Below are 54,002 nucleotides of genomic sequence, written 5' to 3' on the forward strand. Positions count from 1 at the left end.
GTTCTTTTAATGTCGTCCCATTAGTTTGTGAGCACTTCCTGTTTCTGGCGTGAAAAGATGCTCACATCGAACCTTTGCTACTCCCAACCAGTAATCGGCTATTACTCCAAGGAGTCCGTTCTTTTTGAAGAGTGTGGCACGAAGGGTACACTAAAGAAAGTAGGATTTGGGTAGTAGGTGTGCTCTTTGCTTCTGGAGTGTCATTGCTTGCAGGCCTCTTCATTGAACAGAGGTGCCTGAAGCGAGGAATTCTTATTTATACTTCCAGTTCCAATTGGAACATCGTAGGGCTCCCATTACATATTTGCAGTCCCCATCTTGCAAGGTAAGAATCCTCTTTCCCGGAAAGCATCGCTGTATTTAGTGCAATATACGCAACAGTGGCGGTATTCGTACCCCAGTAACACTGGCAGGAACAGACTCATTATGAAATCCAGGGCTCCTGGACAGGTGTTTTCCCCCTTGGAAGCACACTGAACTGCTGGTCAAGATGGTGGCGCAGGTATCACATGGCTCGCGGCCTTGCCCAGCCACATCCAAGTGACAACTATAATATGGAAGGACCGTCACTCAGAACTGTCAAAAATCAATTTGACTGGAACTCTGACGCTTCAGAATTCAAGATACCACATCAATTCTGTGTGGCAGGAGGGACAGAGAAACAAAAGGGGCTGGTCCCACCTCCACATGGGATGGATAAAGACTTGGAAGGGGTATCTCAGAAGTCAGGAGTCCAAGCTCCCAGCAGGCGACCCAGGTCAGGGTTCCAGTACCAGGAAGATAACTCTCCGTAACTTTTGGTTGCAAAAACCAGCAGGCATTGATTCAGTGGAAGAAACTTATTGAGTCCCAAGCATTTCACCTTAAAGTACCCAAACTCGGACTTCCTGAAACTCCCTCCTTCTGAGCTCCAGCACCAGGGTAGCAGCTTAAAGGCAAGCGTTGCCTACAGGGAGAAACTGAAGGGTCTGGCTTCAAGGCAAGCAATAGGGGACAACTTTCTCCCAGACAGAAAGGTGGGCAGAGGCCATTGTCTCTTTTTCGGATCCCTCCCCCAGCAGAACAATAGAGGCAACGGACAGGTCTTATACGTGAGACTCCATCAACCTGGCTAACACTGTTTGTCCCACCCTCATATCACTGTGTGTCACCCAACTTGTGGGTCCACGCAAACTGTTAACTGTGAATTTTCCATATGACTGTCTGGTCTTGGCTCCTGCTTCACAACTTCCTAAATCCTATCAAGCAAGCAACATCTGGCGTCAGTAAGCCCCCAGGCCCTGTAACACCTGCTCAGTGGCCCAGGCACGGTACTAACAGCAGTCAGCCTAGATTCACAGGTTGGCTTCTCCTGGCCATCTCCAAGAACAACAAATTAGCAGCAATTTCAGATTGTTTATAGTTTAGAGCAACACAGGTCACACCTGCACCACCCAGGAAACCCCAGAGCCTGTGCACCCAGTGCACAGCTACAGACCATGTTGGAGCACCACCACCCTGCCCCTGCACAGCTGATCCTCCACAGAGTGCAGAGGTTGGTGGTCAGTGGTCGCAACCAGTCCTTGCTGCTGACTGGCCTGGGTAAATCCCTCCCATTGACCTGCCTACAGCAACCAAGGCTCAACTCCAAGAGGAGAGTGTACCCAGCCCACATGAAGGGCGCACCCCAAGTACTCAGCTTGGGTGATAGCCGAGGCTGTGCCACTGGGCCCTACAGGACACCTACTATATTAGGCCATGCTACCAAGACAGGGAGCTACTGAAGCCCTGCCTCATATGGAGAAACACACACAGGGACACAGCCAAAATGAGCAGACAAGGAAACATGGCCCAAGTGAAAAAATGATCAAAACTCCAGAAAAAAAACTAAACAAAATGCAGATAAGCAATCTATCAGATGCAGACTTCAAGACACTGTTTATGAGAATGTTCAAGGAACTTAGTGAGGACCTCAACAGCATAGAAAAGATTCAGTCAGAAATGAAGCATACACTAATTGAAATAAAGAATATCTTACAGGGAAACAAGAGTAGATCGGATAAAACTGAAAATCAAGTCAATGATTTGGAACATAAGTGGGGGGAGAAAACAAACAGATCAGAAGAAGAAATAGAAGAATCCAAAAAATGAGGGTAGTGGAAGCAGCCTCTGGGACAACTTGAAGGGGTCCAACATTTGCATCATAGGGGTGCCAGAAGGAATAGAGAAAGAGCAAGAAATTGGAAATCTCTTTGAGAAAATAATGAAAGAAAACTTCCGAAAAGGAATAGACACACAAGTCTAAAAAGCACTTAGAGTCCCAAATAAGGCTGATGCAAAGAGGCCCACACCAAGACACATCATAATTAAAATACCAAAGGTAAAAGATAAAGAATCTTAAAAGAAGCCGTAGTAAAGCAGTTAGCTACCCACAAGGAGGTCCCATAGGACTGTCAGCTGATTTCTGAAAAGAAACTTTACAGGCTAGAAGGGATTAACAAGAAGTATACAAAGTAATGAGAAGCAGGGACCTCCCACCAAGATTGCTCTACCTGGCAAAGCTATCATTCAGAAATCAAGGGCAGATAAAGAGCTTCCCAGATATAAAAAAACGAAAGGAGTTCATCATGACCAAACCATTATTATATAGAATATTAAAGGGACTTTTTAAAGAAAAAGATCAAAACTGAGCAATAAAATTGCAAAAATGCTTATCTGTCAACAATTGAATCTAAGAAACAAACTAAGCAAACTAAAAGAACAGATACAGAATCAAGGATATGGAGAGTATTTGGATGGCTGCCGGATGAGAGGGGGTATAGGGGAATGGGTGAAAATGCAAAGGGTAGGAGCTCCTTTCTTTCTGCTGTGTAGAATTCCAATGTACTATAGTTTTTTGATCCATTCATTTACTGATGGGCATCTTGGTTGCTTCCAGCATCTAGCTATTGTAAATTGTGCTATGAACATTGGGATGCAGAGGTTCTTTTGGATTGGTGTTTCAGTGTTCTTAGGATAGAGTCCCAGCAGTGGAATTGCTGGGTCAAAAGGCAGATCCGTTTTTAGTTTTCTGAGGAAGTTCCATACTGCTTTCCATAGTGGTTGGACCAGTCTGCAGTCCCACCAACAGTGCACTAGGGACCCCTTTTCTCCACAACCTCTCTAACACTTGTTGTTTGTTGCTTTGTTTATGATGGCCATTCTGAGTGGTGTGAAGTGGTATCTCATCATGGTTTTACTTCGCATCTCTCTGGTAGCTAGCGATGTTGAACATCGTTTCAGGTGTCTTTGGATTTTCTGTATATCCTCCTTGGAGAAGTGTCTGTTCAAGTCCTTTGCCCACTTTTTAATTGGATTCCTTGTCTTTTAGAGTGCAGTCATGTAAGTTCTTTATATATTTTGGAGATTAAACCCTTGTCTGAGATATCATTGGCAAATATGTTTTCCCATACAGTTGGTTCTCTTGTAATTTTGATACTGTTTTCTTTAGCCGTGCAGAAGCTTTTTAGTTTGATGAGGTCCCATTTGTTTATTCCTTCCTTTTTGTCCCTTCCTCTAGGGGACATTTCAGTAAAAATGTTGCTGCGTGAAATATCTGAGATTTTCCTGCCTATGTTCTCTCTAGGACTTTAATGGTGTCATGGTTTATATTTAAATCTCTTATCCAGCTAGAATTTAGTTTTGTGTAAGGTGTAAGTTGGTGCTCGAGTTTCATTGTTTTGCAAGTAGCTGTCCAGGTCTCCCAACAGCATTTGTTGAAGAGGCTATTGATTCTAAATTTTATGTTGCTGTCCCCTTTGCCGAATATTAATTGACCATAGAGACGTGGGTTTATTTCTGGGCTCTCTGTTCTGTTCCATTGGTCCATGTGCCTGTTTTTATGCCAGTACCAGGCTCTTTTGTTTACAGTGGCCTTGCAATATAGTTTAGTACCAGGTATTGTGATCCCTCCTACTTTACTCTTCTTTCTCAAAATTGCAGCAGCATTTGGGGGTTGTTTATGGTTCCACATGAATTTTTGAAGTGCTTGTTCTATGTCTGTGAAATATGCATTGGTACCTTAATAGGTATTGCATTGAATCATTAAATTGCTTTGGGTAGTACGGACATTTTGATGCTGTTAATTCTTCCCATCCATGAACACGGTACATGTTTTCCTTTGTTTGTGTGTTCCTTGCTTTCTTTCCTCAGTGTTGTGTAGTTTTCTAAAAACAGGTCTTTTACCTCTTTGGTTAGGTTTATTCCTAGGTATTTTATTTTTATTTTTGCTATATCCAATGGGATGTTTTTCTTGATTTCTGCTTCTGCTGTTTCATTGTTGGTGTACAAAAATGAGTTTGAGTTCTGGATATTGACTTTGTATCCCACTGTTTTGCCAAATTCATTTATTAGGTCGAGAAGGTTTTTTGGCCAAGCCTATGGGATTTTCTATGTACACTATCATGTCATCTGCAAACAGTGACAGATTTGTTTCCTCCTTTCTGATTTGGATGCCTTTTATTTCTTTTTCTTGTCTGATCCCTGTGGCTAAAACTTCCAGAACTACATTGAATAGAAGTGGTGAGAGTGGACAGCCTTGTCTTGCTCTTGATCTTAGTGGAAAAGATTTTAGTTTTTACCCATTGAGTACGATGTTGGCTGTAGGTCTCTCATATATGGCCTTTATTATGTTGAGGAATGCTCCCTCTATTCCCACTTTGCTGAGTGTTTTTATCATAAATGGGTGCTGTACCTTATCAAATGCTTTTTCTGCATCTATTGCTATAATGTAATTTTGTCTTTGCTTTTGTTTCTGTGATGTCTTACATTTACTGATTTGCAAATATTGCACCATCCTTGCATCCCTGGGATGAATCCCACTTGGTCAGGGTTTATGATCATTTGAATGTATTGTTGGATACCGTTTGCCAATATTTTGTTGAGGATTTTAGTGTCTATGTTCATCAGCGATATGGGCCTGAAGTTTTCTTTCTTTGTTGTGTCTTTATCTGGTTTTGGGATTAGGATGATGCTGGCCTCATACAAAGAGTTTGGGAGTCTTCCATCTTTTTGGATGTTTTGGAATAGTCTGTGCAGGATAGGGGTTAGCTCTTCCTTAAATGCTTTGTAGAATTCTCCTGTAAAACCACCTGGTCCAGGGCTTTTGTGTGTCACGGTATTTTTGATGACTGCTTCAATTTCATTTGCTGTTATTGATCTGTTCAGCCTTTCTGCTGCTTCTTCATTGAGTTTTGGAAGATTATATTTTTCTAGAAACTTGTCCATTTCACCTGCCCTTCGAATTTGTTGGCATACAGTTCTTCGTAGTAACTTCTTACAATCCTTTGTATTTCTGTGGTATCCGTTGTAATCTCTCCTCTTTCATTTCTGATTGTGTTTCTTTGGGTCTTCTGTCTTTTTTTCTTTAGGAGTCTGCTTACAGGCTTGTCGATTTTGTTTATCTTTTCAAAGAACCAGCTCCCGGATTCACTGATCCTTAGAATTGTGCTTTTAGTCTCTATGTCATTTAATTCTGCTCTGACCTTGGTTATTTCCTTCCTTCTACTTGCTCTGGGCTGTCTTTGTTGTTGTTCCTCGAGTTCTTGTAGACATAGGGTTAGGCTATTTGTTTGAAATGGTTCTATCTTTTTTAGGTATGCCTGTGTTGCTATGAACTTCCCTCTCAGAACTGCCTTGCCTGTGTCCTATGAGTTTTGGGTTGTTGTGAGTTCATTTTCATTTGTTTCCAGAAACTTTTTGATTTCTTCCCTAATTTCATTCTTGACCCATTCATTGTTTAATAGCATGCTATTCAACCTCCATGATTTTGAGTACTTTGGTTTTTTTTTTCCTTGGGGTTGTTTTCCAGTTTCAGTCCCCCATGATCTGAGAACATGCTTGGTATGATTTCCATTTTCTTGAATTTGTTGAGGCTTCTTTTGTGTCCTATCATGTGGTCAATCTTTGAAAATGTTCCATGTGCATTTGAAAAGAATGTGTATTTAGCTTCTTTGGGGTGAAGGGCTCTCTATATATCAGTTAAGTCCATTTCATCTAGGGCACTGTTCAGTGCCACAATATTTTGTTGATATTTTGTTTGGAAGATCTGTCCATTTTTGACAATGGGATATTAAAATCGCCTGCTATAATTGTGTTGCTGTCAATGTCTTTCCTGAAATCCTCTAAGATTTTCTTTATGTATTTGGGTGCTCCTATGTTGGGTGCATATATATTTACAATGTTTATGTCTTCCTGGTGGACTCTCCCCTCGAGTATTATGAAGTGACCTTCTGGGTCTCTGTTTATGGATGGCCCTTGTTTTGAAGTCTGTTTTATCTGATATGAGTATTGCTACCCTGGCTTTTTTTTTTCCCTTCTGTTTGCTTGGAAAATTTGTTTCCAACCCTTTACTTTCAGTTTGTGTAGATCTTTTGTCCTGCGTTGGATATCTTGTGGGCAGCATATGTGTGCGTCATGCTTTCTTACCCATTCAGCTGTTCTATGTCTTTTGATTGGAACATTTAATCCATTTACATTTAAGGTTATTATTGAGAGGTACTTATTCATTGCTATTTTCATACCTGTGTTCCTCTCTCTCTCTTTTCCTTCCTTTCTTTAAAGCAGGCCCTTTAGCATCTCTTGAAGAGCAGGTTTGGTGGAGGTGTATTCTTTTTGTCTGGGAAGATCCTTATTTGGCCTTCTACCTTGATTGAAAGCCTTGCTGGGTAAAGTAGCCTTGGTTGCAGGCCTTTGGTTCTCATTACTTGGAATATTTGTTGCCATTCTCTTCTAGTTTGGAGTGTTTCCATTGAGAAGTCAGCTGTTAGCCTTATTGGGGCTCCCTTATATGTTACTTCCTCTTTCTCCCTTGCTGCCTTTAAGATTCTCTCTTTGTCTTGAATTTTGCCATTTTAATTGTGATGTGTCTTGATGTGGGCCTCTTTGGGTTCCTCTTGATTGGGACTCTCTGTGTTTCCTGGATTTGTGTGACTTTTTCTCTCATCAAATTAGGGAAGTTTTCCATCATTACTTTTTCACGTAGGTGTTCTATCCCTTGCTCTTCTTCTCCTTCTGGTATCCTTATTATATGGATAGTATTACATCTTATATTGTCTTGCATTTCTCTTAATCCCTCTTCATTCTTTCTGAACCTCTTTTCCTTTCTTGCTCTTTCTGGATGTTTTGTTCTACTTTGTTCTCCAGCTCACTGATCCAATCTTCTGCTTCATTGATCCTGCTTTTGATTCTTTCTATTGCGTTCTTCATTTCCTCTTGGCCCTTGTTGATAGTTTCTATTTCCTTTTTCCTGTTGATATAGTTTGCAGTGAGTTCATTGTCCTTTCCCCGTTGTTTCTGATAATTCACTGTGAGCTCATTGAGCTTCCTGATAACCATTGCTTTGAACTCAGTATCTGATAGTTGAGTTGCCTCTATTTCATTTAGCATTCTTTCTGAGGCTTCCTCATTTTCCTTCATTTAGGGATTGTTTCTTTATCTTCCCATTGTTTGTGAGCCTTTTTTTGTTAGCTTCAGCTTCTTAAATTGATCCGTTCTGGCTACCTGGGTTTATGGTGTGAATTTCTCTGGTAGAATATCTGTGAGATTCAGTGGTGCAGTCTCCTTCGGGTATCCTGGTGTTCACGGATTCCACCTACTCTTTTCCGTGATCAGTTGGAAGGGTAAGGCAAATTGGTTTAAGACAGCAAGAAAGTATTCTATGATATTTACAATAGCAGCTGGTAGAGGAGAGATAGGTGATCCTTTTGCTGTGTATGGTGTTAACCGTGATATTCCACCCAACTAGCCACTTTGTAGAAAGTATGGAAAGAAGATAAGGCTGTTGTAGGGGAGGGAAGGATTGTGAGTTGGATCTAGAAAGCAGTGAGGTTTTGGGAGGTCAGATTCTGAGGTAAGGTGAGAGTGAAGGATAATAAATAGGCATAGTGTTTGAGAGAATAGAGTTAACTAACACTACAGTAATAGATTTCAGGAAACCATGAAATGGGCTAAGATCTGGAAGGGGTGTTGTGTAGTATTTACACTTGTATGGAATATCTATTATTTACAGTAATATCAGAGCAACAATCATATGAGAGAATCTATGAGACCTAGATAACAAGAATAGGGAGTATAGGACCTTGAGTAATGTGCTAATGGAACACAAATGAAGTGAAGGACAGTAAATTAGCAATACACTATGAATGAGATAACGGGAAACCTGTCAAATGATATGATATAACCAGTCAAGCAAAGAAGACTATACAGAAAGAAGAGGAATGCACAAACACTATTAAAATAAAAGATATAAGAATAATGAAAAATAGTACTAGAATTATGCAATAACTTGCAGGTTCTCTGTAATAGCAAAGTGAAATTTATCTCACTGTCTCAACTGTTGGGATGCCCCCTCTTGGGTTCAACTCTAGTCTTTTCACAGTTCCAGGTACTTTTGTCTCACTTGTGGGTATTTAAAACGAAAAAGGAAAAAATGCAGAAGAAGAAAGGAAGAAAAGATAACATTGCAAACAAAGGAGGAAGGGATAAATCTAGGAAGAAGGAAAGAGAACAAAAGGGATGGCAAATCTCAAAACCCCTCAAACTCATGGAGATTAAATAGCATGCTACTAAACAATAGTATAGGGGCTATGTGTGTCCTGTGGGGCTGGGAGTCAGGGAATGGTCCTCACGAACAGAAATGGTGGGAGTTGAGCTCAGTGGACCCTCAAGCTGCCTGTCTCAGGGCAGAGGTAGAATTGGGTAAAAGTGTGGGGCTCAGCAGGAGGAGGAGAAACTAATTCAAAGGAGCTATTTCCTGTGTGGGTATTTTGGCCCAAGAGATTAACTGTAGGTATTTGGGGACAGATTCGTAAAAGAAAATGAGGTATTCAATTAACTTCTTGGGTCTCACTCTCCCAGGACAGAGTGTGGGGGGATGGCCAGCCCAAGTGGGAGGCTGTAGAGTGGGTGATAAGAGAAACTTCCCCTTACTCTTCTTTCTTGAGAGGATACAGGTGAGGTTGTAGGCAGCCTGGGATGACAGAAAGCAGATGTTGTCCACAGGGTCCTGGCAGCACAGGGCCAGCAGCTTTACCCACTGCTCCAGCTGGGTGATCTCCATCTGCATCTAGGGAAAGAAGCTGGAGGTTACCAAGCCATTCCCTTGGGCTGAGTTCTCGCAGGAAAAAAACTGGGAGAAGGGAATGCATGTGTCAGAGTCATGGAAGGTGAGAGACTAGGTGAGGTCAGTGGAAATGGGATTAGACAGGTAAATTCTGTCCTTAAAAGACATAAGGGACCATAGTTTTGGAATGACCTTACTCTGTCTCCCTTCTTTGCCTCTTGGCAGCCCACTCACCTGTCAAGCCTCACTCAAATGCCTCTTCCTCTATGAAACTTTCCCTACGGCCATCACTTGTAATGTTGGTTTTGATGTTTCATTCCCACATTTGGTTTACACATTCATTATCACCTTCTGTTTAAATTCATGCTTCGTGTGCCTCTCCCCACAGTGGACAGTAAGATCCATACAGTCAGGGAACTGTCTCGGTCATCTGTGCGTTTGCTACAGCACCTGGCACAGTGTCGGGCACAAGGTGAGTGCTTAGTGACTGCTCGTTCAGATGAATAGTACCAAAATGAAACAAGTGGAATGAAATAAAATTGGTGGATGGAGAAAAAGACCAAGCAGAAGACATCAGCAGGGACGAAGGAGACAACAAATGGGATGCACAAGACAAAACACAATGGGGTCAGGGCAAAGGAGGATGAGCACGAGTGACTGAGGCTCAGTAATGCACATGATGCAGTTCTGGATAAACGCAGGAATAAGGGCAACCAGACTGGGTATGCGGCCCAGGCTCCAGGGCAGCCTCCCCCTCACCTTGAAGTTCTTCATCGTTGCAGCAAATCCAAGAACATGGGCAGCACACTGCATGGCCCGTTCCCGCTCACTGTCTTTCTGGGAATTAAGCCATGGATCCAAAAGCTGGAGGGAGAAGAGGATAAAAGGAGAGGCCCATTCAGCTGCATCCCAGAGGACAAGAAGGGCACTCTTGAACTGGGCTTCAGCAAAGTATCAGGGTAAGACTTCTGACAACAGGGCCTCTTCTGCCAAGAAGACGGTTATGTGGGTCTGGCACCAGAGGCCTTCATTTCCCAGCACCCTCATCTAGGTGCTAGAAGTCTCCTCAATTCCTCTCCCTTCCTTTAGGTTAAAGCAGTGGCTCTCAAAATATACCCATTCTGTTCACTTTAGTGGGTCCATATACCCTGGTGTTCCCCTACCCACCTCTTCCCACTTTTCAGTAGAGGAGAAGTAGGTAATAACAAAGAAGAATCACTATACTCATGGATTCCAGGGCAATGTGTGTAGAAGTCTGCTTGAGAAATATAATGATAAGCAATTTCACTGGACATGCAATGCATAAATGCCTCACCTTTAGTCAATTATGGGCCCAAAATATCACTGACCCAAACACGCAGTGCTGTTCAATTTATAATCATTGATCTAACATGATGCATCTAAACAGACAACAATTAACAATTGAAAAAGAAGAAGAAAAGCAGCAGGTAAAAATTCACAACCAACTGAAGAGAACACTGAGGCTGCACTGACCAGAAAAAAACACTTCCTGAAGAGATGAGGAATTTCAGTGGGAATTTCAGAAATCTCCCTTGCAGCGGACTATGATGAAAACCCCAGCATTGAAACTGTGTTCTGTAAATACCATTTGTCACAGAGAGGAATCAGAGCTCCTTGGAGGAATAGTGATTCCAGGGCTGAGATAGGAAGGATACACGATACTACACTGGAGAGCAAGGAAGCTATTGAAGGCTAATGGAGCTATGTTCAAGGGATTCAGGAGCCAAATCAAAGTCACTGAAGGTAGGCCAATGTAGACATCAATAGAAAAAGAGTTGTACTTGATTAAAACCCATGAAACTTTAAAAAATTCATTATAAATTCAAATGTTACTAGGAGACTTCCTCCCACATGGAGGCATAGGAGGATACACTTTGCCTGCTTACACAACCAAAAGCAGAACAACAAGAAATTTCAAAACAAAAATGAACCAGAATTGCCAGAAAATAGAACTGTATGGCAGTCCGACAACCAAGGAGTTAAAAAAGAAACATTCATTCAAATGGGTAGGAGGGGCAGAGATGGACAGCTGGGGCAGGGAGGACTCCTGGTAAGGCAGCAGCTGGTGGACCTGGTGGTCCCACATTAGTGTGAGGATAATCCAGGAGGAACAACTGGGGAGTGAGACAGACCACACAAACCAGGGATACAGCATGGGGAATAAAGCCTCAAAATCTCTGGCTGTGAAAACTTCCAGGGATTGCAGTGGCAGAAGAAACTGCCAGACTCACAGGAGAGTTTGTTGGAGAGACCCACAGGGTCCTAGAATGTACATAGCCCACCCACCCACCTGGAAAGTAGTACCAGAGGAGCCCAATTTGCTTGTGGGTAGTGGGGAACATGACTGAAGGCTGACTGAGAGCCCAGAAAGTGACATTGTTTCCTCTCAGACCCCTCCCCCACATACAGCACCACATTGCAGGGACATGGGTTGCCCTGCACTGGCAATACCTAAGGCTCTGCCCCCTTACAACATATCAGGTGCACCAAGACAAAGAAATATGGCCCAAATGCAAGAACAGATCAAAATTCCACAAAAAAAGAGCTAAGTGATGAGGAGATAGACAACCTACCTGGTACAAAGTTCAAAGCATTGCTAATCAGGATGCTCACAGAACTGATTGAGTTCAGTCACAAAATGAAGGAAGAAAGGAAGGCTACCCAAAGTGAAATTAAACAGAACATATAGGGAATCAACGGTGACGAGTAGGAAACTGGGGCTCACATCAACAATTTGGAACAAAGAGAAGAAATAAACATCCATCTAGAACAGAATGAAGAATCAAGAATTCAAAACAAACAAACAAAAAAAGATGAGAGGCTGAGGAACATCTGGGGCAACTTTAAGCTCTCTAACGTGTGAGTCATAGGGGTGTCAGAAGGAGAAGACGAAGAAGAAGAAATTGAGAGTTTATTTGAACAAATAATGAGGGAATACCTCCCCGATCTGGAAAAAAATATAGACTTCCAGAAAGTCCAGGAAGCTCAGAGAGTCCCAAAGAAATTACACCCAAGGAGGAACACACTAAGGCACATCATAATTGCATTACCCAAGATTAAAGACTGGGAAAGAATCTTAAAAGGAGTAAGAGTAAAGGAGACAGTTACCTACAAAGCAGTGCCCTTAGGACTATCAGCTGATTTCTCAAAAGAAACCTTATAGTCAAGAAGGGGCTGGAAAGAAGTATGTGAAGTCATGAAAAGCAAGGACCTACATCCAAGATGACGATCCAGCAAAGCTCTCATTTAGAATGAAAGGGCAGATAAAGTGCTTTCTGGATAAGGTCAAATTAAAGGAGTTCCTCATCACCAAGCCCGTATTATACGGAATGATAAAGGGACTTATGTAAGAAATAGATAAAAATCTAGAACAGTGAAATGACAACAAACTCACAACTATCCACCACTGAACTTACAAAACAAAAATAAAAACTAAGCAAACGCCTAGAACAGGAACAGAACCAGGGAAATGGAAATCACATGGAGGGTTTTCAGTGGAGAAAGGGAGGGGAAGAATGGGGGGAGAAGTACAGGGATGAAGAAGCATAATTGGTAGGCATAAAATAGATGGGGAGAGGTAAAGAATAATATAAGAAACAGAGAAGCCAAAGGACTTCTATGTACAACCCTTGGACATGAACTAGGGGGGTGGAATGCTGGAGGCAGGATGGTGCAGGGTGACGTGGGGATAAAGGGGAGAACAAAATTGGGACTACTGTAATAGCATAATCAATAAAGTATACTTAGAAATAAAAATTAAATGAAGTAAAAATTGATACTAGAACAATAACTGTCCCTTGTTGCTTTTGGAGAATACTGGGAAATAATTCATTACTGTGAAAACTGATAAAGAAAAAGGATGCAGTATTTATCTTGCCTTTTCTTTTTTTCTTTTTTTAATGTATTTTATTGATTATGTTATTACAGTTGTCCCATTTCCCCCCTTCTCTCCTCTCCACCCTGTACCCCCTCTCCCACCCATGTTCCCCCCCTTTAGTTCATGTCCATGTGTCATACTTATGAGTTCTTTAGCTTCTACATTTCCCATACTATTCTTGCCCTCCCCCTATCTACTTTCAACCTACATTCTGTGCTACTTATTCTCCATACCTTTTCCCCCTCTCTCCTCCTCCCACTCCCCTGCTGCTAACCCTCCATGTGCCCTCCATTTCTGTGGTTCTGTTCCTGTTCTAGTTGTTTACTTAGTTTCTTTTGGTTTTGCTTTAGGTGTGGTTGTTCATAATTGTGAGTTTGCTGTCCTTTTACTATACATGTCTTTTCTTTATCTTCTTTTCTTAAATAAGTCCCTTTAGCATTTCATAAAATAAGGGCTTGGTGATGATGAACTCCTTTAACTTGACCTTATCTGAAAAGCACTTTATCTTCCCTTCCATTCTAAGTGAGAGCTTTGCTGGATAGAGTAATCTGGGATGTAGGTCCTTGTCTTTCATGACTTGGAATATTTCTTTCCAGCCCCTTCTTGCCCGTAAGGTCTCTTTGGAGAAATCAGCTGACAGTCTGATGGGAACTCCTTTGTAGGCTCCTGTTCCCTTATCTCTTGCTGCTTCTAGGATTCTCTCCTTCATTTTTACCTTGGCTAATGTAATTATGATGTGCCTTGGTGTGTTTCTTCTTGGGTCCAACTTCTTTGGGGCTCTCTGAGCTTCTTGGATTTCTTGGAAGACTGTTCCCTTAGACAGACTGGGGAAGTTCTCCTTTATTATTTGTTCAAATACGTGCTCAATCTGTTGCTTTTCTCCTTCCCATTCTGGTACCCCTATAATTCGGATGTTGGAACGTTTAAAGGTGTCCTGGATGCTCTTAAGCTTTTCCTCGATTTTTTGAATTCTTATTTCATCATGCTTTCCTGCTTGGTTGATTCTATCTTCCTTCTGGTCCACTGTATTGTTTTGAGACTCAGATTCCTTCCTTTCACTATTGGCTCTCCTCCGAGTATCTTCCTGCATCTCTTTTATGGTAACCTGCATCCTTTCATGTAAATTGCACCCAAAATCACTCAATTCCGTGAGCTTTCTGATCAGCAGTGTTTTGAACTGTGCATGTGATAGACTGGCTATTTCTTGGTCGCTCAAAAGGATGAGTCCTGGGGGACTGATCTGTTCTGTTGGAAACATGTCTTATGTCTTTCCCTGTCTCTCCTCCTTTATTTTTCCCCCCGGTCTGGTCGCTGTTGTTATGGTGGGGGGCGGAGCCTTAGGTGTTCATTGGGGCTGGGCACTCCGGTGGCTAGATTGTGACATTATGTGTGGGGGTGGGGGCGGGTGCGAGAGCGGGAGGGAACAATGGCGGTAGTTCTGTTCTCCTGGGCTCAGACCCTTCCTTGGGATCCTGGGCCCCGAGCTCTGCCCTGGTCCACAATCGCTGCCCCACTGGGTACGCCAGTCGCAGCTTGCGTACTCAGGGATCACCACTGCGTCCTTGCGCCCCGGATTGCTGTAGCACCGATTTTGCGCCAAATTTTCCCCGACCTCCATGCACTGCCGACCTGTGTCAGCCCCACGCCCACCCGGCTCATCGTCTCCTACCAGCCTGGATGTACGGCTCCACTTCAACTTCTTGGCTGTCCAACTTCCATTCAGATAAATCCTCTGTCAGTTCTGAGTGATATTCTGTCTGCAAATCATTGTTGTTCTAATCTTGGTTGTGGGAGGAGGCACGGTGTGTCCACCTATTCCTCCATCTTGCCGGAAGTCCACTTATCTTGCCTTTTCAATATGAGCTGCACCTCAATGGCAACAAATAGTCTTTAGAGGTAACTTCTTTTTAGAGAAGAGTTCCAGCAAATATGAATAAAGAATGCTGGAATCACAATGTCATGGTTTTGCAAAAAGAAACAGAAGTACATTTATTCCATAGGATACTATGTAGCAGTAAGAAGGAATGATCCAGTGCTGCGTGTAACAACATAGATGAAGCTCAAAGATATATCACTGAAGTGAAGTAATACAGGCACACAGAAAAACACATACTCTATGATGACATTTATATGACGTTTCCGGAACAAGCCAAACTAATCTATGGTGATACCAGCCAGAAGAGCGGTCATTGGCAGGGGTTATTCACTGGGAGTGGGCATGTGGGGAACCTTTTGGGTACTGGAAATATTCTATATGCTGATCTGACTTGTATTTTACACAGATGTGTACATAAGTAAAAATGTATCTAAGTACATTTATGATCTATACAGTTTAATGTAGCAAGTGAAATTTTAGTAATAAGTTCTTTTTAAATAGTATCACCATTTTTTTATTGTATTTTTCCATTACCACTTAGTCCCCTCACACCATCCTCCCTGCTCCCCGCTATCACCACACTGTTGCCCGTGTCCATGAGTCCTTTCTCCTTCTTGCTTAACCACTCTGACCCTCCCCTTACTTAGCTATCATGCTGCCCTGTTATCTATGAGTCTGTTGCTATTTTGCTTGTTAGTTCAGTTTGTTCGTTAGTTTCCACATATGCGAGAAATCACATGGTATTTGTCTTTCTCTGACTGGCTTATTTCACTTAGCATAATGTTCTCCAGACCCATCCTTACTGTCACAAATGGCAAAATTTTCTTCTTTATTACAGCTGAGTAGTATTCCATTGTGTGAATGTCCCATGGTTGTTTTATCTCCTTGGCTAGTGATGAATGCTTGGGGTGCTTCCATATCTTGGTGATTGTAAATAAAACTGAGGTGAACATAGGGGTGCTTACATTCTATTGAATTCGTGTTTTGGGTTCCTTTGGATATATTCCCAGAGGTGGGGTCACTGGGTCAAACAGCAGATCCAGTTTTAATTTTCTGAGGTATCTCCATACTGCTTTCCACAGTGGCTGCACCAGTCTGCATTCCCACAAAGAGTGCAAAAGGGTTCCCCTTTCTCCACATCTTCACCAGCACTTGTTTGTTGATTGATCGATGATGGCCACTCTGACAGGTGGGAGATGATATCTCATTGTGGTTTTACTTTGCATTGCTCCAATGATTTGTGACCCTGAGCATCTTTTCATGTGTCTATTGGCCATCTGTATGTCCTCTTTGGAGAAGCATCTGTTCAGGTGCTTAGCCTATTTGGTAATTGGCTTGTTTGCATTTTTTGGTGTTGAGTATTGTAAGTTCTTTATAAATTTTGGATATTAACTCTTCATCAGATGTATTGGCAAAATGTTCTCCCTTTCTGTGGGTTGTGTTTTACTGTTGTTGATGTTTTCCCAAGAAAATTTTACCCTTTGAGACCCTTTTACCCTTTGTCTCAAAGGTGGGTAGATGGACCTGGAGAACATTGTGCTAAGTAAAATAAGATAAGAGAGAAAGACAAATGCCATATGATTTCACTCTTAGGTGGAATCTAATGAACGAGCTGAACTAACAAGCAAAATGGAGACAGACTCATAGATGGAGAGCAGGATGACAGCAAAGGTGGGGAGGTGAGGGGGTGAAGGGGTTGAGCAAAAAGGAAAAAGGACTCGTGGACAACCGTGTGGTGATTGCTGGGGGCAGGTGGTATAAGGGGGGTAAATGGTAATGGGAAAAATACAACAGAAATCAATCAATAAACCGGACCACGGGGACCTGTGGGACAGTCCCAAAATGTCCAACATTTATGTCATTGGCACCCCAGGGGGAAACCAGAAAGTGCAATACTGAACAAATTTGAATAGGTGATGGTTGAAATTTTCCAGCATTGGCTAAAAGACGTAACTTCAGAGATTCAAGAAGCTTCGTGCATTCCAACCAGTTATGTCTCAAGAAATCCGCATGCAGACACATCATACTGAAATTTCTGAAAACTGAAAACAGAGAACCCACATCTTGAAAGAAACCAAAAGGAATGAAGTGTTACCTATAGGAAAAAAAGGATTTGAACAGATGTGTATTTCTTATCAGAAAGAAAGAAGTGGAAGGATATTTTTAAAATACCAAAATTCAAATGACCCTGGATTTGTGTCCTGAGAGGGAAAAAGGCCTTCAGAAATTATGGTGAGATAAAGGCACTCTCAGGTGAAGGAAAATGAAGAGAATTCCTGGACAACAAATTTGCTCTCAAAAAATCAAAGGGAAGAAAAATGATAACAAAAGTAAAGTTGGAACATAAGGATTGAATACAAATGGTAAGACTTTTTTTTTTAATTATCAACCCAGGACATGCTCATTGATTTTTGAGACAGAAAGGAAAGGGGGAGAGAGGCAGAGCAACATCAGTCAATTGCCTTTCCTATGCACCCCAGACCAGAGATCTCTGGTTCACACCCTGACCAGGGCCCGGTCCCCTACCTAGGCAGGTGCCCTGACCAGAATCAAACCCACAACCTTTCAGTTTACAGAATGATGCTCCAACCACGTGAGCCACACTGGCCAGGGCAACGGACTATTCTTCTGATGAGATCTGAAAGACATGTTGGATGGCTACATGGCTACTATTGGATGGCTACTATTTCAAACCAAATAGAAAATTGTCTCATGGGGTTTTTAATGAAAGTAAACATAATGTGAAGACAGCTAGAACACAAAGAGGGTGTAGAAAAAAGAAGTCTGTGTGATGATAAAGTGTCTACCTTCCACCTAGAGTGGTAAAATATTGATTCTAAGTATAATGGGTTGTGAACAGTATGTCTATTGTAGTCCCTAAAGCTACTGCTATAAAACATATGCAAAGAGATATTGTCAAACCACAATACATAAGCTAAAACATAATATTAAAATGTGGAAATCAACCAGAGGAGATAAAAAAGGAGGAAACCGAGACACAGAAATGAGAGGGAGCAAGCAGTACACACATCAGAAAGTGGTAAACCTTTATTACTTTATTATATCAGTAATTTCATTAAATGTCAATGACCTAATGAAAATATGTCATGAAAGAGGCTCCCCATGACCACACAGCAAACCGCGGAGCCAGAATCTGGAACTGCAGCGTGTGGAAGTCAAGAGCCCCTGCTTTCAACTTTAACTGCTATGAAGCAGCAGCAGAAGGGCGCTGAGAGAGGAGGTGGTCACGGCGATGGCTGATGGGGAAGAAGGAAGGAGGAGGTTTTCTTCTCTGAAGGCAAGACCTACATTATTTGGATCCCAGCCCTTCTTAACCTTTCCCTAAGAGCTCTGCACCCCACCTTCATCAGCAGTTCTCCTTCTTAGTTTGTCCCTAGACTGTTCTCCTCATCTGCTTCCAACTGTACTGAGTTGGTAGTGTACCCCCAAATTTATGTCCACCCAGCACCTCAGAATGTGACCTTGTCTGGAAATAGGGTCTTTGTAGGTGATTCAAGTTAAGGTGAGTTCCTACTGGGTTCAGGTGGGTCCTAACACAATGCTGTCCTTTTTAAGAAGAGAAAACATACACGCACACACACATGCACACACACACACACACACACACACACACACATGCAGAGGGGAGAATGCCCTGTGGAAATGAATGGAGACAGATTGCAATGCTATGTGTCCAGACCAAGAGATGCCCCACAGGTTGCTAGGAATCACTGGAGGCTAGGAGAGACACCTGGAACAGGCTCTCCTTCAGAGCCTCCAGTAGGAACCAACCCTGCCGACACCTTGATTTTGGACTTCCATCCTTCATGACTGTGACAGCATGTTGTGTGGAGCCCCTCAATTGTGGAGCTTCATTACGGCAGCCCTAGGAAACTAGTATGTCGACTTCCAGGGGCTTCTTCCCACTGACCTCCAAGCAGTCCTCGATCCGTGTGGGCATCTCAGTGATGACTGTCTCTTTGAGTCTCTGGAGGGATCCCATGGTCACATTAAACAGATCCTGAGGGAAATAAAGGGACTCAAACAAATGCCAAGCTCTCAGGCCCAGCCCTCCTTCCAGACACCCTGCTCAGAATTCTGGCTGTCCAGGAAGCCTTTGTTGAGAAAGCCTGCTCCAAAATTGCCCCCTACACTCCAAGCGCTACTCACCCACCACTCACTTCAATAGATTCCCCTGTTGTGTGCACCAGAGCACAGATGTCTGCCTGTTGGGCAGTTTGTCTTGGTGGACTGGGAGATCCCTGACAACATAGCTACTACCCCTGGCTGCTCCATCCCCACTCCCCACCTGAGTTCATCTGGGACTCTGCTCCCAGGGTGGGCAGCTTCAGTAAGAGGCCCTGACTCACAGGTGGCTGGTTCCAGGGGGAAGAGGACCGACCTGGCAGTTGGCTGCTGGTAACTGATTCACAAAAGCTAAGAGAGTGGATTTCTCCCTCTCACCCTTTAGTGAACTGAGTGGCCTTGCCCAAAACCTTATAAAGAAAGTAGGTAAGTTGCCAAGGAGTACTTCTAATGGTAGGCCTGCTGGGAGAACTGAAGCAATATTTCTGATAGATCCAGACCACTAAAACTGAAAAGCAGGGGGAAATAGTAAGAAAGGCAGCTTTCCCTGCAATAAAGGACTGAAAAAAAAAAACCCACCTCAGGGTAGAGCTGTTCTTACCGGGCACTGGGAATTCCGAGTCTGCCCCCCCCCACACACATACACACAGGGAAATCCTGTCAAAATACCCTCCTCACCCTGTCCAGATTTACACTGAGGAGAGCCCCATGGGGACACAACCAGAGGAATCTTCCCATCTCAGCCCTTTCTGTATGTACCAGTCCTTCCTTCATAACATAAATAAATATGAAGTAAAAAGGAAGGACCACCAGATATCAGATGAAAAGAAGGCCCAAGGTGAACAGACCAAGTGATCTTGAAGAAAATCAAGCAAATTCAGTTGCTACCTACCAGCAATTGCATCTAAAGAAGAAACTAAGCAAAGAAGTAGCCCAGAGGCACAATCGTAGATACAGAGACTGTTTTGATGGTTGTGGGATGGGTTAGGGGTGTGGGGGAATGGGAGAAGAGGTGAGGGTATTAAGAAGTACAAATAGGTCATTACAGAATAGCCAAAGGGATGCAAAGTACAGTAAAGGGAATGGAGTAGCCAAAGAACTTATGCACATGACCGATGGACGTGAACAATGCCTGAGGGAGTGGGTGGTGCCAGGTGGAGGGGGCAAGGGGTAAAATCAGGGTAAGTATAATAGCACAATCAATAAAACAAAATTAAAAAAATAGAAAACTAAAGCCAAAGAGACAAACATCAGAGTAACTTACCACGTTGGCCCGGGCCTCCTCTGGACTGGATGCATCCTTTTGCAACACGTCTGCAGGCGGCAGGCAGAACACACTCCTGAAGCACAATCGGAGCAGCTCTGTTCCTTGTTCCACCTCTAAGAGGGGCCCCAGCATCCTAGGAAACAGGGAGGAGAAGTGTAACTAGACCATGGTGGTTGGTAATAACTGCTGAGGAAGGTAAAGAAGGGGACAGTAGAGACAGAAGGGTAGGTGGGAGCAAGGAAGAGGGAGATACCAGAAGAAAGACTAATAAGAGGAAAAGGAGGAAACTAGGAAAAGGTGAAAGGAGCCAAGAAGGTGGAAAGAAGGGAACTAAGGGGAAGAGGTGAGGCATGACTCTCACTGGAAAGGGTACTGCTAATTAGGGAGGATATATTGCTCTTCGGTTCCCCAGAGGTTTTCAGAGAATGGGCCTCAGTGATGGAGATGGAGGTGCCTAGTTGGGGCAGCCCTGAAAGCAAAGGGAAGCCTGGGAAGGAGTGACAGCAAGTCCTGTCTCCAGGTTGTCTCTGCCAGGTGCTCTGAAAATCTCATCCAAAAAATCCTGACAAAAAAAAGGGGCAGACATTGTCCAGTCAATTGCTACTACTACCTTATGCTAGAGGCAGAGGCAGAAAATAAGTGGTGGGGGTCGACTAGGTAAGGAAGAGCTGTAATAGAACCAGGGCAGAGAAGACAGAGTGGATGGCATGTCATTACCTGAAGTCAGCGATGATGTTCCTTGCCTTCTGTCTCATGGGGCTGGAGATGGAGTCCAATGGCTCCTCGCTGATCAGCTCCTGTCTCACACACACGCACACACACACACACACACACACACACACACGAGGGTGGCAAACATGTTTTTCCCATCTGCCTCTGTGTCCCCCTGCTCTAGGCTGTGTCCATCAGAAGATGGGATCTAGAATTTCTAGGAACCTCCAAAGACTCTGAGGACAGCGCGCCTCTCTGACTTCTAGCCTCACCTTCCCCCAGCCTAGGAGTGCTACCAGTGATTCCCACGAGACCTGTCATCCCTCCTCTCTGCTTTCCCACCTCCATCCTCCTCAGAGGTACTTACCACCATTAGGTTTATTACTGACAGTTTCTGGGGGAAACTGAATCCACAGGCCAAGTGCTGCTGGCTGCTCAGGATGTTTGTCAGGATATTCAGGGCGTCCAGGTAATCCTGCTGCAGGTTCTTGTCCTGAATGAACCAGGAAGCTCATAGACCTCCAAGGTGAGCATGACCCTGGGACCAGAGCACACTACCTACAGCAAGTCTGGGGGATGAGGAGCTAAGCCTTCTGTAGCCTTCCTCAGACTGAAACTCTGGGTCTCCCCTGTGAGGGGAGCCTGGGACATCCCTATGGAAGATGGGGCCAGCCTGCTCACCAACGCCCTTCCTGAGTCCCCCTCGTAGATCTCCTAAATTTGGATAGATTTATGTTCCTTGTCTCTCAAATAGTGTCTTCCCCATGGATAAGTTCTTCCTAAATATGTGTAGCTGGGAATGGAAAGGGCTTCATCTCCATCCCTGGGGATCCAAGCTGCGGACAAACAGCAAAGGCAGGAGAATAGTATGAGGCTCCTTCACCTTCCCTAAACCCTTCCTCCTAGGACTATCAGGGGATTTAAGCTTTATTCGTCCCTTCATCAGGGAAGGCAGTTCAGAGCCCAAAGGCAGGTTACTTAGCTTGCCACCGTGGAAGGAGACACTTTTTAACAGACTCAAAATTCCTGTGGTCCCTGCTTGGCCAGTTAGAGTCTCCAGTGGCATTAAGTGAAAGGATAGAAATACAGGAGAAGTAACTGCACTAGTCCCCCACACCCTGACTGCCATTCAAGGCCAGGCGTTTTTCTGAAAGGGCAGGCGAAAAGATGGCAGAGAAGGGACGCTGGAGAAGCAGAGTGAACAGGAAGTACCTTCTCCACAATGCAGTTGTGGTAGTGTTGCAGGACCAAGGCCAGGATGCCATCTAAATGTGTGAAGATGGCTCCCTTGTGCTCTACAATTATTTTGCCATCTAAATGTGTGAAGATGGCTCCCTTGTGCTCTACAATTATTTTTCCGTAAGTTAAACAGATGGTACTACATACCATCACCCATTTCCTTCGCTGATGTTCCTGTAGGGGAAAGGGGAAAACTTGGCTCCTTCTTACCTAACCCACATTGCCTGACGGGGAAACAAGTTCAGAAGGAAAAGGTGGCTCAGAGGTTGTGGGAGGGAAGATGGGTTGATGGAATGGTGAGCAGTTGGGGGAAGAGGGCATGCAGCTGCTGATAACTGTTGCTGGAAAGAACAACTCACAGGCTGTAGAGATGGCAGAGCACGACCCTTTATTACGCACACGGGCTCAGAGGAGACAATGGGACTCCAAGTTCTGAGCCCCGAACTCTGACCTTCCAGAGTTTAAATAGTCCGGGGCTTCCTGCCTACGTGCTAAGCAAGGTTACAGAAGCCCAAATGTGGAAGTTAGATGTAGTTACGTTATTTGGCTAAAACAAAGAACAAAGCACGGGCTCAACACGGAAGCACAGGAGCTCAACATGGCAGTTGCCCATCACATTCCCCCGTTTGATGCTAAACAGCACTGGTGTCTGTTGTAGCATCAATATCACAGTCGGCATGTCCGCCCGCTGTCTGAGTCGGCTGTCATCTCCGGTAATGGTGTCTCTGGAGGGAAAGGATCTTGGCGGTAGCTCTTCGGGTTACTGTGGCTTCTTTGTGTTGCACTACCGGGCGCAGCAAGCAGGTTCCTAGAGTCAATGGGGGAAAAGGGATGAGGAGGGGGTCTAAGATAGGGGCTAACATAGAGAATAGAGCTGATTGCCACCAGGAGTGTCCTTCAGCGGTGGAGCTGACGCTCCCCAATCTCCGGCGAACGTCTTTCAGCTTACTGATGTTTTCTTCTACTGTTCCACTTTCATTAACATAGTAGCAGCATGCTTCCTGGAGGAAAAGGCAGGTTCCCCCCTTTTCCTCGGTGAGTAGGTCTAAGTTCTGTTGGGCTACGCGAGCTAGGCAAGTTATTTGTCTCTGCAGCGAGGCCATGCATAGCGCAGAGGCGTCCATGGCCTGGTTTAACTCTTCCCGGAGCTCCTGGGTGGATTGGAGGCTGACTGCCAGTCCTGTACTCCCCAGTCCTGTCCCGATGACTGGAGTGGCGAAGTAGCTTAGCCCGACCAACGAGGGGAGGAAAACTGCTCGCTTACAGCTTATGATATTCTCGAGCCAGTAGGGTACTTAACTCACCCAGCCGGTATAAGACGAGTTGGGGAGCTAGGGCCACGGGATAGCAAGGGGTTAGGATGCTTTGGTTTACCGACAGGTAGAGAGTCCCATTACACCAAAAGAAAGTTCCCGGTAGATAGGCGATAGATCCGCAGGAGGGCAGCGTCTGATTGCAGGAACTGGGTGGTCCGCAGCACTCTGGCGCTCCGGCAGATGGGTCCTGAAATAAGGGAATACCTTGGAGAGAAAAGGGTGTTGGGGTCTGGGTTTGGGAAACAGCAAAGGATTGTCGGAGTGGAACCGCAGTCAGTGGTGGCCTGCTAAGATATGCACATAAGAAACAGTTATTGTAATTGCCTGGGCTGGTTAGATTAAGGAGCTGTGCTCCTTGCTGTATTAGTTTTATCCAGGAGAAAAGCCCTACTGGCTCTTGACTATCTAATTTCTGAGACAGAGTCTTTTCCTGTTCTTCTCTGACTGAATGGATACGGTAGATCGTATTTAGGCTGAGGTTCTGCGTTTCTTGGGCCTTGTATATGAATATGTCTCCGACTGGCCCTGAATGCCACATATTAACGTAGATTCTCCCTCGGACTCCAGTTTCCCAGTCTTCGCTGTCTGGGTCTAGTATGGGAATTTTTAGCTCTTTGCCCATTTCAGTGGAATGATGGCGGCAGTACCCGTAAGGGCATCCACCATAAACTTCAGGTTTCCAGTCGCACCCTTCGTAGAAAGAATAAAGGCGCTGGTCTCTGGTCAAGCACACCGCAGGACCCACCGTTCGCTCCCACCCTACGAGGCTTTTAAGGCTGGAGGTGGGGATGGTGAGGGTCAGTTGACCTTTACATCTGGCTTTGTGACAGGTCACGATGCCTACAGTGTGTGTTATTATATTATTGTTTTTAGCATATGTCTCTCTGGCATAAAACTTCCATACATAAGGCTGCTCTAGGGCTGCCCCCGTGGTGACCCATAGGCACAGTAGTATTCATTTCATGATGTTATTCCGCGACCTTCCAAGTGTCCTGGGCTCCCAAGGCCTTTGGCCGGCGCTGCAGTTTTAAGGCAGGAACTTGCTGCTCGGTAATTTCTTCTTCTGGTCCCTCTGGCTCAGTGGCTGCTTTCACCCGAGAGTGGTGGATCCACAGTGCGATACCTGCAACTTTTAGGGCAGTGAGGGTGGTTAAAAGTACCAAGTGGGGGCCCGTCCACACAGGCTGGAGGGGCTCTTTTTTCCAGTCCTTTACCCATACATATTGCCCTGGACGGTGTGGGTGCGCTGACCCCCCCACCCCAGGGTTTAGGTTCGAACCCTAATTGGGCTTCTCGTATCTGATCTAATACCTTCCCCACCTGCTCTAGGTATCTTCTTTGCCCTGTCTCTCCTTTTATTGGCAAATCGGTGGGTCCAGTTATTCTCACTATTGGGGTAGGCCTTCCATACACTAATTCATAGGGGGCATACCCTGCCTGATTTGGGGTATTCCTTATCCGAAGCAAGGCTGTTGGCAACAAGTCTGTCCAGGGTAATCCGGTTTCCTGGCAGAGTTTTCCCAGGGTTTCTTTCAGTGTTCTATTCATTCTTTCTACTTTCCCTGAGCTTTCGGGCCGGTACGCAGTATGCAACTTCCACTTTATATTCAATAGTCTTGCTAAGTCCTGCACCACCTGGGAAACGAAAGCTGGTCCGTGGTTGCTCCCGAGGCTCAGGGGTAGCCCGTGTCGGGAATTATTTCCCTTAGTAGAACTTGGGCTACTTACCGGGCCTTTTCAGTCCTAGTCCTAGTGGGGAAGGCCTGGACCCAACCTGAGAAGGTGCATACGAGGATGAGCAGGTACTTATATCCCCGGCTTGGTTTGACCTCAGTGAAATCTACCCACAGGTCTTCCAAAGGTTGGGTCCCTCGGTGCTGTATTCCTGGAGGGACTCGATTATTTCCTGCTGCGTTGTTCTTGGCGCAAGTTACACATCTGGCTGAAATGCTGGCACATAGTGTGGCGAGGTTGGGTATGTAGAGGTACCTTCGGAGCAGGTTTTCTAGGGCTGTTTTTCCTAGATGGGTCAGGGTGTGGCAATTCTGAACCACCTGTGCCACCTGGCCCCGGGGCACGTAAACTCGCCTGTCAGGGAGCCTCCACAGGCCCTCTGGTGTTCTGGATGCTTGAGCCCGCCTAGCCCATTCTTCTTCGGCTGGTTGATAGTCTTGGGTGCTCAAAGGGGAGCTGATCAATGGGCTCACTGTGGCCTTTGGATAGTCCTGTTTCTTAGCGGCAGCTTTTGCAGCTTGATCCTCGAGTCGGTTTCCTATGGCCTCCTCTGCGTTGCCCTTAGTGTGTCCCTGGCAGTGCATTATTGCTACCTGAGCTGGGCTCCATACAGCCTCTAGGAGTCGGAGGATTTCAGTTTTGTTCTTTATTTCTTTTCCTTCGGCAATCAGTAGTCCTCTTTCTCTATATATGGCCCCATGTACATGGAGGGTGGCAAAGGCATACTTGAAGTCAGAGTATATGTTGACCCTTTTTCCCTTGCTTAGTTCCAGGGCTCGAATAAGGGCATAAAGTTCTGCCCTTTGGGCTGACCACCCGGAGGGCAGGGGCTCTGCTTCGAGAACCTGGCCTTTTGTAGTTGCAGCGTATCCGGCAGTCCGCTCCCCCTTCTCAGGTATGGTACTGCTCCCGTCGGTGTACAGGTTTAGGTCCGCCCGGGCCAATGGCTGGTCTTTCAAGTCTGGCCGGCTGGCATACACCTGATCAGTGGCCTCCTCACAGTTGTGGTCGCGTTCCCCAGCCTCTGCAGGTAGGAGGGTGGCGGGATTGATCTTTCGCACCGTCTTCAGATGTACTCGAGGGTTTTCCTGCAGCACCCCTTGGTACTGGGTAAGCCGCAGGTTGGACAGCCACCGATGTCCCTGCCCTTGGAGGAGGCTGTGCACAGCGTGTGGCATGTATGAGCTAATTTCCTGCCCTAAGGTAAGCTTGTCAGCTTCTTGGAAGAGGGAGACAGTGGCCGCTATGGCCCGCAAGCAGGGAAGCCATCCGGCTGCTACGTTGTCCAGTTGCTTGGAGCGGTAAGCTACCGGGCGTTGCCACGGTCCAACTTCTTGAGTCAGGACTCCCAAGGCTACTTTCCCCTTTTCATGGACATAGAGGGAGAATGGCTTATCGGGGTTGGGTAAGCCGAGGGCCGGGGTGCTGACCAGAAGCTCCTTTAGCTTCCCAAAAGTGCTCTGTTGCTCTGTTCCCCAATTAAATGGAGCACTCTCTGCCCCTTTGAGGGCTTGATATAGAGGTTTTGCTATCCCCGCGTACCCTGGGATCCATATTCGGCAAAGCCCAGCTGCCCCCAGAAATTCCCGGAGCTGTCTTCTAGTTGTTGGGCTGGATTGCCGATTGATCACAGCCCTCCTTTCGCTTCCTAATGCCCTGTGCCCCTGGCTTATTTGGAAACCCAGGTGCCAGACTTCCTGTTGGCAGATCTGGGCCTTCCTTTTGGACACTCGGTAGCCTTTGGATGCCAGCGGCCGGAGCAGGGCCCGCGTCCCTTCCCGGCACTCGTAATTGCCTGGCACTGCCAACAGCAAATCCTCCACATACTGGAGTAAAACAAGGTCGGGGTGCTGCTCTGAGAATGGTTTCAGGTCCCGAGCCAATGCTTCACTGAATATAGTGGGGAAGTTCTTGAACCCCTGAGGCAGCTGGGTCCAGGTTAGTTGGGTCTTGGTGCCAGTATGGGGGTTTTCCCATTCAAATGCAAATATTGGCTGGCTTACAGGGGCCAGAGGTATACAAAAGAAGGCGTCCTTTAAGTCCACACAGGTGAAATGCGAGGCAGTCGGGGGCAGTTGGCTTTATAGCGTGTATGGGTCAGGCACCGTAGGGTGTAGAGTCAGGGCGACCTCATTGACAGCCCTGAGATCTTGTACCAGGCGATACCCAGACCCGTCTGGCTTCTTCACAGGGAGGAGCGGCGTGTTCCAATGCGACTGGCAGGGAACCAGTACTCCTTCAGACAGGTACTTGTCTATTACCCCTGATATGCCTAGTCGGGCCTCTTTGGATATGTGGTATTGCCTGAGGCAGCGGGGCTGTGTCCCTGGTTTCAGGTCTATGATCACCGGGGTTCGACCGGTAGCAAGTCCTGGCGAGTTTCCCTCTGCCCATACATCAGGAAATTCTCCTATGAGGGGGTCTTGGCTGCCTACGCCTCCCTCTTCTTCATGGATCCGGTATTCTTCCTCCCAGGGTATGACGAGGGCCACTAAACTCGAGCTTCCTAATTCGAGTGTGGCTTGTCCAGTGGGGTGAAAGGCTACCCGGGCCGAAAGCTTACTCAACAAGTCTCTGCCTAGGAAGGGCACAGGGCATTCGGGTAGGCAGAGGAATTCATGGCGGACCTGGTGCCCTCCCAGCTCGATTGTCCGGGCCTGGCAAAACTTCTTTGGCTCACTGGGCTGCCCTGTGGCTCCCACGATGGAAACTTCTCGGCCTGATGGCAGGGCCACAGGGGTGGTGACTACCAAATGCTCAGCTCTGGTGTCTATCGTAAAAGTCAGTGGGTGGTCCCCAACTCTGGCTCGGACCATGGGCTCGTGGGGGCCGAGTTTCATTGAGCCCGGTCCTGCTCATTCAGTATCCGAACCCGCCAAACTGAGGATCCCAGGTGCCGGAGGGAACGTCAGTTCTTCCTTTCGCTTTCGGTTCGGGCAGTCTCATTTCTGGCGGCCTCTCTTTTTACAATAGGCACACTGGTCTTTGTCTACTTTAAGATGGCCTTTCTGCCCTTTTCTTCTGTGGACTCTTTGCTGGGGCCACCAGGGTGGCTGCTAATAGCGCTGCCTTCTTTTTCTGCTTTTCTAAGGCTGCTGTCTCAGCCGCCTCCTCCCTGTTGTTGTAGACTTTATTTGCCACTTCTACTAACTGGCTGATGTTCATGCCGGCAAAACCCTCCAATTTCTGCAGCTTTTTTCGGATATCGGGCGCCGACTGAGTCACGAATGCCGTATTAACCATCCACTGGCTATCCGGACTCTCAGGATCAAAAGGGGTATATATTCTGTATGTTTCAGTTAGTCGCTCTAGGAAGTCCCCTGGGCACTCGTCTGCCCGTTGCATTATACTGGAGACCTTTGCCATGTTGGTGGGCTTCCTAGCCCCGGCCCTGACCCCTTGCAGGATGGCCTCCCGATATCGGTCAAGAGCTGCTCTCCCCTGCTCTGTATTGTGGTCCCAGTCCGGCCGAGCTTCTGGGGCTGCCGCTCGGGATCAAGGGTGCCTGCCGGGGCATGAGTTTCGAGGTACGGATGGGCCTCTTGCATGATCTTGCGCCTCTCCTCTGTGTTAAATAGCGTTAACAGGAGCTGGCGACAATCACACCAGGTGGTCCGGTGGGTCTGCATTATGGATTCCACTAAATCAATTAATGCCTGTGGCTTTTCCGAATATGATGGCGTGTGGTGTTTCCAGTTAAGGAGATCAGTGGTGGTGAATGGCTGGCAATAGAAAACTACAGGTCACGGCCTGAGCGTCCCATCGCCCGTGGCCTGCAGGGGCCCTTGAGCCTCTCTCAGGGGCACCTGGAGGGCCTGATGATGCCTTAATCGGGTCACAACTGGCGACGGCGCAGTTTCCAGGAGACCCCGTGTGTCCTCCTCTGGTGGGGGCGAGACTGAATAGGAGGGGTGTCTGGCCCTGGCGGTGTGGTGGGGAGTGCCCCATACGGTGGCGGGGAAATGGGTTGGTCATCCTCAGCGTGCCCCTGGTGGATTGGATGCTTTAGGCCTCTAGCCACCAGAATCTGAGTTTGGGGTCTATCCGGCCGCCCACAGCATGACCTGGACTTCTTCTTCTGCCCTGAGGTGCCTAGATGCTTCGGGGCTACTCTAGCATACTGCTGGAGCCACCTTGGCATGTCTTGGGCTAATTCCTGCCATCTATCTATATAGACGTATTGGTCCGGGCGCCCTGGGTTCCCGGTGACTATCAGGTAAACTGCTCTAATTATGCTTAGATTCAGGGTGCCCTCAGGGGGCCAGCCTACCCCGAAGGTGGGCCATTCTAAAGTACAGAAAGTCTCCAGCTGGCCCGGGTTCATCGAGGGGTCTTGTCCTCAGAACCGGTCAAAATTCTGGAGCATACAGTCTAGGACGGTTGACGGTCCGCCCCCCATGTCTCCCTCCCTTAGGACGCAGACAAACAAAGAAAAAGGGGATCTTTTTCACGCCCGCCTGGCCTGTCCTCTCGCGAGGGACTTAGGTCGGTCTTAGCTAGAGGCTGCCCGTGTAGTCGTTCGGGTTATCTTCCCAGCCATTATGCCATATGACCGACCCAGGAACCACAGGTGAAGGCCCAATCAGACTCCGTAAGCCTAATTCGGCTCGTGGAGTCACAGACACATTCACACTCACACTCTCAGTCACGCAGAGTTTATAACTTTTCCTCCCCCGAGCTGGAGCCCGGTGGTCTGAGCCCTATCTTAACGTGGCCCAGACTCCTGAATTTCTGGTTGAGAGGTGATCAGCCTCTCCGTGGTCTCGGGTCTGGTCCCCGGGGCACTTACCGATCTGGCACCTCCAACAGTTCGTGGTCCATCTCTCCCCTTCCGCCCGGGCCTTAGAGCAGACGGGTACTTGGCATGAGAGCCTCCACCCCAGGAAGCCCGAAACAACCGGGGCACGTGCTCCTTCCCCTGCGACAGGGCTCCCCTGCCGAGCCCCCGGTCTTCTCCACTGGAGGCAAAATGCCTGCTTGGTGTGAGTCGTTTCCCGGTCAGGGAACCAAAATGTTGAGGGAAAGAATAACTCACAGGCGGTAGAGATGAAGGAGCATGACCCTTTATTACGCACGCGGGCTCAGAGGAGGCAATGGGACTCCAAATTCTGAGCCCCGAACTCTGACCTTCCAGGGTTTAAATAGCCCCGAGCTTCCTGCGGACGTGGCGAAGCAAGGTTACAGAAGCCCAAATGCGGAAGTTACATCTAGTTACCTTATTTGGCTAAAAGAAAGAACAAAGCACAGGGGCTCAACACGGCAGTTGTCCGTCACACTACCAGGGCCTAAAGTGTGGCAGGAGGGAGCAAGAGAAAGGGAGGGGTAGGAGAATCTCTCCCACATTTGGTCAGAGGGAAAGAGAAGCCCATATAGGTGCATCACAAAGCTCGAGAAATGGGAGGCTGGGGTGATGGGGATGCCTTGGAGGGCTCTGTGTGGGAGGTGGGCAGAGCCCTCTGGGAATGGTATCACCTTCATGAGTTTCAGGGTGGGCGATGAGTCCTTGTCAGTGAGGACAGTACTTATAGTCTCACTTCTTCCAGGACTATCTTCAGATGTTTCATGGACACAACACTGAGCGCCACAGCAATGCCCTGTAATGGGGAGAGCCTCACACGCATGCCACAGCTCAGGGTGAACCAAGCACCTGCTATGCTCCCCAGAAGCGGGATTTAGAGAGAGTCTGGGAAAGAAAAGGAGGGAAAAGAAATGGAAGGGAAATTTGTTTCCCCAGACTTGCACTGTTTAAAACTCCAGATGGAGAACAAAATATCTTTGCAAGAACTAATTCAAGAAGATAATGAATAAAAAGAAATTAAAGTCACAGGTTTAAAAATAATCTCGGTATTATCAAATTCAATATTGCACAATTGAGGATATTTTTATATGTACTAGGAATTCAGAGAACGTTTGTTCTGATAGGGCAACAGGGGGAAGAGCAAATCTCAGGCACCTTATTGACAGGATTGGGTAGCTAATCAGAGAGGAGATGGACGAGAGGGAAGACACAGACAATGCCCATATTTCTGGTTTAGGAGAACAGAAGACAGCAGTAACTCTGACCAAAACAGGCAGGTGAAATGGGGAGCCTGTCTATTTGGACAGAGAGGAAGGAGTGAGTCCCTGGATGTGTTGTATGGGAAGTGTGGTACCACAACCAGGTGGAAATGTTTTCCGTGCCAGTGGATCTGAAAGTTGGAGTACAAGTGGATCTGGGCATCAACAACTAGAGAGAGCCAAAAGCACTAGGGCTTGGGGACTCTCTGGTTCCTGCCAGGAGAAGACTTTAACTCAAATCCCTCTGTCACATAACAGGACCCTTTGACTACAGGGTCAGCCAAGCTTCTCCCGAGAGCTTATTCAATGAGGATGCCTGGGCACAGAGGCCAGAGAAATGGTCAACACAGACATGCAGGTGCCAGCTGTTTGCCAACTGGTTCATTCATCCTGGAAGGGCCACCATTAAGTCTCAGCAGCAGGAAAAGGCAGAGTGGAGGACCTCGAGACACTGACAGGCTCCAGGACACAGATCCTCAAGACGGGGTGAGGTTTTAGCAGGACTTGTAGACTCTCACTCCAAGTAGATGAAGGGAAATCTTTACCTGGTTAGAAAGGAGGGACTAGTGGAGTATCAAAAGGGGGTTCTCTGCATAGGCCACACATAGCAACAGCGATCCTGAGATAGATGAACAAAGTTGGAGGAATCATGCTACCTAATGTTGAACCATAGTATAAGGCCATAATAATCAAAACAGCATGGTACTGGCATAAAAACAGACACATAGATCAATGGAACAGAATACAAAGCCCAGAAATAAACCCACACTTTAGAGTCAATTAATATTCAACAGAGGAACTGAGCACATACAATGAGCTAAAGATAGTTCATTTAATCATGGTGTTGGGACAACTGGACAGATATGTGCATAAAGATGAAACTAGACTAGCTTCTTACACCACACACAAGAATAAATTCAAAATGGATTAAAGACTTAAACATTAGAGACCAACCCATAAAAACCCTAGAAGATAACATAGTCAGCAAAATCTCAGACATAGCTCATAGCAGTATTTTATCAGATATATCTCCCGTGGCAATAGAAACAAAAGAAAAAAAATAAACAAATGGGAGTATATCAAACTAAAAATTTTCTGCACACCAAAGGAAAACATCAACAAAATAAAGAGAAAGCCCACAGGACAGGAGAACATATTTGCCAATATATCTGATAAGAGGCTAATATCCAATTTATGAAGAACTTATGAAACTCAACACCAAAAATACCTACAACACAGTTGAAAAATGGGCTAAGGACCTGAATAGAGCCTTCTTCGAAGAAGACCTACAGATGGCCAGTACACAGATGAAAAGATGCTCGAGTTCACTAGTCATCAGAGAAACGCAAGATAAAATCACAATGAGATATCATCTCACACCTGTCAAAATGGCCATCATCAATACATCAACAAACAACAAGTGCTGGTGAGGATGGGGAGAAAGGGGAACCCCTTTGCACTCTGTGGGAATACAGACTGGAGCAGCCACTGTGGAAAGCAGTATGTAGATACCTCAGAAAATTAAAAATGGATCTGCATTTTGACCCAGTCATCCCACTTCTGGGAATATATCTGAAGGAATCCAAAACACTAATTCAATAGAACATAAGCACCCCTATGTTCACTGCAGCATTATTGACAGTCACCAAGATAGAGAAGCAGCCACAGTGTCCATTCATAGATGAGTGAGAAAAACAACGATGGGACATTTACACAATGGAATACTACTCAGCTTTAAAACAGAAAATGTCTCCCTTTGCAACACAGTATGGATGGATCTCAAGAACATTATGCTAAGTGAAATAAGCCGGAGTAAGACAAATACCAAGTGATTTCACACATATGTGGAATCTAAAGAACAAACTGAAATAACAGGCAACATAGAGACAGATTCGTACATAGAGAGCAGGCTGACAGCTATGGGGGTTGTTGGGAACCGCCCTGCCTGGTACCAGAAGCTGTAACCCCCGCCGAGGCTAAGGCTGAGGGAATGACCTTGGACCGTAAACGAGCAAGGAGACAAAAGCTTATATCCCGGGCAGGGGCACTGCTTCTGCTCCTTTTACTTCACCCTGCCTGGCCCGCAATGCTTGGTCGGTTAGCCAATGACGGGTAAGATTCCCCAAGGGGGGAACGACCTAAGACAGGCACGATCACGTGGGAGGCCCCCAAGGAAGGGCTTTGGGGGCTACAGCAAAAGGGGGTGATGGACCCTCGCCCCTCGGCTTTCACATAGCCTGAGTCCTCATTGTCTGTGGGAAAATCTCCTAATCTCTTGGCTGCCTTACTTCCCTTGTTCCACCTAAGCCTGAAACAGTGACAGAGTGGTGCAGCCCTGTGCTGGAAAGGGCGAGTTCCCTGGGTGATCAGGCCTAAGAAAGAATATGTAAAATCCTGTGAAACCTGCTTTGTTTAGAATGCTCTCGATTGGATGATAAGGGTCCAAAGAAGAAGTAAGTTTGTTCCTTAAAGTTGTTTTTTTTTTTTTTTTTTTTACAGCTCTTTAGCTATCTGACCCTGGCTCAATATAGGCCCTCAGAGTTCCTTGTCATTTGATCCTTACTTCCCGGCAATGAGTAATGAGCTTTACCTGAATTCCTGGGTAAACAAACCCAATACAAGCCATTGAGGACAAGGCTCTTGGCCCTTCTCCTCTGAGAGATCGGCCACCTTTCCTCCCCAAGCTCATGTCTTGTTAGAGTTATTCTCATCCGTGGCAGATGGGGGGGGTGCCCTGCGGGCAGAGCCCACCCACATCTGGCACTCGTACAGGGACCTGAGGATTCTGGACCTGCTTTGTCTACAGGGTACGAGCCATCGTCACAGACGGCACACCTAAGAGGATGGAAATGAGGGCTTTCATCCCCCCAGAGACAGGGGCAACTCTTGTTAAGGCCCCCAGGTGTGTTACAGATAAGAGGAAAGGTTACTGTTGTGCCGCCCCTCGTGTCGTTTTCTGCTCATTTCTTTCCCCTGCACCCTCTCCCACGAAAGGAGTCTTGCTTTCTCTCTCCCAAGCATTTGCTGCACTTTGCGGGCACGGGTCGAGCAGTTAAGAGCCACAAGGGCGCTTGCCGCCAGAAGTCTCCCGTGAGGGGTATAAGTTGGGACATGGGCCGGGTCAGAACACTAGGTTTCCCACCAACTGCAAGAAAAAGCCCACACAACGAGAGGCACACTGTAAAAGCATTCACAGTCCCATCCCCTGCAACATGATCCCCACCTAGGATTTAGGCTTGGGGAGGAGAAAGCAAAGACTTTTCCTTTTATCAGCTTTTGTAGTGAGGTATTTATGAGCGGTTCAGGTTCTTGCTGAGCCCGGAAAAAAAGAGGCACTTCCTCCCTCCGGCTCTAGATCTCAGGCATCCCTACGTGAGTGGGGGCCTCTCGGAGGTGTCTGGGGTCTAATCCCCAAGACGTGTTGGGGCCTCATAGGGAATTCCGTCTCCTGTAATTTAACTTTTGGCTCATTCGGGGAAGCGCAATTTAAGGGTCGGTCACCCAGCGCTCCGAGCCCTCCCAGCTCGCTGGTCTACATGACTGGGAAGAGAAACCGAGACCCATCAGTAGGGTTAGGGTACCCGAAATATCCAGTACCCCTCTCCCTGACTATCTTCCACCAACAGCACATTTTTGACCCACTGCACTCTCCTCACTAGCAAGAAACAGGAACTGAGGGTGCAGGTGGAGTGAAAGTGAAACTGAAACTGGTTTTGTAATCGCTGCTCTTGCGGCAGTAGGAATTTCAGAAAAGGCTCGTTTATTTGTTAAGGAATTTTTTAAGGGGTTCTAGAAATACTCAACCATAGGCAACGAGCTCTCTAAAGAACAAGATCAATGTTTTAAACTAATTCAGCTTTTGAAGGCTGTTAAATGTCTCCCTGACAAGGGATCTTTAGATTTGGAAATATGGGAAAAAGCAGAACAGAGAGGTCCTCATAGTCAGGAAAGCTTAGACAAAAAGAGAAGGGGCCTATGGGATGGTGGCGGCGGAGACTCTAGACGCCTGCCGGACCCTTCCTGTGGGTTGCCCCAGCTGCAGTGAGCATCACGGCTGCACCTGGCGAGCCCAGCTGGGGCACCGGTGTCCGGTGTGCCTATGTTGGCAGCACAGTGGGGCCTGGTCTTTCTGCCAAGGACCGGCAGCAGCAGAAGGCAGAGTCAGTCCTCCTCACCTTCCGTCCTCCCTGTGCAAATGGGAGCAACCGTTCTGCGCACCCAGTGCCCAGTGCGGTCCTGACCCGCCTGACCCTCTAGACCCGCCCCCAGGGCATGGTTCCACATGGAGCCTTGCCTTGGCCAGCGCCTGGCAGCAGACTTAGAACTGGCGCAGACAGCATGTCACAGAGGGAAGTTCCAGCCAGGTCATCTCTGAGGTAAGGGACAGCAGCCCCCCTGATTTGGGAGGCTGCCACCATGCTTACTTTGAAGAAAGGGATTTTCATTTTGTTTGCATTTCTATACCTAAGATAGGGGGCATTTCTCAGCCCCACAAAAGTGTGTGGACTCTTAAATGTTTTGGTCCAAGTGGGCAAGTTGGACAAATTCAGCCTTACCTCCTTCCCGCCCCACTTGGTATCTGGGGCCGGGACCTTCTCAGTCAGTGAGGAGTACAAATCACCCTGCCGCCTTTTCCTTAGCGGCCACTGTCCAGATCCGGACTTTATTCCCCTAGACCCTTAAGTGACCAGTCTAGACAGGAATTAGATTTAGTTAACCAATACCTTTCTTCCAGGCAGCAGCTCACGATTACCATCTATATTACTGTGCTATGTCAGCTTATTATCAAAGGCCATGATAGAGTATTCAGCTTTTTTGGCCATGACCTAGCTGTTATACATGCTCCACTCACCCAAGTGCATCTACAACAACTTTATAGTCAATCTTTAGAATTTCAGTGTGCAGTTGCTGATTTTGTAGGAGATCTTAATACTCATCTGCCTTCTGATAAACTTCTCCCAAACCTCCCCACTCTTAATATCAATATGGGGGAAAAATTCAGCGCCACTCCTATTCCTAAATCTAGAACCATCTTTACTGACGGTTCAGGAAAAACAGGGAAAGCCTCTATCACCTGGAAAGAAGGGAATGAGTGGAAACAGTTTCTTTCTGGAGGGCACTCTTCGACCCAATGGGCGGAAATTTCAGGGGCTATTCTTGCCCTCCAACATTGGCCCAAAGAGCCTCTTAATTTAGTTTGTGACTCTGGTTATACTGTATATACACTCCTTCATATAGATCAGGCTCTATTGAAAGAGTCCATTGAGCTTCAGTTACTAAGTCTATTGTTAACCCTGCAAAGTCTTTTAGATAAGAGGAAGCACCCTTTATTCACTACCCATATCCAATCTCATTCGGGCTTACCCGGACCAATGGCAGAAGGTAAATCTCGGGCTGATGCTCTTGTCAGCCTAGCAGATGCTTTTCAATCTGCAGTAATGTCTCATCAATTTTTTCACCAAAATAGTCAGGCCTTACGTCAAGAATTTAATATTCCACGGGCCCAAGCATAACAAATTATTAGAGAATGTCCAGATTGTCAAGCGCTTTCAAAAGCACCCCCTACTCTTGGGATTAACCCCAGAGGGTTGCAACCTCGAATGATTTGGCAGACAGATGTTACTCATTACCCCCCTTCTGGAAGATTAAAATATTTGTATACATCGGTAGACACCTACTCAGGTGTTCTACATGTCCCCCCCCCCCTTTTATGGGGAGGCGGCGAAGAATATTAGAGCTCATTGGCTTGAGGCCTTTGGCCACTTAGGCCATCCACAAAAAATAAAGACTGATAACGGACCAGGACAAATTGCACAAACCACTCAGACTTTCTTAAAAGAATGGGAAATTCGACATAAAACAGGTATCCCCTATAACTCTATGGGCCAAGCAATTGTTCAAAGAGCTCACCAGACCTTTAAAACATTGTTAAACAAACAAAAAAGGGGAGCCAAGAAACATCCCCCAGCAATTTAACCATGCTAGCAATATATATGTAAAATATTTTGAATTGTGCTAATAATTGAAAGTCACCCATAGACAAATACCTTGTGTAAAACAGGGCTGCAGGCCCACACCCTTTGGTCTCATACAAAGACCCATTAGGGGAAGGAAGATAGGAAGGCCCAGTTGAACTATTAACTTGGGGAAGAGGGTATGCTTGTATTTACTCTCCAGAAGGACCTTTGGAGCTGCCGGAGAAGAGGGTGAAGCCAGATCACAGAAAGGGCTTCCCTGGCCGCAACCCACCTTTGCTCCATTGGACTCCCTCAATACAGACTTCTCTAAGTGTGTGTTACTCCTTTAAAGTGGTATTCCAGTCAACATTCCTGGGCAGATATTTGTCATCGCCTGCAGGGTGCATTTTCTACCGATCTCAAAGGAAAAATTGACCAGCTCCAGCTTGAGTTGCACCAGCAGCTCAGTGACATCAAACGCCTAACTGAACAAAAGGTGTTCCAGACTCTCAACAGTAATCTACAATGCATGAACCCTAAAAACTGGTTTGATGGACTGAATTTACAAGTTTGGGTTATGGTAGCCCTTTGGGTGCATCCTTGTTTTAATCCTTATTTGAACTTTGTGATGTGTATGGGAATTGTTTTCTTGTGATCGCATTCGAAAACAGCAAATAGTAGGTTTCACAGGCCTAACAACTACAACTGATTTTAAAAACAAAAAAGGGGGAGATGTTGGGAACCGCCCTGCCTGGTACCAGAAGCTGTAACCCCCGCCGAGGCTAAGGCTGAGGGAATGACCTTGGACCGTAAGCCAGCAAGGAGACAAAAGCTTATCTCCCCGGCAGGGGCACCGTTTCTGCTCCTTTTACTTCACCCTGCCTGGCCCGCAATGCTTGGTCGGTTAGCCAATGACGGGTAAGATTCCCCAAGGGGGGAACGACCTAAGACAGGCACGATCACATGGGAGGCCCCCAAGGAAGGGCTTTGGGGGCTACAGCAAAAGGGGGTGATGGACCCTCGCCCCTCGGCTTTCACATAGCCTGAGTCCTCATTGTCTGTGGGAAAATCTCCTAATCTCTTGGCTGCCTTACTTCCCTTGCTCCACCTAAGCCTGAAACAGTGACAGAGAGTGGTGCAGCCCTGTGCTGGAAAGGGCGAGTTCCCTGGGTGATCAGGCCTAAGAAAGAATATGTAAAATCCTGTGAAACCTGCTTTGTTTAGAATGCTCTCGATTGGATGATAAGGGTCCAAAGAAGAAGTAAGTTTGTTCCTTAAAGTTTCTTTTTGTTTGTTTGTTTGTTTTTTTTTACAGCTCTTTAGCTATCTGACCCTAGCTCAAAGTAAGCCCTCAGAGTTCCTTGTCATTTGATCCTTACTTCCCGGCAATGAGTAATGAGCTTTACCTGAATTCCTGTGTAAACAAACCCAATAAAAGCCATTGAGGACAAGGCTCTTGGCCCTTCTCCTCTGAGAGATCGGCCACCTTTCCTCCCCAAGCAAATCATGTCTTGTTAGACTTATTCTCATCTGTGGCAGGTGGGGGGAAGGGTTCGGGGGTGGGCTCTACAGGTGGAACCCCCCTACAGGGGGTGTGGTTAGGAGGTAGAGGGATTGAACAGAAGGAAAAAAGGACTCAAGGACATGGACAACAGTGTGATGACTGTGGAGGTGGTGGTTAAGGAGACTAAATGGTAATGAAATAAATACAATAAAAATAAATTAATTAAAAAAAAAGGGTGTTCTGTCCCTCTTCCTACATCCCCCTTAGCCATGGTTTCCACTCATCCTGGTCATCATCATCATTATCATCATCCTAACTGACATCAGAATATTAGTGTTTAGTTTGCACCAGCCTTATACTGTCATTTCATGGATCCCCACACTAATGCTTTTAGGGACACCGTTTTGCAGAGGGAGAAAGCATGTTTCCCAAATCTAGACACCCAGCCCAGATCAGAGTTCCAAATCTACATGACTGGTGGACGTCTCCACCTGGCACTCCCGATCCCTGCTGGTCAAAAACTGAATGCATCGTCTTCGTCCCCCTTTTGTCCTGGGTTCCTGGTCTCAGTGAAGGATACTCTTCTTCTTTTCCCACCGAGATGCCAGAAACCCAGGGACCATCCTAGATGTCCTCTCCCTCTTGTCTTTCTCTTCTGTGTTCAGCTTGTCCCCAGGTACTAGCAGAGTTCACTTTCACTTCCTTGTCAAAGAACTCTGCATTCCAGTCCCGCTAGACCTCTGACTGTTCTCTAGATGGGCCCCCAAAAGCTCCTGACCCAGAGTCTTGACTCACACTGTTATGTCAAGTGGGAATGACTGCCTCCCTCCTTCTTTGAAACTGGCCTCAACCAGCCCAAGTCCCAGGCAGCCCACATGGCCAGTATGCCTCAGCAACAGTCCACGTCACGTAGCCTTTAGTAGGCCATTCCGTGTAGTTAGCTATCTCCTTCCTGTACGTGTCATCTCCCCATTGATAGTGCTTGCACCTTGGGCTTGGAGAGTCACTGCTGCTGCCCAGGATGGTGATGGGTGCTCTGAGGATCTGGCAAGGGAAAGGCCACAGAAAGGGGAGGCCTCAGAGCGTGGACACCAATGCACAACTCATGAACACGTGGAGAGTGCTTGGGTGCCAGGCGTTCTTCCCAGTGCTTTTACATTTTACCCGCAAAACCATCCTATAACACACGTCATTTCATGCATCCATCACTTCTGTGGGATTCCACCAAAAATGCACAATCTGAATCTGATCATGAGGAAATATGAAACAAACCAAAACCTAGGCACATTCTGCAAAATTAATGGTCTGTACACTTTCAAAATGTCAAGATCATGGCCGTGACTGGTGTGGCTCCATGGGTTGGCTCTGTCCCACAAAGCGAAATGTCCCAGGCTCGATGCCAGTCAGGGCACAAGCCTGGGTTGTGAGTTCGGACCCCAGTCGGGACTTATGCAAGAGGCAACCAGTCAATGTTTTTCCCACCTGTCGATGTTCCTTTCCTTCTCTTTCTACCTCCCTTCCCCTCTTTCTCCCTGAAAATAAAGAAATGAAATCTTTAAAATGTCAAGGTCATGAAAAATAAAGATGAGGAACTTGTTCCAGATTAAAGAACAATAAAGGAAATGACAACTGAATGCAGTGTTTGATTCTGAATTAGACTCTGGGCCACAGAAAAGAATGTTTTTCTTTTGCTCTGAAACACATTGTTGGGACAATTGATGATTTTCAAATTGGATCTATAAACAAGATAATAGTGCTGTAGCAACAATAATTTCCTGATTTTGGTTACTGTACTGGGCTTATGTAAGAGAATATCCTTATTTTTAGGTAATGGACACCAAGGTAGTTAGGGGTAAATGAGCATCATGACTGCAGCATCATTTCAGGTTCAGAAGATGCAATAACAACTTAAAAATAAATTAATGACATAATTTATCTGGGAGAAGACAAAGCAAACATGGAAAAACATTAAGATTTTGCAGAGAGAATTTGTTGGGAGAAGAATAAACAGGAGTTCTTTGGCTTTTGTTTTTGCAACTTTTCTTTAAGCATAAAATGATTTCAAAATTAAAACAAAACTTTTTAGGAAATATCCTATAAGTCCCATAGCCCCATCTTATAGAGGAGGAAACTGAGGTGCAGGGAGAAGTTGCTCAAGGGCACACAGCTAATAGGTGACAGGGCTGGGATTCCAACCCAGGTGGTCTGGCTTGCCAGGTTCCAGCCTCTAGCCACCTTGCCAGCCTGCCTCTCAAACTGAAAATGCTCCCCCTCTGCCAGTGCACTCTGCCTCACCTCCCTGTCCTGCAGCTCCTCATGGGAAGTGTGGAGCAGGGCAGACAGCAACATCTTGATCGCTTCCTCATCCACTGAGGTCCGCAGGGAGAAGCCAAAGAATTTATACAGGAAAGCCTAGGAAAGGTAGGGGACAGGGCCATGCCTAGCTTGGGATAAGGTTAAGGCAGGTATTTCTAACACTAGCCACCACCTTCACCCACAGCCCCATCCTCCCCCCGGCCCTCTTGGCCTCTGAGGCATCTGGATAAGGCAGCAATCCCACGGAGCAGGGGTGAAAGGGAAAAGAAAGCTGCATTCCTAATTTCTCAGCATCTTAGGGATCACCCTTCACAAACCTTCCCTCCTGCACATGCTTCCCATTTCCACCCAAGAAATAAAAGACAGTTCCTTAAATTTGCATAAGTTTAAAATCAAAATTGCATAATTGGAAAGGTACTCATAGGTAGTCCTTCTCTCTCCCTCCTCTGAATTTCAGTGGCCTTTGACCTTGCTTACTGCACCTTGCCCAGCCAACCTTGTAATGCCAGTCACTGTGGACTCACCCACTCCCTACCTCAGGGTCTCTGCACTTCTTATCTCTCCGTCTAGAACTTTCTTCCCTGAGCTCTTCCAAATGTCTCATCCCATCTGTCAGATCTCACCTCAGTGAGCCTTCCCTGACCTCCAGCTCGCCACGTCTCAGGTGAGAACCAAGCTCAGGAGCAGTGTCTATCCGGTTCATTGCTCTGCCCCAGTGCTAACAGTGCCAGACGCAGCAGGCAAACAGGACCTACAGCTGTGCAGTGAGTATCTTAATGCACTCCCAAACAGCCCCTCTATGGGCATCTTTCCCCCTCTGGTGGATGTATGTGGTGTGTCCTTCAGACCTTAGAGTTCCTTCCCTTCAACCCGCTGCAGGCACCTTTGTGAACAGCTACAACCTGCAGCCTTCAGGGAGAGACCTGCCCTAAGGAGAGGGGGATGGGAGGGGGGACTGCCTTGCCATGGGGGCCTGGGAGCTACATTGCTTCATTGCTTGCTACATTGTTCTGTCTCCTGTCCCTGCCCTGACCAACCAACCTTGGATACCTGGAGCCAGTGACAGGGTAAAGGGGGGCCTGGCTACAAAAGCCCCCTGTCTTGTCTCCAGGCAGGAGACACTCTGCAGGGCAGTGTCCAGCCAGGGCTCCCAGGGCATCAGGCCACAGCCTTGCTTAGTCTCTCCTCCCCCTCTACTTCCACGCTAAACCACTTGATAAGAATCCTCACCTGACCTGAGGCACCTACTTCTCCGTGTAGCTGGCAAATGACCACACATCTTCCCAGACTTACTCCTCTGCAGGAGTAAGGAGGACTCACCTTCCTAGCTTGCCTAGGAAGGCAGCTCCCCCGGATGCCAAACTTTCAGGGCTAAAATCGCAACCTTCCTGAGGAAACCTGCACAGTGGACTGCTCTGAGAAAGCATCTCTGTCCAGCCCCTGCAGGCCTCCTCTGTGCTCCCAAGCACACAGTGCATTTTCCCACCCTGACACAACACTTAGAATGTCTGCCCATTTCCTTGTCCATTCACTCAAGCAGACAGTGGTTTCCTGAAGGCAGGCAGAGTCTCCTCTTTTATATATGAAGACCCTGAGCCCAGTCCACTGTCTGTGCTGTCACAGGTATTTAGTACACGTGTTAAAACTTCACAAGATCAGAATTCCTGCTTGGTTCATTTTGTATCCCTACCAACCACGAAGATGTGCATACACTAGATACTTCATAAATATTTGTTTGGTGTTTTTCTTGAGTTATCAAAGTAAACTTTAACTTAGACATTTGCACATCCAAATCACATTGACAACAGGGGACTCCACAGTCTTTACCCCCCGGTTAAATTACTTCACATGTCCCAGTGTAAACTGAACAGGGGCTTGAAGGGTTGAAAACCACTGAATATCTTTTTTTTTATTCTTGTTCATTCTATTACAGTTGTCCCAATTGTTCCCCCTTTGCCCCCACTCCCACAGTCAGTCCCCACACCATTGTCCATGTCCATGGGTCACTCATACTTGTGCTTTGACCAGTCCCTTCCCTTTCTTTCCACCATTCCCCTCCTTTCCCCTCCACCCACCCCTCAGCTACTGTCATGGAAACATAAATATGTGTTAATACTTAGAAAGCAAATAGTCTCAGAAATAAAGCCTCTTTCCTGGACCCCACCCCCTGCCGCCCCTCGCCCCCCAGAGCCCAGAAAAGTGTTGCTCGATGATGGAAAAACAAGGATCGAAATCGAGAGATCGGGATTCAGGTGCCAGTATTACCAACAATTTGCTCAACACTCAAACTGTTTCTTGGACTGTGTTTCTTCATCTGCAACGTAGGGGTGACGATGGCTACCAGGTTGTTAGGCTTTTGAGTTAATAAAGCAGCTTCACAGCTTCCCTTGTTCAATCCTCATTCAATCTCCTGTGATGCAGAAGCTACTTTTGCTGCTTCCCAAGTGAGGCCACTGAAACCTCACGCATGCTAACCCAGGAGCACACGGAAAAGCCAGAGCAGGACCCCAGGCCTTCGCCACCACAGACCTTGTGCTCTGTGAGCAAGGGAGCCTCTACTTCTTCCTCAGCTCTGTATCCCCAACACAAAGCACAGTCCCTGGTCTATGCTGTGCCCTCGACTATTACTTGGATTAACTTGAATCAATATGACTCCAAAATCAATAATCTTTCCACTGCATTCAAGTACCAGCTCTGTTCTGTTATAGAAAACTGGGGGGTGCAATGAAGACAGCAGAGGGCTAAGCTCTTGATAAAGCCTCAGACACTAAGCAAATGTAGGGCACTTTGATGTTTCTGAAGTGCCAGTGGGACCGCCAGCTCCTGGTCCTCTCCACCCCTCAACTCCCAGGATGCAGGAACACCTGATTGCTCTTCCCCCACAGCCTGTACTGCACACATGTACCACCCCCTGTGTGACCACCAGACTCCTCCACCCACAGCCTCCACCCCAACCTCCTCCCTCGCAACCACCACACACCCAGACACACCTTGTCGTCCCTGTCTCCATCATCGCTGAAGGAAGTTATCATCTTCAACACGACTCTGACCAGCTGCTGCAGCCAGTTGTCATCATCAATGGCCACTAAAGACTGACTTAAAAACTGAGGAAGAGGAAGGGACAAGGACCACAAATGACAGTGGCAGGGCTTCTCTGCCCCACAGAAGCGAGGTCAAGAAGAAGCAAGAGACAGGGGTCATGGTCTCTACATGTAGAAAAGGAAGCAGGGGTCATGTACATGTACATGGCCTGTACGTGTGGGGTGAACTACATGGTGGGGCCCGTCAGGACTGGAGAATGATAACACGTGACAATGATGGTAACGCCAGTTACGTGTGTGAGGCCTTTTGCAATTTACAAGGCCCGTGCCGATGTCACCCTGTTTAATTCTGGAGGACGAGAGGAACTTGCATTTTACAGAAGAAGATCCTGAGGCATGCAAAGGCTACGTAACTGGCCCACAGACACACAGCTAGGGCCCTTTCCCTTACTCCCCTGATATAGGTAGGGCCTTGAGGGTGTGGAAGGTGAATCAAGGCTTAGGACAGAGTCAGAGACTGAGTCAGGGGCCAGGAGGCAAAAGACCACAGAAAGCTTTCCTGAGCCTCCATCACTAGGGGGCCTGAGGCTCTCCTCCCTCAGGATCCTGAAGAGGGCAAGGGAGGCAAGCGTGGAGGAAGGTAGCTCTGAGGGACGGCTTACCTGGAACAGCCTGTCCTCCCATTCCTTCTGACTCAGGTCCTCCTCAGAGTCGTCTAACAAAGGAAAGAGCATGGGACATCCCCACCCCCCAACAGTAAGGCCCCAGCCAGGGGGAAAAACACTTAAAGACCATGCAGCACTGAGCCTACAGGATAACTGCTCTCCCCCTTCACAGGGCTCCCAAACATGAGTGACTTTCCAAAGGTCAGACACAGCTGGCCAGTGTCAGAGCAAGGAAACAAAACTGGCCTGTGCATTTCCAAAACCCACACTCTTCCTTCATCCTCTGCCCATAAGAAGGGGCAGGAGTCATTCTGGGAACTCTGGAGCCACAGAACTCTGGACTGCGTATCTGCTCAATGCCAAGTACCACCCAAATAAGCAGAGCCATTCCACAGCATCTCAGAGGGACAGAGAGGCTGGTCCCAGTGTCCCTCACCCCAAGGAAGGTCCATCCTGCACCTTGAGACTCCACCTCTTCTGGAGTCTGCCCAATGTCCCAGCTGCTGTCCTTCCTGCTCCTCAGCAACCCCTTACCTTCCAGGATCTTCAACATCTTCGGGATGGCCTGGTTCCACAGCTGGCCCACATTGGAGTGGATAACGGGGTGCAGGGCGTGAAGTAGCCTTAGAGAACTTGCACCCAGCTCCTTTACCCTGTCAGGATCCTGGGAAAACAACTGAGAAGCAAGAAAAGCAAGCAGGAGAAAGAATTGAAGGGAAGCGAAGGAAGCAGATTAGGACAAACCAACAGAATGGTAGAGCTGAAGCTTTCTTTTCCACCTGTTAAACCTTACATCCTCCAAGATGATTTTGAAACATCACCTCTTCTGTGATGCCATCCTGACTTCTGGACCCCATGTCAGCTCATTGTCCTTTGAAGATCTCATTGCACCCTGTGTATTCATCTATTAGTTCATTGATGACACTGGATTATAGATGGTTATTCCCACCCAGGCTTGTCTTCCCACTAAGACTGTACAGCTCAAGAGTAGGGCTACCTTTATCACTCCAAGTGTTCAAAATGTCTAGCACGTAATGTCTGGGAAAATAGAGAAACTCAAAAAAGAGATCCAGAAAGGCACATGGACTTGTCCAAGGTCACCAGACCATAGCTCACAGCAAGGTCACATAAGAGACAGCCTGGGCCTTTCTCATCCCCTACTCCTTCCCCACCTCCAGACCCCACCACTATGCTCCCAGGTCGCTCCTCCAAGGACATTGGCCCCATTGATCTATTTAGTCCACGTCCAGCATAATGCCTGAAATAGAGCAGTACTCAACTCTTTGTGGAATGATTATATAGACGGATGAATGGATGGGTGGATGGATGGGTAGATGGGAGAATGGATGGATGGAGATGTATTATTCATCCTGGCGTCACTTACCACAAGTCGAGTGAGGAGTCTCTGTGGTAAGATGACCTTGGCGGCTAAGTTAAAGGGAGGATAAAAGAAGAGAACAGAGTCAGTGCTCTCTCTAGGATGCCCAGCCTCCAGACTCCACTGGCAGGTCCCCATCAGTACTTCAGAGGAGGAGGAGGAACAAAGTGGACAGGGAACCTCAGTGTCAATGCCATGGGGGCTCGTGACATTTTGACTCAGCCTAAAAACAAAGCATTACTTTTTGGCCTATGAGATCCATACAAAACATACACACACCAAGTAACGTGCTGATCAGACACCTGAACTCCACCCCTGATTCCCTGTAGGATTAGAGGTCAGGGATGGGGTGAGCCCAGAATGTGGCTCAGACTTGGGGCAAAGGAACAACTAAGGGTCAGGAATGTCTGCCTATTCATTACTTTGTGATTAACAATACTCACACATCTCAACTCCAGTGTTTTAAAATGAGAAAAAAAGGCAAGAAGGAACTGTGCCTTCTAGAAGTGTGCCCTTTCATCCATAGGGTCAAATGGCCCTAAGTTGTTGACTTAACTCTTTGCCTTACTCGTCCCATCATGGCCCAGGCTAGTGACCTGCAGCCTCCCCTGCAAATCTGGACCCTCTCCCCTGCACCCACCACTCCTGCGGTGTGTCTGCCAGCCTCCCACCCCAGCACTCCATGCTCACAACAGCCTGAGTTTCCACAGCGAGCACCTGTCCCCAAGGGGCCCTGCTCTTGGACTTACGCATGAGGTCAAAGTCGCTAAGCTTGGGATCCTCACCCTGGGAGAAGACCTTCAGAGCCTTTTCCGTGGCTGCCTTATTCAGGGGCACAATGGCTGAGATGTAGCTGGGGCAACATGCCAAAGTGATCAGTTTGGGCAAGGTTACCTGTCAGGAGATGTGGCAAGAAATGTCAATGCCAAGTCTCAAATCAATCCCAGTTCTAAATTCTCCGACCCCATGACCTTGTCTTCTCTTCCTGGAGGGGCATTTGAGCCTGTGTACACAGCCCCCTAACCCATTCACATTCATTTTCTCTCCCTCTCTCCTCTCTCCATCGCCTTCCATGTCTGCCTCCCTCCCTCTCTCCCTCCTTCCTTCCCTCTCCATATTGCTAAAAATAGAGCCAAAGCATGGATTAAAATTACACTATGCAGGACTTGATTAGATAGATGGGGGCTTCTTGAAAGGCCCCCATCTATCTAATCCATACATTTGGAATACATGACTTGTAATCAGCTTCATTGGGCAACCTTCCAGAGACAGAAATGTGCTGAAGATCAAGAGGCAAATCTTACTGGGAGGGAGAGTCAATCTGATGTTCTCTTCTTCCCACAGCCCTTTACTCAGCTCTGAAGCAAATCAGCTCACATGAGCCTCCAGGGATCCCTACACGTTGCTAATTACAGGCAGGGAATATAATCACCCCCTCTTTTACAAAAGAAGGCACTGGAGCTAAGACAACAAAATACTCAAGATTTTACAGCTGGAAACTGGCTGAGCAGGACTGAAGCTCAGGCTTCCAGATCCACCACCCAGTGGCCCTCTTTTGTTCTTTTGTTGCACTGATTAGCTCTCAGAGGAGCCCAGGCACTTGAGTGGAACCAAACTGAGGTGGAGAGGGTGGAAGAGACAGCACAGGGGATTAGAGGTGGGTGGGGGTGATGTAGATTGTGGTCTGAGGGCCAGGATAGTGATCTGGGAGCCAGGGAAGGAGACAAAGGAGAGGTCGGTTTGATCCTAGATATTTGTACTTGTTCAAGAATTCTTGAAGAGATGATTCGAATGTCCTCTTCATTCTGGAATAAGAAAAGGAAGGATTTAAATCTGAAGCTAATGCTAGCTAAGTCTCTGGGTTCAAGGCTTCTCCTGGCTCACTGCTCAGGGTTTTAGAGGCAAAAGGCCCTTCCCACATGCTAGGCTACCCTCTTCTTGCCTTTATGCTTCCAACCTTGCCTTTCACTTCACCCCGCCTCCCGCCCCCGAGACCTGCCCCCATCCTTGGTCCCCTGTCTGCCCAGCCCCTGCTCACTGTGGGGTCAGGCTCGCTGAGCCGGGCAACGTAGCAGATGGTGGAGTTTCCCTCTGGCTGGGAGAGGTAGTCATGCTGGCTCAGCACCTCGATGAATTCTAAGAGAACCTTTGGCACCTGTGGGGTTACAAACCATTACCAGACAAGACAGGAAGGCATGTCAGTGACTGCCAGTAAGACCCTTCATGTTCCAGGTGAGGACACAGAGAGCACAGAGAAGCAAAGCAGGTGAGGGGCTCAGATCTTCTGACTCCAAGCCCAGTGCGACTCTTCAGTGGGCTCTGGGTGATGACAGACCACCAGCCACTGAGCCTGACCACTTCTGTACTTTGCCCTGAAGTTCTAAATCACGTCCTGCCACCTTCCTGGCAAACTCTAAGCACTTAGCTTGCCCACACCTTATTTCCCCAGAGGGATATGAAAATTAGCAGGAATGTTGGGTAGCGGGAGAATCCAAGTGCAGGAAAGGTCCCATGTTCTGGCCGTCCTAGGAAAAGCTAGGGATCGATCCCACAAGTCCAGAGGGCCAGGCCTCAGGATTTCAGGATCTCCACTAAACTCCTGAGGAGTTAGATTTTTACTTTAGGAATGATGCCATTGTTGTCCATTTGGCGCCTAACGCACTGCTCCCCTGTTCCCCTGTCCTGTGTGATCCTGAGCTGGAAGCGGTCTCTGCTGTCTCCAACCCTGCCTGCAGAGCATGTTAAGCTATGGTCTCTCATAGGGGACTGAATCACTGAGCTGGAAGATAAGATAGCAGAAAACACACAATCACAACGGCAAAGAGAAAACAGAATCCACTAAAAAATGAAGATACTTTAAGGGGACTCTGGGACAACCTCAAACATACAAATATTCACATCCTGGGGTGCTGGAAGGAGAAAAGAGCACAAGAGGTTGAAAGCCTCTTTGAAAAATTAATACTGGAAAATGTCCCTAAACTGGTGAAGAAAATAGACATACAAGTCCAGGAAGCACAGAGTCTCCAACAAAATGAACCCAAAGAGGCCCACACTAAGACATACCATAATTAAAAAGCCAAAGGCTAAAGGCAAAGACAGAATTCTAGGAGCAGTAAGATAAAAGCAATTCCTTACCTACAAGGGAGCACCCATGAGACACTCAGCTCATTTCTTAACAGAAATGTTGCAGGCCAGAAGTGATTAGCAAGAAATAGTCAAAGTGATGAAAAGTAAGTACCTACGACCGAGATTGCTCTACCCAGCAAAGCTATCATTTGGAATCAGAGGACAGATAAAGAGCTTCACAGACAAGAAAGAGCTAAAGGAGTTCATCACTGTCAAACCAGTATTGCAAGAAATGCTTCCCGGACTGGCATTGGCTCAGTGGTTGGAGTGTCTTCCTGTAAACTGAAAAGTCGCTGGTTCATTTCCAGTTAGGGCACCGGGCTAGGTTGTGGGTTTGGTCCCCAGTCAAGGCGTGTATGAGAGACAACTGATTGATGTTTCTTCATTGATGTTTTTCTCCCTCTCTTGCTCCCTCCTTTCCCTTCTCTAAAATCAAGAAGCATGTCCTCTGGAGGGATTAAAAAAAATGACAAAGGGGTTTTCTCTAAGAAGAAGAGGAAGAAAAGAAGATGTAAAATATGAATAATAATAACTTCAGGTCCAGACTGAGGCACAGATAAACATGGGTTGCCTCCTGTCACAACCACATCCAACTTCCAACTAAAATATGGAAGTAGCATTGTTCAGAACCATCAGAAATAAAGTTGAATGGAAGTCTGACAACTACAGAATTAAAGGACCCACATCTATCCAGACTGGTAGTAGGGGCACAGACATGGAAGGGTGTTGGGGACTGCCCTGCCTGGTCTCAGGGAGCTGTAACCCCCCATGACTTAGGCTGAGTGAGAGACCTCCAGACCAGGAGCCACTAAGGAGATAAAACTTATTTCCCTGGCATGAACGTTGCCTGTTCTGTGCGTGACCTCCTAAGCTTGATCAGTTAGCCAATGATGGGTAAGATTTCCCAGGAAGGGAATCGCCTAAGACAGGCATGATCACAAGGAGGCCTCTGGGAGGAGACTCGGAACTGTGAAAATGAAGGGCGATGGACATCAACCCCTGCCCTCTTGGCTTTGTCAAAGCCCGAGTCCTTGTTCTTAGAAGTGAGAAATCCAAGTCTCCTGGCTGCCTTTTCTCCTCTGTTGGCTCAGGCCTGCGGAAATAGCAGGGGTGGTGCAGCCCAGACCAGAAATGGCGGACCCCCGGGGTTATCAGGTCTGGGACATAGAATATGCAAGACCCTGCGAGATCTGTTTGCTGGAGGATGTTATTAAATTAGAATATGAAGGCACAGACAGGAAACCAAAACTAGCAAACCTTTAAGCCATATGTTAAAACTCCAAGCTCTGCCCAGAATCACAGCGGGAGTTCTGTCTGCACCTTTGTAAGTCACCTAGTTCTTTTGATCTTTTCTGCCAGACTGTGAATCCACAAACTCACTCTGTATTCTCAATGAAAATCTGCTTGGGAATGGAGACGGGGCGCTCTCCACTAGAGAGAGTGGCCGTTCCTTCCCCATTTCCCCACCGGACCTGGTTGTCTCTGTGTATGTTTTTCTCGTGTTTCGATGAGCATCAGCAGCAGAGATGGATACTGCTGGCCGGCACCAGGGTACCCCTTAAAAGGCACTAGAGGCATACCGGGAGGAATCGTTGTGTCTGGCATTAAGGCAGGACCTAGAAGTGAGCTTTCTCCCAGACAGAAGAGCAGACAGAGGACATTCTCCCCTTTCTGGCCCTCACCAGACAGAGCCGCAGAGCCCCCAGCTGGGTGCCAGAGCTGAAGACTTGCCTGGAAGATCCCCTGAGACTGTCCCACACAACTTACAGGCTCACCCAAACTGTTAACCATGATGTTTCCATATGAATGGCTGGTCTGGACTCATGCTTCACAACTTCCTAAATCCTATCAAACAAGCAACATCTGGCTTCAGTAAGCCCCCAACCCCTGTACTTCTCGCTTAGTGGCCCCAGGCTCGCTACTGGCAGCAGCCAGCGTAGATTCACAGCTTGGCTTTGCCTGGGCATCTCCAAGAGCAGCACAAGTAGCAGCCATTTCAGAATGCTTTGTAGCTCAGGCAGGGTGGCTCCGGGCAGAACACAGTGTGGGCTTAGCTTGGACTACATCACCCAGGAGACCACAGAGCCTGTGAACACAGTGAACAGTTATAGATCATGTCAGCGCACCCTCGTCATGCCCCTGCACAGCTCATCCTCCACAGACGGCAGAGGTTTGTGGTCAGTGGTCTCAACCAGTCCTTGCTGCTGACTGGCCTAGGTAAATCACTCCCATTGACCTACCAACAGCAGTCAGGCTCAACTAGAAGAGGAGGGTACACTCAGCCCACATGAAGGGTGTAGGTGATGTACTCAGCTTGGATGATAGGGGAGGCTGGGCCACTGGGCCATTGGACCCTATAGGATACCTACTATATTAGGCCACACTACCAAGGCAGGGCATCATGGCAGCTCTTCCTAATACATAGGAACAAACACAGGGAGGCTGCCAAAATGAGCAGACCAAGAAACATGGCCCAAATGATAGGACAGATCAAACTCCAGAGAAAGAACTAAACAAAATGCAGCTAAGCAATCTATCAGATGTAGAGTTTAAAATGCTGATTAAAAGGATGCTCAGGAAAGTTAGCAAGGGCCTCAACAACATAAAAAATGATCCCATCAGAAACGAAGGATACATTCATTGAAATAAAGTACAATTTACAGGGAAATAACAGTAGTGCATGAAGCCTAGAATCAAGTCACTGATTTGGAACACAAGGTACCAAAAACAATCAGAACATCAAGAAGAAAAGAAAACCCTAAAACACAAGAATAGCATAAAAGCCTTTGGGACAACTTGAAGAGGTCTGACATTTGTATCATAGGGGTGCCAGAAGGAGAAGAGAAAGGGTAAGAAATTAGAAACCTCTTTGAAAAACAACGGAAGAAAACTTCCCTAAATTAATCAAGGAAATAGACATGTAAGTCCAGGAAGCACCGAGAATCCCAAACAAGATGGATACAAAGAGGCCCACTCCAAGACACATCATAATTAAAACGCCAAAGTTTAAAGATAAAGAGAGAATCTTAAAAGCAGCAGAGAAAAGCAGTTAGTTACCTACAGGGGGGTTCCCATAAGACTGTCAGCTGATTACTCATAAGAAACTTTGCAGGCTAGAATGGATTGGCAAGAAATATTCAAAGACATGAAAAGCAAAGACCTACAACCAAGATTGCTCTACCCAGAAAAACTATCATTTAGAATTGAAGGGCAGATATACAGCTTCCCAGACAAGAAAATCTAAAAAGATTTAATCACCACCAACATGTTACTCTATGAAATGTTAAAGGGACTCTTTGAAGAAAAAGAAGATCAAAACTATAAATAATAAAATGGCAGAAATGCATACCTATCAACAAACTGAATCTAAAATCTGACTGAGAAAACAAGAAGAAAAGAGACAGAATCATGAATACAGACAGCATTTTGATGGTTGCCAGGTGGGAAGGGGGCGTGGGGGAATGGGTGAAGAAATGAGGGGATTAATAAGTACTAATAGGTAGTTAAACAATAGCTATGGGGAGGTAAAGTTCAGTATGGGAAATGGAGTAGCCAAAGAACTTATATGCTTACCAGTGGACATGAACGATGGTGTACGGATTGTCTGAGGACGTGGGGAGGGCTATGCAGAGGGGACCCTATGGGGAACAATTTGAAAAAGTGTAACAGAATCACCAATAACATACAAAAAAGAAAAATATGAATAATAAAATGGCATAAACTACATATCTACCAACAATTAGTTTTAATGTAAATGGAGAAATGCTCCTTTCAAAACATACATGGTGGCTAAATAGCTAAGAAAACAAGGCCTTTTCATATGCTGCCTACAAGAGATTCACTTCAGATCCAGAGACACAGCAGAGTCATGAAAAGCTTTTTCATGAAAATTGAAACAAAAAAATTAATTTGAATTATCAATACTTACACCAGACAAAATAGACTTTAAAACAAAGGCTCTGGAAGAGACAGAGAAGAACACAGCAACTTCACATCTGGGCATTGACCTTAGGAAACCCAGAACACTAAACTGAGAAGATGTCTGCATCCATACGCTGTTCACTGCAGCATTAATTACAATAGGGAAGATATGAAAGCAACCTAAGTGCCCATCAAGAGATGAGTGGATGAAGAAGTGGTGCATGCATACAGTGGATTTTGGCTCAGTCACAAAAAAGAATGAAATCTCCCCATCTGCACCAACATAGATGGACTTAGAAAGTGTTACACTAAGGGAAATAAGTCAGACAGACAAAGACAAATGTCACAAGATTTCACTTTTCTGTGGAATCTACAAAGTAAAATAAATAAACAAGCAGAACTGACAGACTCAGACACAGAGAACATTTTACAGTTGCCAGACGAAAGAAGGGTAGGGGTGTGAGTGTAAAAGGTGAAGGGAGTAAGGAGTACAAATTGGTAGATACAGAAGACTCATGGGATGTAAAGGACAGCATAGAGAATATAGTCAATAATATTGTGATTACTATGCACAGTGCTTGGTGGGTACTAGATTTATCTCGACCCAAAAAATGAATTTGGCAAATCAGTGGGATACAAAGACAATATCCAGAAATCAAACTCATTTTTGTACTCCAATAATGAAACAGCAGAAGCAGAAATCAAGAAAAACATCCCATTGGATATAGCAAAAATAAAAATAAAATACCTAGGAATAAACCTAACCAAAGAGGTAAAAGACCTGTTTTTAGAAAACTACACAACACTGAGGAAAGAACCGCTGATCTCGGC

At 46.7% G+C, this 54,002-nt stretch overlaps 1 protein-coding gene and 1 long non-coding RNA gene across 2 annotated transcripts; both read right to left on the reverse strand.

The window, feature by feature from the left end:
* Positions 1–8,749: 8,749 nt before the first annotated feature.
* On the reverse strand, positions 8,750–20,961 carry LOC118498425. The gene is made up of 5 exons (XM_036016479.1): positions 20,924–20,961; positions 20,204–20,339; positions 18,785–18,841; positions 9,839–9,943; positions 8,750–9,082 (listed from the first exon to the last, which is right to left on the reverse strand). The coding sequence occupies exons 1-5, from the start codon at positions 20,959–20,961 to the stop codon at positions 8,750–8,752; spliced, it is 669 nt and encodes a 222-aa protein (XP_035872372.1).
* Positions 20,962–22,245: 1,284 nt separating this feature from the next.
* Positions 22,246–41,125, reverse strand: LOC118499013. The gene is made up of 3 exons (XR_004901513.1): positions 41,020–41,125; positions 30,679–30,800; positions 22,246–22,330 (listed from the first exon to the last, which is right to left on the reverse strand). It is a non-coding gene; the product is annotated as an uncharacterized LOC118499013 (long non-coding RNA).
* Between the last annotated feature and the right edge of the window lie 12,877 nt (positions 41,126–54,002).

This window comes from Phyllostomus discolor, chromosome 2 (genome assembly GCF_004126475.2).
Source record: "Phyllostomus discolor isolate MPI-MPIP mPhyDis1 chromosome 2, mPhyDis1.pri.v3, whole genome shotgun sequence".
Classification (NCBI taxonomy): Eukaryota; Metazoa; Chordata; class Mammalia; order Chiroptera; family Phyllostomidae; genus Phyllostomus; species Phyllostomus discolor.

Excerpts from the sequence above, each read along its gene's own strand:
- LOC118498425 (XM_036016479.1), bottom strand. The coding sequence starts at position 20,961 with ATGAGACAGAAGGCAAGGAACATCATCGCTGACTTCAG. Across the intron at positions 20,340-20,923 it reads AACATCATCGCTGACTTCAG|GATGCTGGGGCCCCTCTTAG; the intron begins GTAATGACATGC and ends CCTGTTTCCTAG. Across the intron at positions 9,944-18,784 it reads GGATCGAGGACTGCTTGGAG|CTTTTGGATCCATGGCTTAA; the intron begins GTCAGTGGGAAG and ends TTCTCCCTCCAG.